This window comes from Esox lucius, chromosome 13 (genome assembly GCF_011004845.1).
Source record: "Esox lucius isolate fEsoLuc1 chromosome 13, fEsoLuc1.pri, whole genome shotgun sequence".
Lineage (NCBI taxonomy): Eukaryota > Metazoa > Chordata > Actinopteri > Esociformes > Esocidae > Esox > Esox lucius.
The window spans coordinates 22,573,197-22,634,144 of record NC_047581.1 but is presented as its reverse complement, the minus strand read 5'-3'; the positions used below and the strand labels follow the sequence as shown (position 1 = coordinate 22,634,144).

Here is a 60,948-nt window from a genome sequence, read left to right as displayed (position 1 = left end):
ACCAGTTAGGAATTAAATGCATTCACTACTGTATGTTGCTCTGGATAAGCATGTGAATGAAATCACAAAATATTAGCTATTTTTGAAATTATCTTCCAGCCATTTGTTAAGGAATGCATGTGTGTGCATGCAAATAATTGGGCCTGACAACATACAATGCATGCACCAACTAATTTTAATAAAATAACAAAGGTGAAGTAATGAAACAAAGAAATACAGCAGCATATAATAATGTGTAAATCAGTGAAAAAAGTTTATCTTTCTCCTATTAACACACCTGTTAAACCATTGCTGACTACATCACTGAGCTAGTTTCTGTATCCTGTATTAGTTAGCAGAATCCTGCAAAAGGTGGTTTTGAATGTTTGCAATATTATTTTATAATAGCAATAGTTTTAACAATACAGTTAAGTTTTCCTGTAATGAACCACGCTTGACTTGGGCTAAACTAAGAGTAGGAACTGCCAAATCGCACATTAGACTATGTTCATCAAAATGTATGTGTTAATAAGGCTTGTTCCAATTAGGCTTGCTCTTTTGCCAAAGAAAAGGACCCTGAACGCTGTTTACCTAAATTTAGAACACTAGAACTGTTTTCCAGACACAGATCAGCAGATTGAGAGAGCAGTTAACCACAAGACACAATTAGTTACTTTTTTTTGCATACTTGCTCAGCTTTCACCACTGAGAGTCAGCAGAGAGCTGCAAACTGAGGTGATTTATTCTCACTAGGTCCATTTCAAATTATGCAAAGCAATCGAGTTTGTGACATCACAGTGTTGCTGCCTCTCAACATTCTATTCATTGTCACAACATAATATTTAAGTTATAGTTTTAATTCTAATGCCGTTTGGATGATTTAATGGACAAAATCACTATGGCCAGTCTATCTTTCTATATGTCTCAATAAAACTAGCTATGGAAAACAGAGTTAGGGCCCTGTCTTTCCCCAACCTCTTGTATTTCATAATCCTGGTGTGCATTATCCCTGTGGTGAGACCATGTCTGCAATGTGACCACAGGGTCATGCTACTTCATGAAGACTTCCTATTGGCTGCGGCATCTTCCAGTGTAGAGGAGCAGATAGAACTGAAGAAGATCATGGAACATGCCGTTGTCACCTACAAAACCACTAGTGAACAGATGAGTGGAGGACTTATTGGTAAGGGATGGTTACCTGCTGGCCCAGTGTAATAGGATCTAAACCACAGAGATCTATAATGGTTATTAATGTTTATGGTGCGCTATGATCTGTCTCCAGATCTTACCACCCTCTACAGGGCGAGTACAGAATACCAGAGTGAGTTTGACCGTTTCCAGGACAGCCAACTTTCAGGTAAGTGTGTGTGTGTGTGTTTGTATGTGTGCTTATATGTGTGTATGTTTAACCCTCCAGTTCTTACATCTAACCAAAGCAACCAATCAGCAGGCATGAACATGATGGTACTCACATGGAGCTCATGGGATCTCCTATTCTGGGCAGACAAGCTGGGATTAGTTGATTTTCATAAATTCTCTATTACTCCATTCAGTCCATCAGCATGAGTCTGAGGGAAAGTGTTGCGCATAAATAACACTTGTGCAATAACTACAGTGCAATATGTCAATCAATCATGCAATGTCAATCAAATCCCCTTGAATGAAATATATCAATAGAAAAAAAAACGACAAGACATGTTGAAACATGAACTCCATAACATGAATTCAATATTTGTTCAACAGTTTTTGGTCGAACCCTTGCAAGTACTGTAAAACGTGTTCTAACTTCATAAGCACTTGTCTCTCTGTCTGTTTGTGTGGAAGTAAATTGTCTCTGGGTATCTTAATTAGGTCTTTGAAAAGGCTGAAATGTTCAGTCTAATTACGTGGGTATTATACACAAATGTGAGTCCTGATCACTTGATATGATGGTCTAGAGACATCCCCTCACCAAGATGAAGAGTCATTGTTCTATCATAATCAAATTGGCCTTTTGACATAATTAAATCAACTGAAAGTATCAATCAACACAAAATATTGTTTTATTTATAATACAAAATACCAAGGAAAAATCTAATTTTTGACAGCACTTGGCCTTTATTTGTCAAACGTATAATTACACAACTAATAATGAGGGCCTTGAGCAAAGAAAATGGGAGGGAGATAGGAAGGTATTTGTTTGTGAAATTGATTGCTATCTGTCTGACATCTCCTTTCGTAAGGGCCTCTGACATTTGAGGCCATTCAGATTCTAGAGAAAGGCAGGAGGATCCTAGAAAAACACCTACATACGTTTGTTCAGGACGGTAAGGTATAAGTCCATAACACATGTAGGCTAGTGTTACTTTTAATAACAACAGTAATGCCAGCAGTACCACAGTAACATATTTATTCTAGATAATCTTTCTGTGATGACAGTTGCAGCCTACCCTTACATCATTTTAACTAATGTTTTGTTTTTATGTTCTGACAGGTCTCTGCCCAAACAAATGTGGTATGACGATGATAACATTTATTTTGTTTGTATTTTATCCTGCTATTCCTTTCATCTCCTTCTGAAGTGCCATAACTGAATTACTTTTACTCTGCTTCTCCCAACAACTATTGGCCTGTTATCACAAACACACACAGACACATACACACATATTTGTCTTTCTATCCTTGTGTGGATCTGAGACCTAACCCAGATCATGAAATTCCCTATTCCCTAGCCCTAACCCATAACCTTACCCATCCCTTGACCCTAAGTTCAATAGCTTAATTGTTAAGGCTAAACTAAACCAACCCCTAACCCTAACCCGGACTAGTGATGCCTAAACCTAAAACACCCCAATTTTAACAAAATACCCAACTGTTTTTCCCAAAACCTTACCCCTAAGCAAAACATTTATTTTCCCTGGTGGGGACCTGCCAAACCCCAGGTTTTACTATCTATATAAGGATATAAGATCCCCATATGTGCACAGTGACATGGATCACACACACCATGTTCCATAACAGTTAATACTTTATAGATCAGCAACAAATTGCGCTGTCCTTATAAACTGCAGGGGAGCTGTTTCAAAGAGTAATGAACTGCCTTTCCTGTCAGTACAATCTGCACAACTGCCTCTCTACCACGCAAGACTGTGGGGGTGAGTGTGCTTGTGTGTGTGTGTGTGTGTGTACAATTTAACCTTTTGGGGACATTTTACCTGTGCCCATGAGCAAACCACAAGGTTTGGTTAAATCTAGTTTTAGGAGAATCTGCTGTGCACAGATTCTGGTATTGACTGAGCAGCTGATCAAACAATGCACTATTTTGATTCCGTTTTTCTGACATTAGGTTTAGATAAGAGTTAGAGTTAGGTTTAGAATGGCAGTTATGAGTTACATTTACAGTAGCTCTTATTGAATGTAATACAACACATTAGTAGGCTAATCCTAATCCAATTATTCTAATTTGAGGTTTACATCAATACATTTTTACCCTTTCCAGTTATGTCTAGACCCTTCCTCTGGTACTCACTATTACTCTCTCCTCTCTCAATCATTTTCTGTCCTCAATCCCTCACTCTCCCACACTTCCTTCCTCTTTTGCTCGCCATTCGCTGCTTTTTCTGGTAGAGTTTCTGGTGGAGGCAGCAGAAGGAGGACAAGCGGTGTTAGACTGTTTCCTCCCCTGGCATCGTCTGGTGGTGGGCCGGCCAGAGTACCACTACACCTGGGCTCCAGGGAGGCACAGCCCCTCAAATGTAAGATACAAGGACACGTGTGCACATGCAGAGAATACCACTACCACATGCAGTGCATTCAGAAAGTGTTTGGATACATACATTCTCTTCATCAATCTCCACCTAAATACTCCATAATGGTGAAGTGAAAACCGGTTTGTGCTCGGATCCTCCGCCACGGCACTCCAAATTGGACCCAGCTGCATCCTATGAACTTTGATCATCCATGCAATGTCTCTAGAAATGATTCCACCTGTGGAAAATTCAATTTAATCATTTGGAAATGATTTAAAAAGGCAAATATCTGTCTATGTAAGGTCCCACGCTTCATAGTGCATGCCAAAGTACCAAAAACCAAGCTATGGAGTCCAAGGAATTTGCCATAAAATTCTGAGATAGAACTGTATCAAGGCATAAAACTGGGAAAGATAATTTAAAAAATCTAAAGCAGTGAAGGTTGCCACGAGCACAATTTAGAACCAACAAAACTCTTCCGAAAGCAAGTAGTCTGGCCTAACTAAGTTACCAAGCAAGAAGGACCTTAGTCAAGGAGGTGATCAAGAACCCAATTGCTATAACAGAGCTTATGAGTTTCTCTGAAGAGATGGGACTACCTGCCAGTAGGACCACCATCTCTGCAGGAATCTATCACTTTATGATCAATGGAAGCCACTCCTTAATTAATAAAAGACAGATGATATGCCACCTCAGAGACTTGGGGGTCATGACAAAAATTATTTTGTGGTTTGTTGAGACCAAAATCAAATTATTTGGCCTGAATGCCAAGCGCTACATTTGGTGAAAACAGGGTACCGCTTATCACCTTGCTAATACCATCCCTACTGTGAAGCATAATGGAGGAATCATAGTCCTTTTGGGATGCTTCTTCATGGCAGGGAGTTGGAGAAGGGAATAGAATTGAGGGACCAAAAAGCAGTCAGGTCCTTGATGAAAAGCCTTCCAGTTTTCTACCTGCGTCCTGCTCTCCACCTCTTGCCCTTTGTTTTTGTTCTTGATTGCCAAAGCGTGGACTTGAACCCCAATTAATACATATACAGTGGGGCGAACAAGTATTTGATACACTGCCGATTTTGCAGGTTTTCCTACTTACAAAGCATGTAGAGGTCTGTCATTTTTATCATAGGTACACTTTAACTGTGAGAGACGGAATCTAAAACAAAAATCCAGAAAATCACATTGTATAAGTTTGAACTTGTTACCTGTATAAAAGACATCTGTCCACACACTCAATCAAACAGACTCCAACCTCTCCACAATGGCCAAGACCCGAGAGCTGTGTAAGGACATCAGGGATAAAATTGTAGACCTGCACAAGGCTGGGATGGGCTACAGGACAATAGGCAAGCAGCTTGGAGAGAAGGCAACAACTATTATTAGAAAATGGAAGAAGTTCTAGATGATGGTCAATCTCCCTTGGTCTGGGGCTCCATGCAAGATCTCACCTCGTGGGGCATCAATGATCATGAGGAAGGTGAGGGATCAGTCCAGAACTACACAGCAGGACCTGGTCAATGACCTGAAGAGAGCTGGGACCACAGTCTCAAAGAAAACCATTAGTAACACACTACGCCGTCATGGATTAAAATCCTGCAGCGCACGCAAGTTCCCCCTGCTCAAGCCAAAGCATGTCCAGGCCCGTCTGAAGTTTGCCAATGACCATCTGGATGATCCAGAGGAAGAATGGGAGAAGGTCATGTGGTCTGATGAGACAAAAATAGAGCTTTTTGGTCAAAACTCCACTCGCTGTGTTTGGAGGAAGAAGAAGGATGAGTACAACCCCAAGAACACCATCCCAACCGTGAAGCATGGAGGTGGAAACATCATTCTTTGGGGATGCTTTTCTGCAAAGGGGACAGGACGACTGCACCGTATTGAGGGGAGGATGGATGGGGCCATGTATCGCAAGATCTTGACCAACAACCTCCTTCCCTCAGTTAGAGCATTGAAGATGGGTCATGGCTGGGTCTTCCAGCATGACAACGACCCGAAACGTATGCTCTCTGTAACTGCAAACAAAGGTTTCTGTACCAAATATTAAGTTCTGCTTTTCTGATATATCGAATAATTATGTCATAAGAATAAAATGCTAATTAATTACTTAAAAATCATACAATGTGATTTTCTGGATTGTTGTTTTAGATTCCGTCACTCACATTTGAAGAGTACCTATGATAAAAATTACAGACTTCTACATGCTTTGTAATTGGGAAAACCTGCAAAATCGGCAATGTATCAAATACTTGTTCTCCTCACTGTATATATATACACTTTTTTGGAAAGGAAAGAAAAAGGTGCAGTGGTCTCTTAATTTTTTTCCGGAGCTGTATATATATAGGGAGACCTGAAGATAGCAGTTCCCCATCGAATCTAACTGGGCTTGACAGGATCTACAAGGAAGAATAGGAGAAACTGCCTAAATCCAGATGTGCAAAGATGGTAGAGGCATACCCAAGAAAACTCAAAGCTGTGATTGCTTCCAAAGCCACTTTCACAAAGTACTAAATAAAAGGTCTGATCATACATGAGATATTTGTGTTTTAAATTTTCAATAAATTGGCACACATTTCTAAAAACTTGTTTTTGCTTTGTCATGAGGTATTGGGTCTAGAAAAAATGTATTACATTATAAATTCAGTCTACAAAACAAAAAATAATTAGAAAGTTGAAGGGTTCAGGAGACTTTCAAAAGAGAGAGATATACACTTGCTAAAAACAAATGCATGTCATTTGTCTTTAAATTTCCCATCCCTCTAGCTGACCGAGAGTGATTTCAGAGTTCTGGTGGTTACTGAGGATTCCTCTATTGTGCTGAACCAGCTGACTGTTGATGAGGCGGGAACGTACCGCTGCTTCCTGACGGATGCCAAAGGAACTCTCCTCTCACGCACATACTTCCTGCTTAGTGGTATTTAGTATTCAAGAGTTTTTACTTTGAATCTTTGTTAGCTAGTAGTACCAATCCCAGCAACTACTCTTTATGAGTTGTACACAGAAACAAGCACATTTTATAGCATTCGGTTACAGTTTTATTATTTGCTTTTACTTACTCCTTTTGGGATTTTCGTGAATTCCAATAAACAACAACTTGAGTTAAACAGTTGAAGATTTACAGTGGCAGCCAATCTCCATGTGCAAGACGTGTGCGCCAACGTGTGACCTATGTGTTCGACGCACGTGATGACCTCGGTTAACTTTGCAGGCACCTGAGCCACATGAGGGTTGGTAGGGCACAATAAAAATAAGGAAATCCTGGTAACTCTGACCTATGCCTCTTTTTGTTTGACAGTCACCCTGTCACCTGTCCCAACTCCAAGGTCCCTACACACTTTGCCCACCCTCTCTAATGGTGATGATGCCCCTCCCCTTCCTCAGCCTCCCACTGATCTCCTGCAGGTCATCATTGCTGTGGTTACTGCCCTGAGTCTGACTGCCAGCCTTTGCCTTGCTATGGCCTTTAGGTGAGGCAGGGATAGGAGAACAGAGTGAATGACCTGGTAAGGGAGAGGGAGGGACTCAGACAGAAGGCGGTTGGGTTCATTAGATAATAGATGAAAGACGTTAAAGAAAAAAAAAGTATTGCACACAAAGCAAGATGTACGTCTTGGTTTGGGAAAAACTGTTGAGAAATGTAACCTTGGGAAAGTGGCTGAACCAGGGTGGATCATGACAACTGAAATATTTTAATGTTTATTAGGAGAACCTGCAAACTGTTATAGTTGGCACAAGTCAATAACTTTACAGGTTGCCCTAATAAACATTACATTCATGTATAGTTGGCATGAGTAACAGGGAGCACTATGTGCTAAATATGGAAGATGTTGTGCTTCCACAAGACATACTTTTGCCATGAAAAATCAAGGACAGATTTCTGGTGTCAGAGTTTTGTCAGAGAAAACCAAATAATATCATAAACACTGAACAGTGTGTGTGTGTGTGTGTGTGATGCTGTTGATTTACTTTGCGAATACCAAAAATCCCTACAAGGATAGTTTAATAATTTGGACTTGTTGGGACATTCCTTTGGGGTTGTCCCCCACGAGGAAGAATTCTATTTTAGGCTTAGGGGTTAGATTAACTTTTTAGTAAAAGTAACATTTCAGTTAGATTTATGGTATCATGTATAATTAAGGTTTAGGTTAGTGTTAGGTTAAGGATTACAGTTAAAACTCAACCCTTAAAGTTATTTATGTGTTTTTGTGCCATCATTCCATTAGATTGATGAGTTTAAGACAATGGAGAAGAGAAGAAAGGCAACAAATGGGGATGATTGACATCTAGAACAACCGTCAGACAGATGTGAAATCTGAGAAAGGATCCAGAAAAAAATTACAATCAATAAAAAAGGAGTAAAGAAATACACATCAGTCTAGCACACACGCCCATAGACAAGCACATTATCTACATGACTTGCACATGATAATTGAGATGTGGGATGAGACCTGAAGAGTGGTTTTTCAGATTCATATTCTCTGCCATCAATACATTGTGGGCGGAGGAGGAAGGAGGACAGGAAAAACTGCACTTGTTTTAGGTTTTTCATTCAGAAAAGTGAGTGTGTGAAAAATGTAAATAGAGACAGTGAGTGAGTGACTGAGCGTGGGAGGAGAGATTGAGAGAAGCAAAATATTACACATTAGAGTCATTCACTCATCAAAATTAGTTTGTACTAGAAAGATATGTTTTTTCCCTCCACTGAAATCCATCTGCAAAACTAGGGTGCCTTTGCAAGGTGTTACGGTTCAACAATATTCATACAGTGTGCAATAATGACCTACAGCTTTAGTTATTGATCCACCATTAGAATGGGGAAAATAGGCGATCTAAGTGACTTTGATCATGGTGTTTGTTGGTGCCAGTACTTCAGAAACAGCTGACCTCCTGGGATTTTCACGCACTGCAGTCTCTAGAGATTACAGAAAATGGGGCGATAAACAAAAACGTCTAGTGAGCAGCATTTTTGTGGAGAAAATACTTCTTACACCATTAATAAAAGAGATCAGTGAAGAATGGGCAGATTCGTTCAAGCTCACAGAAAGACCACATATGTTCAAATAACCACTCTTTACAACAGTTGTGCACAAATAGGCATCTATAGACATACAGTACAACACAACAAAACCTGAAGCGAATGGGTTACAGCAACCAAATGGGCTACAGCAACCAAATGTTCTTTTTGGTTGTAATCATTATTATTATTATATTATAATTCTATGTGGGTGGAGGGTGTGCAATTCATTTTCAAAGTACAGGTGAGGGGTCATGAGAAAACCTCACGCTGCACCAGTCCCACCCCGCAGTCACATTAATTGTGACTATTCCTTTTTTACTTAAGGAAATGTTTCTCACTCTAACCAAACAAATGTTTAGTACACAAACTACTGGATTTAGAACACAATTTTTACAGTTTTTATTGAAATGTAAGTAGCTCAAGTGCAGTGAAAGACCTGAAATGGTAAAAAGGTAATAGGAAAACTGCCAGAGGCAGGAAAACTGCCAGAGCTCAACCCCGACCAAAATATACTCACCCTCTTATTTACGTGACATGTTGTGTTTGAAAAATAGAACCTCCATATTAAGGTTACTTTAGCAGCGTACATCTACTGTGTTCTAAATCATTCATCCTTTCTAGGATGAATTTCAAGAATGACAGAGAAAATATTTAGCTTTTTAATAAATGTGAATAAATACAAAAAAAATAAATGTGTTAAATAACATCGTAGGCCAATATAATAAGTGGACAAATTCCTAGTTTAGTCAGAAAAACTACAAAAAGCTCCAGAAAACGGAATTAAATGTATTGAATTGGGTGTCGGATGTACAGACAAACTCCTAGTTGCGTCAAGATAACTAGGAAAAGGTACGGCAAACTGAATTCAATGTATTGACTTGGGCGTAGGATAACCGACATATTGCCCACATGCCATTGCATCACAATACGACTATATGAGATCATATAGCCAGAGGTTAAAAAAAAACATTTTATTAAAAAACTTTTAGGTTACCAAAAACTGAATCATAATGTACATTTCACAGTAAATGTTTCAGGAAACAAGCCTCTGTTCTGCAGCAATGGACAAAAATATGCCTTGAAAGTTGATGCTAAGTCCTACAGGTGTCCCAACCTTTGTTCAAGACTCTCTGTCTGTATAAAAGCAGAGTTGGAACAGACTGTGTTACTACACCCTATCAAGCATTATTTGGACACTACTGTCCTGTAGGAAGTAGTATATTGCTATTATAAGGGCAAGAAAATTAACAAAGGAAGACGGACAGACCATTATAACCCTGAAAAGTTAAGTCTTTCCTTTACAGAAATTGCAAAGAAAGTTGTCAGTGAAGATGATGTCTGGCAGACCGAAAGCCGCAACAGAATCAGAAGGCAAGTTTCTGAGAGTCAAAATCTTGTGTGATAGGCAGCTCACAGGACTCACAGGACTACACTGGTCGAAGTTATGCAGGTCTCAGTTTCAACTGTGAAGACTTTGAGTTGTAGGTTTAACATGTTAAGTGGCTGTATGAAAGTCATTAATAAAATGGCAAAATAAGAAGAGGAGGCTTGCTTGGGCCATGAAGCACCGCCAGTGGACTACTGAATCCAAATTTGATTCATCAAGCAAGGTTTTTGAACACCGCAGAATAGGCAAAAGGATGGTTCTTCAGTGTGTGACACCAACTGTCAAACATGGAGGAGGGAGCAAGATTGTCTGGGTCTGTTCTGCTGGATCCCGAATAGTAGAGTGGCAACCTGAACCAAAACGGCTACCACAGCATTTTGTATCGCCATGCAATACCATCTGGTGCTCGTCCAGTTGGTCATGGGGTCATCCTACAGCAGTATAATTACCCAAAACATACCTTTAGGATGTGTCAGTACAACATGAGAAGAAAAGAACAAGACAGTCAGCTTCAAATCATGGAATGGCCAGCACAGTCTCTAGACTGTGAGGTGGTTTGGGATGAACTGGGCTGAAAGGTGATTTCTGTTTTTGTTTCCAATCATTTATCGATGCTTTCATTTCAGAGTAAATAAAGACATTTAACTGTGGGGCCCTGCTTGTAGTGTACAAGCACAGACAAATTGAGATAATAAAAGCTATTTTATGGGGGGGGGGGCAAGTAAAGATTAAAGTAGAAGAAATAGAAAAGTAGTAGAGTATGTTTAAATAAATATCAGTTATTACTATGAATAAGTCATGCAGGCAAATTTCCTGTCTGAAATTATTAGGTCAGTCTTGTCTCCACACATCACTCGAAGCAGTTAGACACATACACACTAATGCCTGTAAATACAGCTGTCTTGCTTTGACAAAACAAGTGGGAAATGACGAGTGAGAGTGAATACAAACACAGATTTGCATATTGCTTATAATGTACAGGGTGACATTTTGTCTGGCAAATTAAGGACAATTCAATGCCAGATTACAGATGCAAACACACACCCACACATTTGTGTACCAAGCAGAATGCAAAATGCTTGAGAAATTACCGGCACAGCCCCGCGCACACACGTTACAAGAGAAGCTTACTTAGTGCCAATGAGTCTGAGTACTACATTGATTTCCTCAAAATCATTCGGTTACCAGAAAAGACAGACACGTGTGCACACATACACAGACAGCCGAAGTGGATGCGAACATACACACCCAACAACACACATACACAAAACAAGATACACACCCACACAACACAAGACACACACATGCACAAGTACTAATGCACACACATACAGGGGCTTTTCAATGACTGGAAAAACTGTGGAATAGCCTTGCAAACCTTGGTTGGATTCACGTTTCTTCCACAAATGCACACACGGTGGCAGGGTTTCTCAGTAATCCAATGGTTACCTCTGAAACTGTCTTGCATGGTGATAAACCTTAAGGCCAGCCTGCAAAATAGTACCTTTTTATAAAATGATTTTGACATTTACTCATTTAGCAATTTTTATTTGTGTCTGAATACCAAGTGAACAAGCAGAGGACATTTCCAAGATCCCTGACCTCCCGGGTATCCCATTACTTGTTTTAGTCATTCTGTCTAGATTTCATTTCAGTTTGACCAAAGTGATGGCAAAACATTGGAAGTTGCGGGACTTTTTCTCAATGACAAATGTGTAGAATTGCTGGATAAAAAAAAAAAAAAAAGCAAATAACTTTCTGCTTGCCCTTTGGTAAAAATAGCAGATTTTTGTGTGATCATTCCAAACCAATTTATTTTACAACACCACTACAGAAACGATATGCCATTATCCGTGCAAGGGGACATTGCAATAAAATATTTTGTGATTGAGTTGGGGGGTCCCCATACCAAATCTCATATAAAACCTGAAATGTTTAGTGCTAATCCTGATCCAACTAAATAAGGTAACTCTAATACAATCCTTTAGGCCCATACGACTGCCATAGATTTAACTAAACTAGTGCTTCCAGTTTCTGATTCGAGGATAACTTAAAGGCTGAAGTGTTGTCTAGACTTCAAGGTCAGGGTTTCAGAAAAGGACTCTAAAGTCTCTTCATCATAAAATGCGCAGTTGTTTTAGTCGCTTTGGTACTATTATCCTTCATTAAGTCATCAAAACATAACATAGTTCTTTCATTCTTTCAGTTTTGTCCTTCTAACAATCAGTTAGTCCTCGACCAAACATTGTAAGACGTGTTTCATAATGTCTCTTTGAAGTGCTAAAGGTCATCTGTTACAGTTCATTTCTCTGTTTTCAAATTAGGCAAAACTCATCACAGTGAGCAGGAAATTATTTCCATAATTTCTATCCCATAATCAAAAGTGATCAATGTGTACAACTTCCACAATCACTGATCCAAAAAATTAACCTTTACTGCAAAATTTTAGTCTAATTGACTGTAACAAATTGATTCCAAAATGTTGCACAGTAGATTGCACAAATAGTATATATAAAAACTGATTTGCAGTTTGCATTCCGTGGTATGAAAAATGCTTAAAAAATAACTTTATGGCTTCAAGTTTAGGCCATATGAAGAGAGGACACAGAATGAAAACAGTTGGACGCAACATTTACAAACTTAATTAACTGGTCATTAGCTACATTTGCAAACTTGGGTTAGCTAATCGTTTAACTGCCTTGTTTTAACTGGACTGTACATCAATGTCTAGTAAAGTTGTTTGCTAGATGAGTTGACTAACAGACCAGCTGTCTAGTTCCAGTGACATATTGTAGCAAAGCAAGCCACCTAGCTAACATTATAAGTCAACTTGGCTTGTTAACTAAATTAAAACGGCTTGTTGTTTACTCCAACTACTAACGTTTCATACCCAATTTCCTTTCTTACAAGGCAAAATCTAAATTGACTACAGCTGAATATTTTATTGCTTTTAGTTCTACAATCCCATTGGCTGGATAGTTCCATAAATTAAATCGAAACGACAACACAAGAAGATGGTGCATTCCATATACTGGAAGGATTAACAAGATGGGTCCATTTTAAGGAATCATTATAAGGTCTAATAGCCTACTATCATAATCAAAATAATTGTTCCCAACAACCCCAAAACTGAATTTCAAAGGTTGGGCGTTGGGCGACAGCCAGTCAGAAAAGGTGTGTCTGTTCCTCTTGTCCGTGGAATGTCTGAGGAAAATGCCTAACATATGTTCTTTTCTACAACCAACATGGAGGAACAATTAATAATTGTGGTGTCCGGATTTCCAGAACTTCATAATGTTCGGACGTTGAAGAAATTGGTATGGGTAATGGTGTCCGAGGCTATTAGTGTAGGCTACCTGGTGGGTTTTATGAAGATCAATGCACATTTATCTATGTCATTGAATACACAAACATTACACTAACTACACTAGGGAACACAATTTTCATTGAGTTAGATCTAACACTTGTTTTTGACTAACTTTTGGCCTTTGAATTCAAAAAAGACCCTGTTTATTTTTTTTGGAGCTTCAGGATACCCTTCGCTTTGTCTCAAGAACTAACAGAGGCAGCCATGATCTGAAAGAAAGAAGATAAGTATGGGAATACAAAATAAGTTCAACAGTCACAAGCTTAAAAAATAAATAAAAAAAACTTACATAAGGTCTGCTAACCCCTTGTATACAGCCCTTTACGGACAATTTTTTTCTAAGATTGTAATTTTTGGATTCAGAGGCCAAGTGTCAGATCTAACTCAATGAAACATGTGTTCCCCAGTGCAATAGATTTTTGCCTATTCAGAGGGTAAGCTGTAAAGAAAAAACTGGATGGCTAGAAGAAAACTGAACAAATGCAAATTCAACCTCCATGCTTCATGGTTGGGATGGTGTTCTTGGGTTTGTACTCATCCTTCTTCTTCCTCCAAACACAGCGAGTGGAGTTTAGACCAAAAAGCTCTATTTTTGTCTCATCAGACCACATGACCTTCTCCCATTCCTCCTCTGGATCATCCAGATGGTCATTGGCAAACTTCAGACGGGCCTGGACATGCGCTTGCTTGAGCAGGGGGACCTTGCGTGCACTGCAGGATTTTAATCCATGACGGCGTAGTGTGTTACTAATGGTTTTCTTTGAGACTGTGGTCCCAGCCCTATTCAGATCATTGACCAGGTCCTGCTGTGTAGTTCTGGGCTGATCCCTCACCTTCCTCATGATCATTGATGCCCCACGAGGTGAGATCTTGCATGGAGCCCCAGACCGAGGGAGATTGACTGTCATCTTGAACTTCTTCCATTTTCTAATAATTGCGCCAACAGTTGTTGCCTTCTCTCCAAGCTGCTTGCCTATTGTCCTGTAGCCCATCCCAGCCTTGTGCAGGTCTACAATTTTATCCCTGATGTCCTTACACAGCTCTCGGGTCTTGGCCATTGTGGAGAGGTTGGAGTCTGTTTGATTGAGTGTGTGGACAGGTGTCTTTTATACAGGTAACAAGTTCAAACAGGTGCAGTTAATACAGGTAATGAGTGGAGAACAGAAGGGCTTCTTAAAGAAAAACTAACAGGCCCGTGAGAGCCGGAATTCTTACTGGTTGGTAGGTGATCAAATACTTATGTCATGCAATAAAATGCATATTAATTAATTAAAATCATACAATGTGATTTTCTGGATTTTTGTTTTAGATTCCGTCTCTCACAGTTGAAGTGTACCTATGATAAAAATGACAGACCTCTACATGTTGTGTAAGTAGGAAAACCTGCAAAAACAGGTGGACAGCATTGTTTTAAAAAAAAATACTCTATACACAATACTAGTAATCATAGGATTGTCACTAGTGAACTATTAATGGCTTGTTTACTTAGCTGAGGCCTTAATTATTCTGAAAATAAGTCTTCATGGACAACTATAGTGTGCTCATGCTCTATAGACTCTAAACGAGTTAATACAGATATTAACCATTAGTGCATAACTTAACTAAATTTGATCCACATTATGTTCAGTTCACCACCTGGTAACTTAAAAATCCTTGAGGGATGTGTTGAACACAGCTGGCCCACTTTGGCTGGCTGGAGAGTAAGTATTTGCTAAATAGTTAGAAAACAAATTACATTTTTAGGTACCAATCAACACTTATTTTACTATACTGTTAAGTATAATTAAATGTTTTTGACAATTTAAATGTAAGTTAGAAATATAAAGTATATTCACTTATCAAACTTGTGTTCAGGACGGCAGAGCTACAGCATTATAATATGTTAGATCACAGTTGATTAATCTGTCTGCTGTTAGCATTTAATCTGTTTCATGTATTATGTTGTGTTGGGTAGTATTGTAAATATAAGCATTATAATCCTCTCTTCTTGATTTAGGTGTGATGAACCTCAACAGGATGCTCTGGGCTGTAAGGGAAGAAATGTGTCCCATTTGAGATTTTAATTTGCAGAGAGCGTTTTTTAAAGACTGTGTGGGATACTGCAGTAATGGGAAGCATGGTGTTCTCCAGGGATATTTTAAGGACTCCTGGTTTCCTGGACAGTGCCCAGAATGTCAATTTTAGGGCAGGAGAATGGACTGTGTATTAGTCTTTTTTTAAAGTTTATTTATACAAGTGGTCTCATTGAGATGAAATCTCTTTTAAGAGTTGATTAGTGTTGAGCTTGAATTCTTGGGAAATTTTCTGATCATTTTGGCATATTTGTGCAAATAATATAATCATTGTCGATGTACAACTAAAAATTGGTATGGCTTTTTAAGTGTTTTGAGTTCGGATGGTATAAACATGTGAAAGAAAAGTGTTTTTGTGTCCAGCATAAACAACAGTGATACTGTTGGTAAGCTGATACTATTGTAAATGCAAAATTCTTAGTCAATAACGTTCCAGAATGTTTAATTGGGATAGCCATAACATGGGAAACAGTTAGTTTTATGTCTGATTCTATAGATATTGTTAGTGAGTTGAGTAATACTATTTAGCTATGCTAATGTATTCTAAATCAAATTGTTATAAATTGTTATACATGTAGGTTTTACATGTACTGTTTTTAATTGTATTATGTGTAAGTAGGGCTGCACGATTTGGATAAAATACTGAATAATAATTGCAATATTTATTTGACAAATATTGCAATTATGGTTGGTTTTAGATTTTCAAAAATGGGTGTGAACAGTGTAGATAATCTCAATTAAAAATAGAGATCATAGACTACTTAGTGTGCTATATTACACAGAATAAAAAAATAAAAGGTTTAACGACTAATTTAAAGCAATGGCGTTTGCTATGTTTGTGTCGTTGCCGTAGCTAGTTATGCAAAATGTCTCAACCCTTGAGGTATATTTTCTCCCAAATTAAGTACATTGGTAGGCACCGACGTTGAGGATTAAACTTTTAATAACCAGGCTGTATTGTATGGGACAATATTGGTGCCACACGCTAGCTTGACGCATACGTCTTCGCTAGCAGTTGCAGAGTTAACTCAAAGTAACATTGAAAATCCACGAAGCATTTAAACAAATTAGTACAGATATTTAAGGAATCTACAAAAAACCTACAGCACATGCAAGAAAAATTTACGGACGTACGATGCGTGCCCGTTGACTCGTGTGAAGTGCATCTCAGTCACTCTGAAAATTGCGTTAATTGGCGATTTGGAAATTGCAAATGTCAGTATCGTAATTTCGGTTATAATTTGCTGCTTGTGTACACTGTATAATGGGTTTAACAAGCTAATTTTAGCAAGAGGTAGATGTAAGGGAATATATTAAACTGAAGTAAACAACGGTGGAATTGTCCAAACTTTAGTAAGGTTACGAAAATTTGCAAAATGGGATTAGGTTAATTTAGGGGAAAACGCCCCCCTTAAGGGAAATATGTATTTTCTGACTCAAAAAAGCAGTGTTTGGTCAGACTTTTATATGAACATACTGACTATAGTCAGATAAATAGATTTATAAAAATTATATCGGGCAGAATGATTCTATTTAATTGCAATTCAAATTATGTAAGTGGGCCAAACTATGTAAGTGGGGAATTTTACTCCACTATCGGGGCAAAATGCCCCGCCCTATGGTGTAAAATTCATCCTGCTTTTTTACACCTATCAATGTAATCTATACCATTGAAAATAACTACATCTTGATGGCAGTATTTTTGTGCGTTAACAAAACCAGTTTTAACCGTGTTTTTGCACATTCCAATATCCAAAGGCAAAGAGCTATGTATAATATTTATAAAAATGTCAAATAACTTTGGATGACTATTTCTAAAAATGTTTTGTCAACCATTTGAAATTAAGTTAAAAACATTACATCAATCATATTGAGCAATTCATTCAATTTTAGTGCCAATTGATAGGCCTATTATATTAGATGTTAATATATGCTCAGTTAACTAGCTATTTCTAAATGACAAAAAATAGGATCAACCTATATCAAAATCGTTTTTGTGGAATTACTTGCTCAGTTGAGATGATTCAACAATTTTTTTTAGATGAAAAAGAATAGCGGCAACCAAGGTATGTGTGAAAATAACATTTGCTGTCATTTGGTGGTTTGGTGGAGAATTACAGGTGGGCTTGAAAATAAAATGTGCAGTCATTTGGTGGTTTGGTGGAGAATTACAGGGGGGTGTTTAACGCAGCGAGGCGTTTAACCCTAAGCCACACTACAGATACGAAGATAGGACTTGTGGTTACAGCCTACTGTGTAAAAACCAATACCAAAATAAAAGACCACGGAAGTTGACATACAAGTTTTCAGACATATAACAAGTTCAATATTCTGTAACACAAATGGTTACTCAGAAAGCCCAAATACCAAAATAATAATCACAAAGTTTAATAAAAATGTGTGCAGTGAAGCGTGATAACAGATGTTCATGTATGATGGATGTGTGAAAGCAGAACATTGTGTAACTTTAGTTACAACAAGTGACTTTAGTGTCTTTAGTGTCAGTAATACAAACATTTACCTCCTGAATCCACTTTCACTGTTATACTAATTGTAGTTAACTCACGACTAACACTTGATTGAAGAGCACTCTGCAGTTAAAAACATCCTTTGTATGTAGACTGCTTAGCATGGAACAGAATAACTGCAGTTATTTGCTGGGATAACATGTCAGTGTGTGTGTGTGAGTGCATTTGTGAGTGCATGTGTGACTATCAATTCCCTCTATAGACAGTAGATTGTACTTTGTAAACCCACAAGTATTCTTTACTCAAATATTTCTACTAAGTGTAACTTAAAGTTAGTGAATTGTTCCTGATGACTTATAATATTATGTGATACTGACTGTTACACATCTTTTTTACGTTTAAAATGAAAATGTATGCAAAGTCTGCTTCCGGATTATATTTTGGAATTGTATTATTATCCTTTTATACTTTGAGTGATTTATTAATTTTAGCTACACAAACATCAAGCAAACTGGATACCAACTGGAATCCCACATTCCTTGTAGGTTGATATGCAATATTCTGGTCAAGATTGAAGTTTTCAAAGAAATATTAGCAGACCATTTTTGGGGGAAATTAGGGAATTTTCTAAAATGTATGAATGTTTTTTAAACATGACTTTCTGGACACAGTACTATGCAAAGCACAGCTTCAAAATAAGACCTTATGGGATTCACAACGTATTAAGAGGTGAACATTTATAACAATATTATATAATAAATTATTAATATATTACACAATTCCTTTAAGCATATACAACTCTAATCTGGACCCATTTGAGTTGTACCAACTGACAATATTTGTATATGCTTTGCCAATAATTGAAAAGTTTGGGGTCACCTTGTTTTTGAAAGAAAAGCAACATTGCTGTCCATTAAAATAACATTAAATTGATCAGAAATACAATGTAGACATTGTTAATGTTGGAAATGACTATATTTTATGGAATATTTTATTTATTTATTTATTCTAACCGTTATTAAAACCACAGAATTCAGTTAAGAACCAATTCTAATTTACAAACACGGCCTGGCAAGAGGAAGACATCCCCTTGAGGGAAGGGACACAAGGGGATAAAGGGAGTGTGAGAGGAAAATACCAAAAAAAAAATCTAAATATACAGGTAGAGGAAAACCTAAAACAGTAAACACAGTACAAACACCAACCCGGCCGAACCAGCAAGGCAAAGTAAATGATTAAAGAGCCATAACAAAGCACAATGCACAAACTGAACAAACTTCCCAAAGGAAAACAAATCAGCCAAGACAGCATTTGACCAGACAGGACCATGGAAGAAAGTGTACGAAAAAGAAAACACAACAATTAGAAAGTGGTCAGTGAATTCGTTAAGTTTAACAGGCCAAAACGAAGCTTAAAATATTAGAACACATGGCACAAATTGTTAAAAATTATTAGACGATTGTAAAGCAACTGCAGACATTTGAAACAGTGTCTACAAGATAATTCCTGAAAGCATATGGAGTTAAATGTATCTCATAGGCATACAGGGGTGTGTTAATATCTATATAGGCATACACAGGCCCATTATCAGCAACCCTCATTCTTGTGTTCCAATGGTATATTTTGTTTGCTAATCCACAATTTCTGATTTTAAAAGGCTAATTGATCTTTATAAAACCATTTTCCAATTATGTTCGTACAGCTGAAAACTGTTGTGCTGATTAAAGATGCAATAAAACTGGCCTTCTTTAGACTAGTTCAGTATGTGCAGCATCAGCAATTTTGTTTTTGGTTCCATTGCAGGTTCAACATGGCCAGAAACAAATAACTTTCTTCTGAAACTCATCAGTATATTCTTGTTCTGAAGAATGATGGGTATTTGTGAGAAATTGTAAAATAAACTGAATATCCCAGGGAAGGCCCCAGTGCACAACTGAGCAAGTGGACGAATACATTAGAGTGTCTAGTTTGAGATACAGATGCCAGGTCACAGGTCTTCAACTGGCAGCTTTATTAAATAGTACCCACAAAACATCCGTCTCAACGTCAACAGTGAAGAGGCGACTCCGGGATGCTGGCCTTCTAGGCAGAGTTGCAAAGAGAAAGCAATCTCCCAGACTGGCCAATAAAAAGAAAAGATAATGATGGGCAAAAGAACACAGACACTGGACAGAGGAAAATTGGAAAATATGTAATGGACAGTCAAATATAAGTTTGAGGTGTTTGGATCACAAAGAAGAACATTCGTGGGATGCAGACCACATCATATTGGTGAAGGCAATATGATGGTCTGGGAGTGCTTTGATGGTCTTAAAGTGGGAGATTTGTACAGGGTATAAGGGATCTTGAAGAAGGAAGGCTATCCATTTTGCAACGCCATGCAATACCCTGTGGATGATGCTTGATTGGAGCCAATTTCCTCCTACAACAGGACAATGACCCAAAGCACAGCTCCAAACTATGCAAGAACTATTTAGGGAAGAAGAAGTAAGCTGGTATTCTGTCTATAATGGAGTGGCCAGCAGTCACCGGATCTCAACCCTGTTGAGCTGTTGTGGGAGCAGCTATAAGAAGTGCCCATCAAGCCAACCCAACATCTGGGACTTGCTTCAGGAAGCATGCGGTGGAACCTATAAGATATATTGAAAATAAATAATAATAATGATGATGATGAAAGTTGTTGCTAATAATGTTGATTATGGTGATTTGAACATTAACACAGAAGCCTATAAGGTGTTTGTAGAAATATAAACTACCTGTGTGTTACTCTCTTAGTTGAATTAATAACTAATAGTTAATTGACTAAAGCATCACGGTTCAGCAGTAGCCTACTAGGTTTCCAAAAAGATAACGGGGTACGGATGGTTAGTGGAGCTAGAGAAGGAGAGAGATAGTTGGCATGGTCTCATGACGCTGTTACTGACATCACTGCGGTTGGAGAAGCGCAGAAAGAGATCAGAGGCACTCGGGTTATTAGACGGGTGCTCACTGTAACGCTCACTTCTGGAGATAAGCGCGTGGTTGCAAGACCAAAACATAAACTCGAGAGAGGCGCTGAACTTCGGAGCATCGTTCCACGAAGAGATATAGACCGAACTAGCCGCCAAGAGCAAGCCAAAGAATGACTGCTCATCAGCCGCACCTGGACATACCGCGCGTACATCCTCCTAAAGCGAGAAATGAGGTATAGGAACGACAAAATACGAAGAAACTGAAACTATATCGCCAAAATATGGACAGTAGACTCAGTGCGTAAATTGAATTGATACTGGAAACAGTTTTGATTTATTTAATTTCAAAACATTTTTGACTACATTGAGGACGTGCTGACGTAACATTATCAATTACCTACTTTACAGTGCAATTCAGAGTCATCTTTTTATTTAAGCAATTCATTTTGCCTCCTGACATGGTTTATCCAGATAAGTAAGGGGCATCTTTTGGTAACGACAGCTAATCAGAGACTCGACCATTTAATGCGATAGATATGTTCAAACCAAATGTTATTGTCTTTATAGTTTACTATTTCTTAAAATAACTACTACCGTTTAATTGTTAGGACATATAAACGGATTTTACATTGCTCAGACAGCCCTGTGCTGTGTATCCAGGGATAAGTGGCTGTAAATTGTTTTTTATCTTTCGTGTCTCCTTATATTATAAACTGGTTTCTGTGATTGCATGCCTCAACGTTCCACCTCTTTAAAATATCTAAACAGTCAAGCATCCCTTAGATTACAATAAATTCATTTTTTGCGGTGTACAACTTTTAATTATTTAAGCACTTTATTAATAATTAATATACCGTGTAGCTTCGTGCTTTAAGTACATAGTTCAGTATTTGGCTGCTTAGAATGGACTTAGAGGAGGAAATTGGTAGAACGAAAGGAAATGAACTGCCATAACAAAAATATTCTACTTTTTTTCTGGCTATAGAATTATCAATTGTCATGTTTTTTTAGCCATGTTTTCAGTGAGCGCTTTAACAGCTGCATAAACAAGCTTAGTTATAGGACTGCTCTTTTAGTCCATAATTTTATGTCAGCCATCCTCAGGGGCTATCAAAAAAAGTTTCAGGACCTTTATTACAATAGCATTTTATTTATCCCTTTAATAAACTAAAATCATAGTTAATCATGGCTTCACCCTTGGAAAGTGCATGTTCAGTGGGGCTGGGTGGCTATAACGGTTCGAACAGTGGTTCTTCTCTCTCCTGCAACCAGAGCGTCTCTTCCATGCAAATGGCACCCTACTCCCCCGAAGCCACAGCACTCTTCGCTACAGCCATCACCCTCATGGTGGTCTTTACAATTGTGGGAAACATATTCGTTATCATCGCTGTCCTAACCAGCCGTGCACTCAGAGGACCACAGAACCTGTTTCTGGTGTCGCTGGCTGCTGCAGACATTTTGGTGGCGACTCTCATCATTCCGTTCTCCCTGGCCAATGAACTGCTGGGATACTGGTACTTCAAGTCTCTCTGGTGTGAGGTTTACTTGGCTCTTGACGTTCTGTTCTGCACTTCCTCCATTGCTCACTTGTGCGCTATCTCATTGGACCGTTACCTGTCCATCAGCCGAGTTACCTATGCCCGCCAGCGCACGCCTGTACGTATCAAAGCCTCCATCGTGGTTGTGTGGCTCATCTCGGCCATCATCTCTTTCCCTCCTCTCCTGTCACTGAATAAGACGGCGCCAGGGGGTGAGGGGAGTGAACGGGGGCCTCAGTGCCAGCTGAACGATGAGCGCTGGTACATCCTTTACTCCACCATCGGCTCCTTCTTCGCTCCGTGTCTCATCATGATACTTGTCTACTTAAGGATCTACCAGATTGCCAAGCAGCGCACACGAAACCCGCCAGGTGAGCCCAGGAAAGACGGGGTGGGCTGTGCTACCCCGAGCCAAACCCCTAGAGGGACCCAGGCCAATGGGAAAGAGGACAACGAAGAAACCCCAGCAATGCCCCACAGAACCATCAGCATCAGACCGCCCACCCTGGCTGTTACTCCATCACCGTCCCCTGATCAGGCCAACGAGATCCCCTCTTCTCCCTCCTCCACCACCAAAAACCTACTCCATCCTCCGGACCCATCCTTAGCTTCAGCCCCGAACGTGACCTCCCCTCTTACCTCTCCCATGGGTCAGTCACCCTCCTCAATCTCCCGCTCTCCCTCCTCTATCCTCCCACCACAAGCCCCCGCCAAACCCAAAGATGGAGGGAAGAAGGGGAACGTAAAGAAAGGGAAGAAGTATAACAACAATGGGGACAGCTCCAACAGCTCTGACAGTGACATGGAGCCGGAGGTAGGTGGCAGAAGGGGTGTAAACACAAGCAGCATGGCGGGTTCGCCTGGCATCCACTCCCCTGCCACCATTCAGAAGTACAGGGACATGATTGCCACTTCTAAGGGGGCTCGTTTGGTAGCAGGGAGGAGGTCTAAGCCGGAAAGCACTCCAGGATCGGCACGACGTAAAGCCATGGTGAACCGAGAAAAACGCTTCACATTCGTCCTGGCCGTGGTGATTGGAGTGTTTGTTGTATGCTGGTTCCCTTTTTTCTTCTCCTACTCGCTGCAGGCCATCTGCCCTGAAACATGCATTCTCCCTGATCCTCTCTTTAAGTTCTTCTTCTGGATTGGCTACTGCAACTCCTGTCTGAACCCTGTCATATACACCATCTTCAACCAGGACTTCAGGAAGGCTTTTAAGAAGATCCTTTGTAAGAACAACAAGGGCACCTTCTTTTAGACTGGCGGCTTTGTAAGGACACCTGCCAACCTTTTAGAAAAGGGGCCTTAAATCGATGACCTGCAAGGCAATCCCTTCTTTCCAGTTTCTTCTAAACCCTTTGAGGTGTTCAAAACAGCACAACTATTATTTCTGTTGCCAGACATTATGACTGATTTTAGATTCTAATTGATGGTATTACAAAGGGTTGCCTAACATGTCCAAAACATCTACAGATTTTTGAATTAGAAAGCTTTCTGAGAATAGCCATAGCCAAGCTCACCTCACATCAGGCTTAAAAAGATCTAGCGTACGTCAGCAACTAACGGCTTGTTGCTTTCCCCCTGGGATCTAGACAAATTCAGCTGTTACATGGACTGGAAAATTGTCTATTGCAAGGAAATAGTGCAGAGAGCATGTGCAATGTTCTGTTAATTCTACTTTTCATGAAATTCTGCTTTCGAATGATTATGTGTTCGAATGAAAGGGCATGATAATTCTTATTCAGTTCAAAGGTGACAATGGGCAGCCTCGGGGCCCCCTAAGCAAAATTGTAAAGTCAGACTTTACAAAAAAGATGAACAATTAGTACATGACATTTATTTTTCTTCCCAAGTGTTTCCACATAAAACATTGATACTGTATTCAATTATATGTCTTAAGTAATAAAGGTATGAAATTATTGCTATTTTCAAATTTTGCAATATTCAATTCATTATTATTTTTCGGTCCCCTCTAAATTCCAATTGGACATAAATTGGCCTGCAGCTTAATGGTGTTACCCAACCTTGTGGTTTTAAAGGTAGGTGGGTTGTTCCAAGGTATGTGCATAACAATAGGAGGAAAAGAAAAATACATTTGGGCTTTTTAGTCACTTGCTTTTATGATAACAGTGTAATGCTGTTCTTGTCTGATTAACTGACTAACTGACATTAAAGTTCTGTGATCAGTTTGATTTAAAACAGAGGAATGTTTTAGGTTCAGACGTACACAATTGCTAGCTGAAAATTAAAGATCAACATCACAACCTGGAGCGGCAGCTGTTCCAGGGACTGTAAAATTAGAAAAACAAATGTGAACCACGCGAGGAGATCATAGGCCGGATCTGTAGGCCTGTTTAAGCAAGGCCAGAGGCACCTTTCTTTATCAGAGGGCAGAACCATGAGGAACGCACAAGACCCCAATCGCCTGCCTACTTACGTCTTCATCGTTGTTTTTATCGTGCCTCAGGAATAACGTGTTCCAGGACAGATTTCATCCACAAGAGATACAACAAAACTCTTACTGTTCAAAAGACAACACAGGCTCCCTCTCAAACTCTGATCCCCCACAGTGCTCTGATGCCCAACACTGGGGATTAGGCTGATTTTTATCACTAGTATACCTTGCCGCTGGCTTTGTGTTTTAAGGTGAGGACAGTGGGTGGGGTGCATCTCAATAGTCAATTATGGCTTGCTGTATTCGTGTCTGTTCCCTCATCTGCACTAAATATTTTGTTTGTCCACCTGGCCGTCACTGTGTTAGTGAAGGTAAACTAAAAATGAAGAGAGAAAACCACCTTAGACTGATGTTGTACACCCATGTAAGAGAGAACCGGAATCCCAAATACCATCCTATTTTTGTAGTGCACTACTTTTGTCAGAGCTGAAGTCAGAATTAGTGCACTTTGTTGGGACTGATCTCATTTGTAATCAAGCTAGTGTCTTAAAGAGAGCCTTAGAAAGGACAGCTTCACCAATCCCCCAGTTGCACAGGGTACAACACATGTATTTTAAAGGAGGAACTAAGCCACCTGAGTCAGACCACTCTATTAAGGTCTGAAACAAACGGTCGTAAACACACTATATTGATTATAAAAATCCTTGTTTTTATACATGATCAGCTATTTATGGAAGTACATTAATCCCACAAGATAAAAGTACTTGATTAAGCCCCATAATGGGAGATACGGAATGAGGTTGATTGATTATTTAATTGACTGAATGGGAGATATGCCTGTACAAGCTGATTGGACTGACGTGGTTCTTTCTTTAATTTATGCTACTTTTCAATAATGTTCTTTGTGTACTGTGTTTCTCAGAAACTGACAGGTCATGATCCTCACAGAGGCTGTGTCTGTAACTGTGAATGCTTTACAGGTGTTATGACACTGTGGGACAAGGGCTGTTGGCAATAACACACTCCTTTTGTCAAATGCTGCTGACCCTTGCATGTGTGTGTGAGGTGAGACGAGACGCATTGTCTAATAAACATATATAAAATGTTTGATGTACTCATGGACTGCGTTAACGCCTCTTTTGGCAGTTACTGTATATTGTGGATCTCACACTGTTAAATTAAGCACAGAAAATAGTTTTGGTGGTAAACACTGGCCAAAGAGCTCTTTCCCTGGGGTACACTAGTCATGAGAGGACAAAAGGGAGTGGTACCAGAAATAATAGCAAGCACACGGTTCTGAATTGTCTTAAGGATATGAGTACAATCAAGGGCAAGCTGAATGTTATTCATTGCAATTGCTTTTTGTATTGAGATATGCATTTTGTGGATCTTCTCTCAATCAACCATGGACGTTTAGTGACCCGCGAGGAATAGAAGAGCCTTTGACACCAGCTGACACGGCATGTGACTGTCACGCCCACCTAAGGACTGTGATTGGATAAGCTATATGTATTATTTATTTAGAGACATTTTGTGTTTCCTGTTTGTAGAATATTTATTTTTTCTTGCTGACTGTGCGGTCCAAGCAAAGCAAAGCTAATGTGAAGAAAACCAAGTAAAAGCTGTATAAAATCATGTTATTATGTTGAATGAGATTCATTGATTGAAGTTGGCAGAGGAAAAGGGTTCAGACACAAACCTGTGTGTTGGGTTTGGGGTTATTTTGGCTGGGTTTACACAGGCAGCCAAATTAAGATTTTTATGCAGTAATTGAGCAATCACATCAGATTTTCAAATCAGATCCCTTTCAAATCTGAGCTGATTGGATATAAATCAGGGGGAAATATATTTGAATTGGGAAGTCTGTTGTAACACACCCTTCTACTGGAACTCAGTCAATGCTCAAGATGACTGTAATACATTTAATTAATAAATGATATCCTTTACAATATTGGTTAAAACTGGGTTATATGGACTATGAGTATAATTTTACTGCAGCATAAGGTTGCAAATGAAGGGTTTAATACTTGACACTTTCTAAATTTACCAGTAAACTACCCGAATTTTGGTAAGTTCAAAATGTTATAAAATTACTTCTAGTGAACATTTTGGGCATGTTAGATTATCACGGATGTCTCTAATTAACTTTGACCCTCTGTGTGTTCACAGGTAACATATTAAATAATGTAATTACATTATTTTAAAACAAGACAGGAGAGGTAACCAAGCTATAACGTCTGTGTTTATGAATACTATGGTTGATAAATTAGTGTTTCAGCCTTAAATATCCCTTAAATTTCATTAAATCGTTTATGGTGTCAATGCACATTAGTTTGAAATGTTTTGGTGGAGGAGATGCAGTGTTAATTGAAAGCAATGGCATTGTTGATAAGATGTTTTTATTTTTTTATTAGGCATGTGGTCCATTTAATAGATGGACAAAAATCTACTAATTTAATTTTTAAAAAAGTCACTATAGATTCCAATCGATTTTCTGTTAATTATCAAAATTACAGAAGTCTAACTGAATTTTGGTTAATTGCTGGAAGCTTTGCAGCCCTTCTGCATCATATTTTATTTTTGTAAAATAAGAAAAATACTAAACCATTTCGATGGTGGTTTGTAAAATACGTTTTATTGGGTGGTTGTAGAACTGTGGAGCTCAGTAGTGTGTTGGCAAAAATAATTATTCAACCATAACCATATCATCAAGAATAACTTTTAGTGCCAACAGGACACCCATAAAAACTAAACCATGAATCAAGTTGGGCATCATTGTCTCTGCTTTTCTGACCTGCATGGACTTGTGGTCTTCTTCCTCTGTGTTTGACTCGGGCCTATTTCCCTCCCTTAATAGGAAAATAACGCCATTTGCATCACAATGTTACATCAATAATTATACATAATTATGTGTTGATGTGGTGTGGTGTTAAAGGTGATAATAGAATACAGGCTTATAGCCAGAGATATTTCTGAGGAAATAGGAATCATTGCAATTGATTTACCAGGCATTGTGTATGTTGGACGTGCCTCATCTGTGGGCTGCATGTGGCCTCTTTTGAGATTCTGGGTATTTTGTGATTTGGGCAAAAGTCTGCCCACTCTTTCTTCCATCCTGTGTCTTCTGATCTGAAAACTGATTAGTGGTTGAGTAAATGTCAGTTTGTCAGTACGCCAAAAGAAGAAGGCCCTTCTTTCTTCAATAACAACTTTTCATGTGAGCCCTTAGTAGTTGGATATGCCACACCACCGTTAAATTGGATGTTATTATAATCAAAACAAACATTGACATTTCATGGTGTGAAGGCAAGTCAGTTGGGCTCTTAGAAACCCAACCTCAGCATGAACATCTAAGTCAAGAAGTATGACATTAACTAAATTATGACACAGCATGATTTGAAAGTGATTAGTCGGACGTTTGGGTGTATAGTGAACTCCAAGAAAGTGATTTTTTAAATTCTGCTCTGTATTTTAATCATGTATAGTTCTTGGTCAAATATCCTTTGTATGTAATGACTTCCTGAGGTTTTCCACCCACACACTGGGGTATGTTCTCTGGTTATGCTCTGCCAGGCCTATATTGCAGCCATATTCAGTTCCTGCTGGGTTCGGGCTGTTTTCCCCTTAATTTTTGTGTTAAGCATGTGAATAGCATGCTCATATTAATTCAGACTGAATGAATAATTTGGTCCAGAACTTTCTACTTTTTGACCATGAAAACCTCCTTGGTAGCTATCACAGTGTGCTAGAGGTCACTGTCCTGCTACATTATGAGGCACCGTCAAATGAGTTTAGAGGCATTGATTTGTATCCAGGCACACCGGATGCTTCTGTACACTTTCAAATTAATTCTGTTTCTTCTGTCAGTAGTAACATCGTAAATGAAGTGTGTCTGTTCCAGTGGCAGCCAAAGCATTACACCATTTTCACCATATTTCACACGAGATGGTGTGGCAGTTGTTTTCTCGACAAATTCAATATTTAGTCTATCCAGTTTTTGAAATTAACTAGTATATTTTGCAATCTGTCTTCTGTAGTTCTGTTGAGGGAGTCTTCTGCAGATGGAAGTGTTTGACACCAACGTCTACCTTTTGGACAGTGTTTGTTATCTGTCTGATAGTTTGTCTTTCTTTTTTGTTAATTATGGCGAGCATTCTTTGGTTGTAGAGGTCTTCCTGGTTTTTTCGGGAAATATGCCATTGCTAAGCTCGCCTAACAGTAGATTTTGGTATGCCTAATGTTCAGTAATGTCTCTGATCATTGTTAATACTTATTTTAATACTTATGCAGTGTATGACATATTAAACTACAAATTAAAATTCTGTCTGTTTTGAAGCTATAGGACAGGAAATAAACTGCTCATCGATGTTATCTCAAGGCCACTTGTCATTCTAGCAATTTTGGTAGAAGAAAACTGAAGATATATCAGTCAAAATGTTTTGGTGTAGATTCATTCAACAACCTGAATGACAAAGTGAAAAAAACTTTACAAATATACAAAATAAAAATACAACAAAACATGCAATAAGAAACTAATGTAATACTGCAAAAGCTTAGGTTTGGGACCAATCCAAAACAGCACATTACTGAGTAATGTCATCCTTATTTTTAAGCATGGTGCGGTCTGCATGATATCATGGGTATAATCTGATACTATATATACTTACTGTTGGGGAAAGCCTTGTGTGGAGTGTTGCGAATTTTACCATTTATATGGAGGCTTAACATCATCATTATTAAAAAGAGGTTATATCCAAACTGGATGTTGTGTATTATAATTAATTGTTATTGTTATTACATAAGACTATTCACTAAAACTGCCAATTTGGATGCAATCAATTAGCTTAGTTTTCAGCGAGCCAATTTTATCTCAACAGATTAATGTTTGAGGAATAGTAATTTCATATGTTACTAACTATAGAACCAATTTCAGAACAGTCTGAGGTGGACTCCAATGGAATAAATAAATAATATACTTTCTAACGATGTGCCTTGCATGGGATGCATCACACATACACACCAAATGCTGTATGACAGCGTGACAACAATCACAGAAGCATATCATAGTAGAGATCAACTTGACACTAAAGTTTTTAGATTTATGTTGGGGAACTTCCCTGGCTTTTATTTCATCTTGTGCTGTGGGCAGTAGGTGTAGGTGCACTTGATATGCTGTTCTGCACACCAGGCGTACAAGATCAATTTTGAATCATTTGATGTTCTGAAGGTTCAAATTCTGCATACAAGACAAACCTGGAGGTCAAATCAATTGCCCTTATTGACCTCCTGCTGGCTAATCAGATAGCTTGCTACATCAGTCTAGCATAGCTTCTTTGAGGCAAGTGCACAGCAGCCCTTAAAAAAGAAGTAAACAATGCAGTTTAATGACAGTATAACTAACTGCAGTTCAATGCAGTTTAACTGCCGTGAGCGATTTTATTAAATGCAGTTTAGTTGCAATATGCTATCCTCACTCAAGTCAATGCACACAGAACTACAGTGCAGTGGATATGAATATGAAGTGAGATTTATTTACATAGTTAAGGTGTAAGTGCAATTGGATATTTCTATAGTAATAATAATAATAATAGTAATAATAATACATTATAATTATATAGTGCTTTTCTGGGCCCCAAAGACACAAAACAATTACTGAATGATACAAAACTATGATCACAGCCCTGCAGGTAGTTTTATAATTCTGCAAATCACCAGCAGAGGTCAGCTATTTTAACAGTAGCAGAAATATCCCCCTGGAACTTTGATATGCCCATAGATAATAAAACTGGTATGAGAGGGTAGCCCAATATTTAGAGTGTTGAGCCAGTAACTGAAACATTGCTGCATCAAACCCCTTGATTTGACAAGGTGATCTAGGCACCTTTCCCTATACTTCCGGATCGCTGTCAGTACTGACTGATGGCTTTGACCATGTAGGTTCTCAAGAAGAGCTGGATATGAAGAAAACCAAAATCATATAATAAACATATTTGACAATGACAATATACAAAAATATATTTAAATATTAGCCAAATCCAGATGAAATATCATGGCATCTTAAAGGGATAGTTTGTCCAAATAAGTCCACTTACCAAAAGATATTCCTGAAGGCACATAGAGTAATTTCTTTCAAACAATCCATTATTCAGCTCTGTCCCAGTCTGTAATTAGCATTACTAGCATCGTCCAAAATTAGGAATGGAAACGGTTCGTAACGCTATGTCAAAGCTGCATTGCAAGCAGAAAACTACTCCAAAACACTGCATGAAGTAATCTGTTGCGGTAGCATTGATTTTTTAAACTTCACACTAACGAAACAGCCGGCGTAATTTTGTGAATTAATACTGGCACTAGTGAACTATTTCCTATAGCAACCATACACAGCTTCTGTTCTTCGGCTGTGATGTCATCAAGGTGAGCATGAACTTTAACCTCAACAAGCTATGTGAAGATAGGTTGCTTCGCCTAGTTGGCCCATTTTCATTGGTGGACATCAGGATAATATTTGTAATTGTGGAAAATGCCATGGTCATAAGAAAGGTACAAGAGATGTGGGAGAGGAGACTAGGGATTTCACTTGTTGCCATATCTGAAAGGTCTGTTCACAGTTCCATCTCTCAACCACATCACCAGGACGACATATAGCCTCCAGATCCCAAGATCTTCCAGATCCTAATCACAACAAACGCAGCACGAACGTCCTTTGATCCTACCATGCCTTCCATATTTATGATTTGGTTTATCCTCGTCTGTACCTTTGCCTGAGCCTTTTTGACGTATGCACTTGTATCTTGGATTTTGCCTGCTAGTTTACATAGTTATGTATATTATTTCTATACTTGCTATATCTATAATATTCAATACTTATACCCATATTATTCATATTCCCCATCCTACTCTAAAATTAGAAGTATTTTTGTTTGTATTAATGTCGACTTCTGCCTGCTCGTTTGCCTGCTTGTGGGTCTTGAGTTGAAATAAAATTCTACACGCTCTGCAATTGGGACAATATCTCTGCCTCTCCCGAGTTGTATTGTTGGAGAATCAATGGAGCAACTTCGTCAACAAGACAATTTTTGCAAGAACCATTTTAATACAGAGGATCATGACCCATGTTCACTTAGAAGAGGACTAAAGTCGAATGCAATTCCACCTAATTACCCAGTTCAACCCGTGGACATAAGGCAGATTGTAAGTAATAATTCTGATTGCTATGTTATAATACTCAAAGTACACATTGTCTCTGAATATTCTGGGCAGGGGTTGGGGATTAACGTGTTCACCATTGCCCAACTTTAGCTCCTGTCCAAGCTTTGATTTGGATAAAGTTAGAAAAAGTAAGGCTCTATAACTGCTCCCAAAGGTTTTCTTCTAGTACAGATGAACCACGCTCCAACGGATGTTTGACAAGTATTTATTGTCTTTCTTTCTACCAGCAAATACCATGAAAAACTGAAATAAAATATAGATTGCGTTATATAAACCCAAACATACCATCAGTACGAAATTAATCTCCTAAAGCTAATGTCAATATTCTTATGATACATTATTTCCCATTAGCTTATGAAGCAATTAATTAATTATACAATCATAGAATTAATAGAAACAATCACATGCCATGTGTAACTTCTGACCAGAAATTCAGGAGGCGTTACAATCTTTTCGCTTTGCACTTAATTTCTTCACAATCACCTTACTCCATGTATAGCATCAGAAAGTTCGGAAAGAGGAACCCCTCTTCGAGCAACTCCAGAGGCAGTGGGTGGCACTGGGGGTTCCATGCTGGGGAACTGCACCAGGAGCTCCCGGCTGGGGATCGGCTCAGGAGCCCTGGTGTGAAGTATCGGCACAGGAGGTATCAGACTGGAAACTGGCGAGCAGGGACGAGAGGCCCGGCTTGACATTGCATCCTCCACCATCTCCGGCTCTTGGGGCTGTAGGGGCTCTCCAACGAGCCCCCACGGGTGTGGAAGTAGGGGGTCTATCTCACGCCCCTGCGAAGACCCACATAGCACCCCAAAAAGCATATGGGGGTTCTTCTGGACTTGTCCACAGGGTGACTGCCGACGTGACTGCCACCCTGGATCCTGGAAGGGATCCAGAGCTAGGGCTAAGCTCTGCTTGGTCCTTGGTTGGTGGAACATTCTGTCGCGGTCAAAGGAAGGCAGGACACAAGGCCTAGAGTGAGAGTAGGGAAACAGCCTTTTAATGTTCTTGGTAGAACAAAACAACAAAAGGAGAGGCACAACCGCAAACTGCGGCACACAACACAAACACAACTGGCACAAACAATGATCCACAAAACAAAGTTCCTAAAGGGCAACATGGGGCAGCTGCCTCAAATAGAGGACAATAGAGATAGGGTGCATAGAGATGCCTAGAGGCCCCCCAGCCAGGGCCTGACACACTCTGCCAATTTTCTGAAAACATCTGAAAACCCATCTCATATAGTAACGCTGAGTACCTCATATAGTAACACTGCCAGCAGCACCGTTCTTATTATAAACTTAGCTTATTATGTATATTACTTGTATGGACTTCTTTCTAGCACTGACTGTTGTAACTACACCGCAAACATTTCTTCAGAAAAAAAAGAAAAAAAAGAAAAAGAAAATGTTACTATATTTGAAGAGATATTTGCTTAAAATAAGTTAAAAAATCTGCCAATGGAACAAGACAAATTATTTGATATTCTAGGCAAATTATCTAAAACCAAGTGATATTTTCTAATACATCTTTAGCTTGTTAAGAAAAATGTATCTTAGGTTAGAGTTTTAACCTTTTAACTTCATGAGACATATATTTTTGCAGTGTAACTAATTCTGATTAGAATGCACTCACTACTAATCTGTTTGGTTGTTTATATAGCTTTCGTAAAGTGTATGCACTTACTGTAAGTCACTTAATAAAGAGTGTCTGCTAAATGACAGAAATGTAATGTAAAGCAGTCCCAGAGATATCGCAAGCTTATTTAAAATGAGGGAAAACTGATTTCAACTGCTATGCCTCACAGTCATGGAATATCTTGCAGAGTAAACCTGCTGGTTTAAAAAAATGTTCAGATGTTTAATAAATCACCTTTTGTTGTAGTAATTGTTATTGCTTTTTATTGTATCTGTAATACAGGGCTCAACTATAACAGAAACCCACAGTACCGTTCAAAAGTTTGGGGTCACTTAGAAATGCCCTTGTTTTCTAAAAAAAGCAAATATGTTCATCTCATCTCTCATCTCATCTTCCTCCGCTTATCCGGTACCAGATGGACGTGCCTGGAACACCTCCCTAGGGAGACGTCCTGGGGGCATCCTTACCAGATGCCCGAACCACTTCAACTGGCTCCTTTCGATGCAAAGGAGCAGCGGCTCTACTCCGAGTTCCTCATGGATGATTGAGCTTCTCATCCTATCCCTAAGGGAGAAATTTGGAGCAAATATGTTGTCCATTTTAATTACATCAAATCAGAAATACAGTTTAGACATTGTTAATGTTGGAAATTACTACTGTTGCTGGAAACGGTTGATTTCTAATGGAATATATACATAGGCCCATTATCAGCAACCATCAGTCCTGTGTTCCAGTGGCACGTTGTGTTTGCTAATCCAAGTTGATCAATTTACATGTCTCATTAGATATTTATTTTACTGGCAGACAAATCTAAATTTGAGGTGTTTATTTCACAAAGAAGAACATTTGTGAGATGCAGACTGTGAGTGCTTGACACCATCTATCAAGCATGGTGAAGGCAATATGATGGTCTGGGAGTGCTTTGGTGGTCTTAAAGTGGACGATTCGTACAGGGTAAAAGGGATCTTGAAGGAGGAAAGCTATCACTCCATTTTGCAATGCCGTGCCATACCCTGTAGATGGTGTTTGATTGGAGCCAGTGTCCTCCTACAACAGGACAATGACCCAAAGCACAGCTCCAAACTATGCAAGAACTATTTAGGGAAGAAGCAGTCAGCTGGTATTCTGTCTATAATGGAGTGACCAGCACAGTCACTACATCTCAACCATATTGAGCTGCTGTGGGAGCAGTTTGACCATATGATACGTAAAAAGTGCCCATCCATCCAATCCAACTTATGGGAGATGCATCAGGAAGCATGGGGTGAAATCAATTCAGACCACTTTAACAAAACAATGAGAATGCCAAAGGTCTGCAAGGCTGTAAGTGCTGCAAATGGAGGACATTTTGATGAAAGCAAAGTTTAAAGGACACAATTATTCTTTCATTTAACAATCATTACTTCTAACTCTGTCAATGACTGTCTTTCCGATTCATTCTACTATATTTCCTATTCAAACTCATTTTGTGTATATTTTCATGGAAAACAAGTGACCCCAAACTTTTGAACAGTAGTGTAGATCTCAATTTAATTCTCTGTTTAAATAAATGTGAATTTTTTGTCCAAGCAACTGATAACTGCACGCTGTCGTTTATTGCACTTTGTATCTCAGTCCCACTCTGTCATATTTATCAGGAGTCAACCAGTGTGGACATAGCTTGAACACAGCAGCAGGCCAACACAGTGAGTTAAACTCCCTCCCTTCTCCTTAGAGACTTCTGTGAGAAGTTACCAAATATGCAGCGGAGAGCTGGATGGCTGTGGCTTTATTTAGCTAGGCTAGTAGAGAGTTCACATAGTTAATATACTACACAAACACACACACCACACACTTACAGAAACACATGTACACACACACACACACACACACATACACACACACACACACACGCAAGCTTACACAGTGATCTCCCAGTCAGTGTAAAAAATAGCTTTTATGATTCAGCACTTTTGACGTATTCTTTAAAAGATCTCCTGTCGTCAAAGACGGTACCTCTGCCTTTCATTCTGATGGTTTACACATAAGTACACTGGATGGTACTCATGTTGATTGTCTTTGTACATAAATATCTGGGCATTCTAAATTGTTTTGAAAAAAAAATTGGTGACTTTGGTAGTACATACAAATGGGCTTTCAGTTTCTTCACACTCAGGGTATGATCTAAAGAGTTCCTTGCAACCTGTTGATCTGTTGATATTCCTTTGATATGCATTTTTTATTCATCAAAATGAAGTAAATGACAACAATAAATTGTAAAAAAAATTATAATAATAGTATGTAATGACATTGCAATTCACATCTGAAATCTGTTCAGACTCTTGTTGACCACAAAACAACTACAAACTCCCTCTAGACTGGGTGGCTGTTTGGGTAATGTAGTTTTGTAGTTACGTAGTTTTAAATTGGCATTTTAGCAATTTAAGCTAAATCAAAGCTCTACGTAGCTCAAACAATAGCAAATGTTGTGGGCTTGTCTGATTTTTCCAATTACATTATGTGGTGGAATAGTTTGGCAGTTTCTGCAAGACAGCTCTCAACAGTATAATCAGCAATTGAAGTGTATAACAGACAATAATGTGTACAGTTCCCCCCAGAAATGTCTCAACAGAATCCAGAGGTTTCCATGTTGAAGCGGAAGCATGCATGTATATCACATCACCAAAAGGGCCTGTTTTTAACAAAGCACATGACAAATACAATATGATTGAATGTAATATTATTATCGGGTCATTCTGGTGACAGCACAGGGTTAATCATTTCCCAAAGTGAAGATTTTCCCTCTCATCTGTCCATGAGTTATCTTAGCCACATTTTAGGAATTAAACATCCATCACCAGACTGAAAGCAAGGCAGAGTTGCCAGTTTGTGTTGGACTTTCTAGCCCAATTATCCCTGTAAACCCACAAAATTGGCCTGAAATACAGGCCTATTTTTTCAGGAGTATAGTATACAAGGCAACACTGAAACAGAGAAACAGTGAGATGCTTTTCTTCATGGAAGTTATAGGAAGGAATTATATTGAACTAAATATATTCTTTTTCTTGGTTATATGGACAGATGGATGTGTTCTAGACAAGTATGCCCATACTGCCAACTGGCTAATACTGCAATCTAGAGTGCAACTAGTTATTTTGAAAAGCAATATTTATTTAGCATTTACTTAAAATATGGAAATCATGTTGAGATCAAGGTGCCTTTACAGTTTAGGCTTGTATTACAGTAAAAAAATTTAAAACAGGAAACAGTATAACACTGGAAAGGAGGCACACACATTCAGTAAGTCGTTGAAGGAGAAGCATACGTTTCAGATATTAGGAAGAGTTTTGTTGGCAGATCTCAGAGTGAACCTTGATGGTTGTATGTTTGGATCCCAAAAAACTGGGAGAAACATCAGTGTTACCCTTGACACTGACCTCTCCTTTGATGAACATATAAAATATAGTGGGGAGAACAAGTATTTGATACACTGCCGATTTTGCAGGTTTTCCCTCTTACAAAGAATGTAGAAGTCTGTCATTTTTATCAAAGGTTCTCTTCAACTGTGAGTGACGGAATCAATCCAGAAAAAATCCAGAAAATCACATTGTATGATTTTTAAGTAATTAATTTGCATTTCATTGCATGACATAAGTATTTGATACATCAGAAAAGCAGAACTTAATATTTGGTACAGAAACCTTTGTTTGCAATTACAGAGATCATACATTTCTTGTAGTTCTTGACCAGGTTTGCACACACTGCAGCAGGGATTTTGGCCCACTCCTCCCTACAGACCTTCTCCAGATCGGGGCTATCGCTGGGCAATACAGACTTTCAGCTCCCTCCAAAGATTTTCTATTGGGTTCAGGTCTGGAGACTGGCTAGACCACTCCAGGACCTTTAGATTCTTCTTATGGAGCCACTCCTTAGTTGCCCTGGCTGTGTTTCGGGTCATTGTCACGCTGGAAGACCCAGCCACGATCCATCTTTAATACTCTTACTGAGGGAAGGAGGTTGTAGGCCAAGATCTCGCGATACACGGCCCCATCCATCCTCCCCTCAATACGGTACAGTCGCCTGTCCCCTTTGCAGAAAAGCATCCCCAAAGAATGATGTTTCCACTTCCATGGTTCACGGTTGGGATGGTGTTCTTGGGGTTGTACTCATCCTTCTTCTTCCTCCAAACACTGCTCGTGGAGATTAGACCTAAAAGCTCTATTTTTGTCTCATCAGACCACATTACCTTCTCCCATTCCTCCTCTGGATCATCCAGATTGTCATTGGCAAACTTTAGACGGGCCTGGACATGCGCTGGCTTGAGCAGGGGGACCTTGCGTGTGCTGTAGGATTTTAATCCATGACGGTGTGGCGTGTGGTTTTCTTTGAGATTTTCTTTTAATCCATTACTAATGGTTTTCTTTGAGACTGTAGTCCCAGCTCTCTTCAGGTCATTGACCAGGTCCTGCCGTGTAGTTCTGGGCTGATCCCTCACCTTCCTCATGATCATTGATGCCCCACGAGGTGAGATCTTGCATGGAGCCCCAGAACGAGGGAGATTGACCGTCATCTTGAACTTCTTCCATTTTCTAATAATTGTGCCAACAGTTGTTGCCTTCTCACCAAGCTGCTTGCCTATTGTTCTGTAGCCCATTCCAACCTTGTGCAGGTCTACAATTTTATCCCGGATGTCCTTACACAGCTCTCTGTTCTTGGCCATTGTGGAGAGGTTGGAGTCTGTTTGAGTGTGTGGACAGGTGTCTTTTATACAGGTAACAAGTTCAAACAGGTGCAGTTAATACAGGTAATGAGTGGAGAACAGGAGGGCTTCTTACAGAAAACCTAACACGTCTGTGAGAGCCGGAATTCTTAATGGTTGGTGGGTGATCAAATACTAATGTCATGCAATAAAATGCAAATTAATTATATTAATTAATTTTTGTTTTAGATTTCGTCACTCACAGTTGAAGAGTACCTATGATAAAAATGACAGACCTCTACATGCTTTGTAAGTAGGAAAACCTGCAAAATCGGCAGTGTATCAAATACTTGTTCTCCCCACCGTATATTTCAGGAGCTGCTTTTTTCCATATTCGGAACATTGCAAATATCAGAAACTTCTTATCAAAAACTGATGCAGAAAAACTTTTGTTACTTCTATATTAAGGTTTTATTGTTAACCTATAAAGAAACAAATGGACTTCAGCCATCCAGCCATACATACCTACACATAACCTACGATTGCAAGATGCAGGCCTTCAAACTGTACCTCGAATTTCTAAACAAACAGCTGGTGGCAGGGCTTTCTCCCATAGATACATACTGCCAAATAAGGTTAGAAATACACACTCATTGCAAACTTTCAGGTGTCTACTAAAGACTCATCTCTTCAGCATGGTGATTAAGTGTAGTCTGGCACAGGGGTGTGAAGGTGACCAGAAAGGCTTGGTACTGTCCACACTTAGCTGACATGCCAGGTGGGCTTTCATCGCCACTGGGATGCCCTCTCACAAATGCCATTCGGGGGCGGAGTCACTGGCTTGTTTTTGTCTCTCTGTGGCACCCAATGTGCAACTAGGGTGAACTCTGCTGGCAATGCTCAGCCCTCATTTCAAGGTGTTTGGTGTTCAGTTGGTTGATGCTTGGCAATATGGGTGGATTGACTTCCTGCCTGTTGGGCCCTGTCCGGGGCCTCCCCCAGATAGGGCCACAGTGTCACTGGACCCCTCTGTTTCAGCCCCAAGGTTTTATGCTGCTATCTTATTGTGCCGGGGGAGTAGGGTCAGTTCTTCTTTTGTTGTGACGAAAAGAGAACTGAGCCAGAAGGCAAAGCTCTCGATATACCGGTCAATTTTCCTTCCTACCCTCACCTATGGTCATGAAGGCTGGGTCATGACCGAAAGAACAAGATCGCGAGTACAAGCGGCTGAAATGGGTTTTCTCAGAAGGGTGGCTGGCTTCTCCCTTAGGGATAAGGTGAGAAGCTCAGCCATCCGTGAGGAACCCGGAGTAGAGCCGCTGCTCCTTTGCATCGAAAGGAGCCAGTTGAGGTGGTTTGGGCATCTGGTAAATGTGGCTCGGGAAAGGGAAGTTTGGGGTCCCCTGCTGGAGCTGCTGCCCCCGCGACCCGATACCAGATAAGTGGATGAAGATGAGATTAAGTAAATCAATAACAGTTCATAGGGAAAAAGTGCCCAATAGACACACATTTTTCTAAATCTGTATCTGCAAGGCGTTCCATGGATACGGGTCTTAGTAGTAAAATGCAGTCAATCTTAAATGAAAGTATGCCCTCGGTAGCTCAAGTACTAGCAAATGTTTGATAGCTGTTGTTTTTCCAATAACAATTTGTGGTGGAATAGTTATAGCAGTTTCTGCAAGACAGCTATATATATATATATATATATATATATATATATATATATATATATACAGCCAATCGAAGTGTATAACAGCAATAATGTGAACAACAATTCACACCAGAAACTTAACAGAATCCAGAGGTTTCAATATTGAAGCATGTATATCACATCAACACAATAAGTATCAAGTTATGAAACTATTTTATAGATTTCACTGACTGACCACTTAGGATTTCCCTGACATAACAAAGAAAGTTACTTCATCCAGTAATATGACAGAAACTTTCACCAAATTCTTCGGAGTGTCATGATTTGTGTTTCATGGCATTGTCCACTCCTTTTTTAGGAATACTTTGTTGAAAGTCTGAGGCCTTGTTTATATATCTGGGCATTTAAAACTAATCTAAACTTTTAGCATTGAACTGTATTGTTTCATAAATGTGTGTGCACATGTATGTGTTTCTGAGCATGTGTGTGCGCGCCCGTATGTGTGTGATGACCAGTTCTGGCACTGTAAGAGAAACAGGATGTTTAAGTGTTGAGTTACAACGATGCTGCATTCCTCCCAGAAAGGGTCATTTTAGTTTGTTCAGCTATGGCCACCCACTGACTGTTATCAAGAGTAAAACCAGTAAAGGACACCACACTGCTGAGCTTCACTGATTTAATGTCAGCCCTAGAGACTGGAGCATTATGTCTCAGACTTGTGTGTGCTACCAGACACATGATGCTAACGGACACCGCCAATATATGGATATGTACATCGCTAGACATCACCACCTTGTCAACATGATAATTATTGGTGTGAGGTTTAAATACAGCCTATCTTCACTTCGGTGGAGCCTTATTTGTTGCTGATAGTAATGTGTTTTCTAACATGCATAAAGTGCCAAATGCTGTGGGAGGAGGGCGGAGGGAGGTGCACCTTTAGGATATAGGCTGCTACATGAAGCATGCTTTTACAGAAAAGTTCCACAACTGTGATATTTGGCAGTCTCAGCTACTTTCAGAGGCTTGCAGTGTGTGGACTCCAGACTGAAGGACTGCCAAACACCAAGGGCAAGCAATGGTCTAGGTTCTGCTCTTTTCAGATTTTCTGAATATGGTCCCATCAAGTCTACTGCTTTGAGGTAAAAATGTGAAATGCACTTTTTCATAACATTAAAATGTTGGATTTTTTGTCTTCCAGTCTATGAGCAATTATCCATCTTCTGTTTCCAAGTAAAGATTGTCCTAGGGTAGAAATGGATTCATATGTCATGAAGTATCCGGTTGGAATTTTCGCAAAATTTGGTGAGGAGACGAAGCCCAGTGGCAGCAATGGAACTATGTCCTGCGAGATTAGTAAAACAATTGCCCAGCCGCTGACCTTTATAAGTATCCTAGAACTCTTTTAGGCCAAACACCCCCCCCCCCAATCTCTCTTAAGAGTCTATGGGAACTGGAAACTTGCATCTCACACACTCTTTGACCCTTAAATTGATTGGTTCCTAGGGAAGTTGCTAGGGGGCAGAACACCCCTTTTACTGCACACTCCAAAACATCCAAAACATCTGGACTCATACCTCTGGACTTGTAGTATGATGTGCAGTATCATATGAGCTTTTTTTTTTTACATGCATTTATTTAATAGTAAATGTTTTCTATTATTGTATGCTCTGTGGGCAGTTCTTGTGAAATGTGTTTCAGTAGCATTTATATTTTTGCAGTCGGTCCTTTGTTAGTAGAAATGTATCTCTGTGCTCTTTATTGGGTGCAGTGTAGTTCATAATTCTGTTTCTGTTCATTACAGAACCATTACTATTTTTACTACCATATCCATGTCCTTCTCATATTTATGATACACCTGTTGTGTAAAAATAGATTTCCTTTATGTTTAATAAAAGCCCATGACAGTAAAAATTCCCTTATTTACCAGAGCATACTGATGATGTTGTACAACAATGTAATTCAATCATAATTTTAGTCACAAGGTGATATATCTGTCTGTTATGTAAATCCAAATGTGTTATTTATTTATTACTTATTTTTTCTTGCATTTCCATTTCATTTTTAAAAGGGCCTGTTTTTAACAAAGCACATGACAAATACAATATGATTTAATGTAATATTATTATCTGGTCATTGGGAGGACAGCACAGGGCTTCTAATTTCCCAAAGTGAAGATTTTACTTCTCACCTGTCCATGTCCATAACTTATCTTAGCCACACCTTGCTATCCCTCGGCTTGTCCACAAAATCAGAAGATTCCAGAAATACACCATATGGCCATGTCCTGGACCTCTCAGAAACCTGCTGATAACTGGAACACCATTTGCTTATATTAGAGATTGATGGCCAACTTGGAGATGCTCTGCAATTTCTGTGGTGTAAGAATTTCTGTGGGTCCTTTGCTAAGGGCTGTCAGGTCCCTGTACGACCGAAGCAGGAGCTTGGTCCGCATTGCCGGCAGTAAGTCAGACTTGTTCCCTGTGCATGTTGGACTCCGGCAGGGCTGCCCTTTGTCACCGGTTCTGTTCGTAATTTTTATGGACAGAATTTCTAGGCGCAGCCAGGGGCCGGAGGGTGTCAGGTTTGGGGACCACACGATTTCGTCTCTGCTCTTTGCGGATGATGTTGTCGTGTTAGCCCCTTCAAGCCAGGACCTTCAGCATGCACTTGGACGGTTTGCAGCCGAGTGTGAAGCGGTGGGGATGAAAATCAGTACCTCCAAATCCGAGGCCATGGTCCTCAGTCGGAAAAGGGTGGCTTGCCCACTTCAGGTTGGTGGAGAGTGCCTGCCTCAAGTGGAGGAGTTTAAGTATCTAGGGGTCCTGTTCACGAGTGAGGGAAGGATGGAACGGGAGATTGACAGACGGATCGGTGCAGCTTCTGCAGTAATGCGGTCGATGTATCGGTCTGTCGTGGTGAAGAAAGAGCTGAGCCGCAAGGCGAAGGGGTCAGCTGAGGTGGCTTGGGCATCTGTTTCGGATGCCTCCGGAACGCCTTCCTGGGAAGGTGTTCCGGTCCCGTCCCACCGGGAGGAGACCCCGGGGAAGACCTAGGACACGCTGGAGGGACTATGTCTCCCGGCTGGTCTGGGAACGCCTCGGTGTCCCCCCGGGAGAGCTGGAGGAAGTGTCTGGGGAGAGGGAAGTCTGGGCATCTCTGCTTAGACTGCTGCCCCCGCGACCCGGCCCCGGATAAGCGGAAGATGATGGTATGGTATGGTATAAGAAAACAACATTTTAGTGTCAATGTGGGATTCCCTGGCTAATTCATGGAAAAATATAGGGTGGCCCTGTAGAAAACCCAATTAAGTAGCCAGATTCATCGCTCAATGGCAGCTCCAAGACAATTCCATAATACCAGCTAATTTCCTTCCTGCCACACCTGTAACACCTGATTAACATCCATGCCAGTTTTCAACTTTTACAGTAACCAACTTGTGTTATAAGGAAATGGTATAAAATCCAAACATGCTTTGGCCAGAGCTTTTTACTAGATATTTAGGAAAGAAAAATCAAGGATATATTCTCCATGACTACATTCAATGACAACACCCAGTAGACATTTGATGGTTAGAAGATTGCCAAGGTCAGAGCTTGTTCATCCTTAGAACCTCTGTAGTGATGTAAATCGGAGGATCAATGTGGGTGGTGTCAACCCGTGATTTTATCACCTGCAAGTTGGGACTTATTTTTATCACCTATAACCCTTATTGGACATCACAGATGTTATTTCATTGTTTGTTCAGGTTAGGCACACATTCAGGGTAATGTGTCTTGCATGTCTATTGCAGAAGGCATCAACTTAAAAGGAACTTCATAACAATGATCAAGCACGTTTCTGGTACTTTCATGATTTGGGGACATTTTGCTGCATTTGGACTTGGGGGCCTTGCCGTCATTTGGAACCACATATTCTGTTTGTTTGTGAGCTTAATCTAAAGCACAGCTGGATCACACAGTAAGACAATAATCCAAAGCACATAAGCGATTTCTCTCAAACACACACACACATGCTTTTTCAGTATACTTGTGAGGACATTTTGAGGGTCACAGGAAATACCCCTAACAAATCTTTCTTTCCGCAGCTCCATACCCCAATAATAACACTAACCTTAACCCCAAAACCTAACCACATATCAAAATCTAAAATGGACCTTAACTCCAAGCTGTCATCCTTAACTGAACCACAAACCACAAACCCCTAACCTTAAGGCCAACATTTTATTACAACTTAATGTTGATGGTTCCTAACCCTAAAAGTATTCTGTCTTCCAAGAGAAACAGAAATCCATGGTTTTGATTTCTTTAAATGTAATGATTTGATTTGAAGCAGGACCCAAGCGCGGATACAAAGAGCAACAAAAGGCTTTTAATGAGGGAACGGAGGCAAGTAAAAAAACAAGGAAACTACAGGAAACGGCAGGCAGGCAATAACACGGTCTGGTGGCGGGGACAGACATAAACAACGCACATAACACAATGACTGACAAAGGGCTAACAGAAGAGTGCAAACTATATAGGGAGCTAATGAAAACTAAGCAACAAACAGGTGAAATCCATCAAGACCAAAAGGTACAGGGCACATTCAAAAGACAAAACCCAAACAAAACAGGCTACATACAAAAACAGAAGCACAAAATGAAAAGGAACCAAACAGAACCTCACATTAAACAACCAACTTCAGCTAACTTCAGCCTTCAATCGCCCAAATAATTGGAAGTAATGGGAGCATCTCAATATGTAGTTTTTTAAAGGTTAAATCACCTTTAAAGGTGCCTTACAGAGCATTTTCATATAATCAGTTAATGTTAAAAAAGAGTCTCTGGCAGTGTCAGGACTCACACTATCCCCACTGCCATGGTTACAAGTCAGTCATAGGTCGGGACATTCATAGGTGTGTACTTCCTTGAAGGTGTGTGAGGTGAGGGCCAATGACAGGCTTTGTTTGGGTTCATGTACACTGAGCGCTCCAGAAAAAAAAAAAAATGAAGAAAAGTGGGCACCAGACAAAGCACAGAGTAAAACAAGGATAAACCTAGATTTGCCATTTATGACATGGTGACAACTGACTGCTGGACAAGAAGGGTACGATTAGATAGGTTAAAACGTTTACCTAGTTAGCTAGATAGTAAAGGAATGCTTAGGTTACTGCTAGATAATGATGGAGAAACAATTCTTTGTTTGACAAAACCATTCAATGTTCTTCTTTCTTTTGTTTCTAGGAGGGCTGATAAGTTTTATGAAGGTTTCTCCAAACTCTTTGCTTTGGTCAAGACAATATGTTAATGTTAGTTAGCTATGTTATGTGTCTGATTCCATTTCCTGTTGGAAAATAGAGTTACAACCTAGCTAATATTACTGATGTTCTCTGTAAAAGATAAAGAAAAGCTCACATGCATTGCGGTTTGGAACCGATATTCAGCTCACTGCTGATAGGAGGCGCAAACATGCATAGTGGACCTTTAATTACCAATAAACCGAATATAGTTTATTTCAGGTGTTTCAGGTGTTTTTGGGAGTTTCTCACAAATACACACACACCCCTATTACTTTCAATCATTTTAAACTTACGTTATGTTTTCAGTGGCTGTCGAAATGAAACTGAAACATAGATTACAGTTTCTCTTGGCCCATATTATTTCAGGTTAAGGAAACATCTAACATTAAATGTAAAAGCAAATATGAGGAGACCACTTAGCAGATTTGCCTTGGAGCATCTAGTTCTCACAAGTATTTAAATAAATGTACACACACACTCAAACGCACAGTCAAGACTTAAATAAGGCATATCCCAGTTACAGTTTGTCAAACCAAAAAGGCATTAGTGGAAATGCAATTACAGTCTTTGCCTCCAGTCACATGCTTCACTGGCCCCAGTACAGTATCCTGCTGTAACAACCCCATTTCCAAAAAAGTTGGGATGCATAAATTGCTAATAAATACAGAGTGCAATGATGGGCAAATCATTTATCCCTATGTGGTCAACAACAACAAATCAAATGTTGAAACTGAGAAATGTTACTGTTTTTGGATAAATACATGCACATTTTGAATTTGATGCCAGCAACACATTTCAAAAAGGTTGGGACGAGGGCATGTTTACCATTTTGTTGTATCACCTCTTCTTTTAACAACACACTGTAAGCGTTTGGGAACTGTAGAGACCAATTGTTTTGAAAGTGAAATGTTTTCCCATTCTTTCTTGAAATAGGATTTCAGCTGCTCAACAGTTGGGGGTCTCTTTTGTCGTATTTTTGTTTCATATAATACGCCAAATGTTTTCAATGGGTGACAGGTCTGGACTGTAGGCATGCCAGTTTAGAATCCAGACTCTTTGTACCACTGAGCCATGCTGTTGTAATATGTGCAGAATGTGGTTTGGCAGAATGTGGTTTGGCATGTTGCTGAAATAAGCAAGGCCTTCCCTGAAAAAGATGTAATCGGGATGGCAGCATATGTTGCTCCAAAACCTGTATATTTTGTTCATCATTACTGGTGCCTTCACAGATGTCATGTGCACTAATGCACCCCCATACCATCACGGATGCTAGCTTTTGAACTTTGCGCTGATAACAAGCCTGATAACAAGCTCCTCTTGAGTCTGTAGGAAGTGTGGTCCTTGATTCCCAAAAATAATTCCACATTTTTATTTGTCAAATCACAGTACAGTTTTCCAGTTTGCCTCAGTTCGTCTTAAATGAGCTCAGCCCCAGAGAATGTGTTTCTGGTTCTTGTTTATATATGGTTTCATCTTTGCATGGCCCGAAGATCATGGCCATCCCATATTGGTTTTCAGCCTTGTCCTTTGCATACAGAGGTTTTTTTCAGCATTACTGTATTTTCCTGACTTTTGCTGCCCCTTTCACAGCTTTTTGAAACATGTTGCTAGCATCAAATTCAAAGTGGCCATATATTTTTCAAGAAACAATAGCTTTTCTCAGTTTCAACATTTGATATGCTGTCTTTGTGCTATTTTCTATTGAATATAGCGTTGAAATTATTTGCACATCATTGCATTCTGTTTTTCTTTACATTTTACACAACAGTTGTAATGGGAATGTAAAAGACAATGGGGTTGTTGAAGACAAATGGATGGTAAATGAAACTAATGCATGCCTTCATAGGTATGCATGGGTGACCTTGCCTGACCCTTTTAGCTCCCAGAGCAAAAGCACAGATGCATTCGTTTTTTAGCTCCCAGAGAAAAATGCTAATGCATTCGTTTATCACATATTAATACATGTGTTTTTTTCAGTGTGTCATTAGCAAAATTGCTAAAAGAATGAGTTGTGTGTTTATGAGAGTGTGTGCTCACAGATACGTATTATGCCATTGTGTGCCTTTCCATAATTGCACTTTTCTCGCTCTATTGCTCCCCAAGGCTTTGCCATCCGTCTGCTCAGTGTGTGTGTGTATAAATCCCTTTCTGGCATATTGAAACCGCACCCATATGCACACGCACGCGAACACACAGACATACACACACAGATGCATTTTATGAAGCCTCACATGGTATCTGGTTCCTGCTAACCAAACCCTCTGCTGGCTATTCCATAGATTATTCGTTTCATTACTCACTCCCCAGCAAGCTCAGATAATCAATTTAAAATCATTTTCAGCTGTCAGCTTGTGACACTTTTACCTAAACTTTTCAGATTTTGAAAACACACATACAAATAGGCTCACATGCACACTGATAGACACACACTCATGCACATACACAGTTACACAACTGTATGTCAGTCTTTTGAAAAGATATGCAGGTCAATCTGTGCAGTTGGCATACATTTAGTGGATTTGAACATATGAAATCAGGTTTTAATGACCTCAGTAGCCTATGCTAACAGTAGAACAAAGTTAACCAATCCCATTAAGAAAAGTTAAACAACATACTTAAATTCATCACATTATTTATTTTTCTTGTGTGAAAGAAATCATTTGTTTACCCATTCAACACGATAGGGTGTTCAGCTAATGTAATCAAAAGGGCATATGAAGTTAAGCAATTGCATGGTTAATTTGTGTTACTCAGCATTTAATGGCACAGGTAATCACTGGGTAAGGTTAAGGGTAAAGGGTAGCTAACATATGTGGTTCAGGTTAGGGGTAAGGTTATGAAACAAAAATATGGTGCCTCTCGTGATTCAAACTCCTAAGAATTGGGGTCTGATTTGGAGGTGTTTTCACTGACTCCCTTACAAAACTTTACTTCCTTTAAAGCTACAAGCATGTATTATTGCCTCAAGTGGCCAGACTAAACATACTGCACCATATAATTTCATTGCATTAACTGAATATTAGTCTCCCTGAATCGCACAAAAACACCAAACATGACCTGTAATTTTATGCAGTTCTGCACAAACCATGTCTCCCTAAGGCACAAAAATGCATAAAATCCTTTATCACTTTTTGTATGTCTTTGTGTGCATTTACTGTGGGACTGTGTTAGTGTGTCCTTGCTCTGGTGTTCTGCCCTCCAAGGTGACGAACATCAGTATGTGGTGTGAGCTTGCCAGGCACACCCCAAGAAGGTCTGTGCAAAAATAAGGGCTGTCTGTGGCCTGTGCAGGGAAGCTCCGCCCAGGGCAGCTCCACCCATATTGAACACCCCACAGGTTCCAATTCGTTCCTCTGCGGCCTGCGACAAGGAAGCTCCGCCCAGGGATTCTCCATCAATATAAATATTGTTATTAATTGTGGTATTTGGGCCTAATTGCACGTCTCTTCTTGTATTCCGACATCTTTGTTACAATAAGAGTTATTCTCACACTTCCTGTGACAGTGCACCTTTTCGGTTTTACCTTTGACAACTCATAAAAACCTACCCAAAAAAGCAAAAAGCAATACATGACGGTATTTTCACTATTTTAGACAAGATAAAATCGTTAGATACGGACAATCTATATCCATGTTTTTACATTAAGAAAGAGCAATACATGATGGTATTTTCACTATTTTAGATGCAATAAAATTGTTAGATATACGGACATCAAGTCAGGCGCAGCAAGCTTTGAGGAACCAGCTGGAAGAGAGGGAGGGTGTTCTATATGGTTGGAGCTTCCCTGGGTGGATCTTCCTAGCAGCGAACAGACACTCAGATGCAGTGCACTAAACTCGCCAGCCTGCTCGCCCTTTAAGTGTTGAGCCCTGCCACAGAGAGGAGGAAATCCCAGTGTTGCAGCCCAAAGGTTGTGAAACCGGGAGAGGCCATCTGTGTTACTGTGCTGTGTTCCGCCCAATGGCATTGGTGTCCTTTGTCTGCAACATCCATTGTGGGCGCGCATGGTCCGCGATGAGTGCAAAACGACACCCTAGGATGTAATTTTGCAGCGCGTTGAGAGCCCAGCGGTTGGCTAGTGCTTACCTCTCTTCAACTGTGTGTCTGGTCTCAGTGAGACTGAGCTTGCTAAACAATATTACGGGGTGCTCTTTCCAGTCCCATTCTTGGAACAACACCGCATCTACCCCATGCGTTGGATGCATCAGACTGGAGGGGTGAAACCTAGAGGGGTGAATGTCCTAACTATATTCAACCTATTTTCATGGTGTCAGTCGGGGGAGGGGGGGAGGGGTTGCTACCAACATGTAGTGGGGAAAATATTAGCAGTAGGTGTGCACTTCACAGTGTCTGTCCCTGTGCATTCCAAGGGCACCTTTATAATGACCAGGGGTATTAGGGTTGTGAGGGGTGGTTCTTTGACCGAGACAGCACTGGCAACAGAACATCTGAACATGGGCGTGTGTCAGCCAGCTCCAGAATGGTTAACATCCTTTTGCACACTGACAGTTCCATGTCCTCTCCCCACCGCTGTATCATGTAGTAAAGAAGGGCGCTGCTTCAGACGGTTGTCCTCCAGCAGCTCCTTTCAGAAGGACCCCTGCCGGGCAATCTGCTGGGAGACATCACTGGCAGGGTTAGATGCAAGAAGCCACCTACCTTCCCGGTCCACACTACAGTCCTCCTCACTGATCAGTAACACAGAGTCACGCAGGCCAACAGAGCGACTCTGTAGTAGGTGAGGAGTGAGTACACCACAGGGATGAGGACACAACCCTGGGGGCCCTCAGTAGTTACTGTCAGTGAGAATGAGATGTTGCTACACATCAGAAAGACCAACATTCAATTGGACAGAGTTTGTTGAATTCGCTGAGTCATAGTCAATAAACAGCATTCTCACATAGGTCTTCCTCATCTCCAGGTGTGTTGGGGCTGTGTGAGTGGCCCCATGACAAGGACATGATATGTTTCTTTGGTTTTCTTGGGCACTGGGACGATGGCTGTCTCTTTGAAGCAAATGGGGGACTAGAGTCTGCAACAGGAACAGGTTGAAGGTGTCCATGAAGAGGTCTGTCATGATACCATTAAAGTCAGCGATTTTATTTGAATTTATTCCATTCAGAGTGTCCCTCACATCTGCCCCTGAGAGCAAAGGCGCCTGATTGTCCAGAGCAGCAAGAGCCTGTTGTTCAAGGGGTGTAGACTTTCTAAAGGCACTGTAAACTGCTGCTTAGCTATTTGCCTTTTACACTGGCAACATCCAGAACAACTGACCGAGGTTGGGCACCTATGTAAATAAGGTCAAATGAGTAAAACCTTCCTTCTGTTTACTGTGTACACAATGTTGTTTTCCTGTTTCTTTAGTAAAGCATGTTAATTGAATAAAATAACACTGCATACTCTGAGAATTTCAAAACCAGTCATGTCATTAAAATATATTCAGCTATCTTCAGATTGATCTATCCCCTGTTGCCAAACGAATGTTTCTGAGGGCCCTCTTCATATGTGAATAAATTAATATTTATCTATTTTCCATAATTAATAACCCAATTAATTAGACACTATCATAACATTAGACTATTCTCTACATAACTAATTATAGAACCAGCACCCCTGGTGTTATATTAGAGACAATACAGAGCAGAATTTACTACTATATGGATATGGAGTAGGCTACTAACACATTAAATATTCCTGTTTCCTATAGTTTATTTCCTACATCAACAATCCAACTGAATGCATGGGGGGAATAGGGGTGATTCTAACAATTCGAGCAAGCAGTGAAGGAAAAACACGGAGAAAGGAGACACGATTCCAGTGCCGATGTATCAGCTAGAGATTTCCAAACATTGGATAAGAATGCATCTGGTCATTGTGTTTTGACTTTCTGTTGGTCAGTCAGTCTTCTGACCCACTCTGATACACTCTACATCCATTTATCTATACATTTTTCTTTTCTCAGTTGTGTTTTCATGTTGGTTCAATAATCTATTGTCTTTTTGTCAGTTAATCCCCCATCGTTTCTTAGAATGAATAAACTGGGCCTTCATGAGAGAGAGAGAGAGGGGGATAAAGGGAGGGAGAAAATGAGAGCAAAAAAAAGGGGTAAAACCAGAGAAGAGAGAATAAGGGAGAAACCCCTTTATGTTACCAGTGTCTGAACAGTTAGATTGGCCTAATCTTCTCCCAGCCCACTAACACATTCCACTAACTCTCTGTTCTAAAGGTGTGTGTGCATCTCTCCTCCAGGCTTTGAGGCGATGCGTTTAGCTTAAGGTAAAGCTTTGTGTTTGTAGTTTTACTTTAAAAAATAAAATAAAAAGACAGTTAGAAAATCCCATGGCTTCACCTGCTAAGCCTTTCCTTTGTCACGGCCTCTAAACCCAGAAAAGGCTGTTTGTGGACTTAAAACGTTTGTTACTTCTGTCAGTCAAGCTCACATGCTTACACAGAGGAAGCTTATGTACCTGTTGTACATGATGATAATACTGACTGGTAAACTACTCAACTCCTGTGAAACACTTCACAGAAATGTGTACTTTCTATCCTTGAATGAATCACTAATTAAGCATGATGGTATGTATGCCCATTAATATATATGTGTTAGATACGCAGATTATCAAACCCTCCAAAATAAACCACTTGAATCAAATCAAGTGTAATGCAATCCTCCTAACCTTGCATCATGCTGGATTATTGTGTGATCCAATGTTTACACCAGCATAGAGTCCTGTTTACACGTATGTTTTACATTAGTGCTTGTCCTGGACAAATGTGCTAAGCAAAGTCAAGGAAAGATATTTTGTGTGTGTGTGACAGAATAAGAGAGGGAGAGAGAAAGAAGAGACATCAATGTGCCATAGCCTGTTTCGATAAAAGATAATGGTTAGCCTCTTGGCGACCAATGTTCTTTTAAGAATGACAATAAAAAACTGTCTAAACTGTTAGTAGCTCTAATCTACCATCCCTGCATCAGAGAAACATTAAATAGGCCACTGTTCCTGGTAAACAGCCACCCTACAAGGCACAGTTGAGGTCAACCGTGGCCTGTAGCTCAATGACATCTGCAGAATTCCTACACAAGCAAGATATTGTGCAAACAGTAAAAAAAAAAAGCTGAAAACTCCTGTATATTTTTTTTACTTTTTACTTTTTACTTTGTGAGGTACTGTTTGTTTCGCACACATAACTGGGTCTGTTTTTCTCTGTGATTAATATTGATACTGATCATGGTTTTGGATTCTGCCTTTTTACCTTGATTCTTGCCTACTGCTTTTGTACTTTTACCTTTCTCTCAGGGTTTTTTGGATTAAGTCGACCTATTGCTCGCCTTTGGATTTTCGATTCAGTCTGACCCTACTGTACCTCTGCCATTCAATAAACCTGCTGCACTCCGCGCTTGAACCTCCTCCTCTCACCTTAAGTGCATTCATTAAACTTTACAAGAAACTTGTATGGGTGACGCTGAAACACCAAAAAGATCATTCACTGCTGCCCAAATGGCAAAGTCACTTTCTCGCATCTAGCTGTGTCATTGCGAGAGCAGCATTGGAATCATGCATATGGATGACCCCAGGGATCCCGCGGAGGCACCAATTGGCCTGCAGTTGAAAAGAAACTCTCATGGTTTGCAAGGTTACTAATGGAATATGGTTACCTTGCCTCACGTTGCTCTAGTGCCACGTTGTGGAGGCTTAAGCGTCTGGGAGCTCCGTTTAGGTAGGAGGCCAGAGAGTGGTTCTTTTGTTGTCCATTTCATGTGCTCACTTATGTGCACACCGGAAATTAATAAAAAAAATTTGGAATGCCCTCCATCTTTCTATCTACTGAAGTACATAATAAGTTCCTTTGTATTTCTTCACATTAAGGGAGTTGTTTACATGGCACCTCTAACCATACCCCATGTATGCTGAGTCATTTTAGTTGGAAATCTGGCCAAGCACTTTTGTTTTGTCAGCACACTTTATTGAGTTGGTTAGATTGAAAAACCAGCAGCGATAACACATTTCTTACATGGGTGCTGGACCACAGACATAGAAGCCAATCTCAGGTTGTGCTGGCGAAGTCTAAAAATGGCAAGTAGAGGGAGTGGAGGTACTGTTATGAACAAAATGACTGTAATAATACCCCTATCTCAAGATAGGAATATTTATGTTGATGCTATCATTTACAACATAAACGATCAATTTACACTCAAACAATGATCCTCTCCAGAAGACTTCTGGAGCCAAAGAAGGTTTTGGGACCTAGATTTCTGGGACGAAGGTTTTGTCCAACGTGTTTTCGGCAACCAGAAATTTCCTCTCAGGTATACATAAATCAACCAGAAAATTGGAATGATAATGGCGCCCCACCAAGTTGGAAGCATTTAGACTAGCCTGGAAAGACATTACAGTGCAATATATCTGCGCTCACATCTGCTCACTCATACTGGAACTTTTCCAAACTAACTGTGGAGAACATAAACAATCCAACATTTTATTTTGACGCTATTGCAAACCTAACTAAAAAGCAGAATTCCACAAATACAGTAGACATTCACTTAAGCAGTGATTAATTTTTCTTCATGACAAAAAGATCATGATCATTAGAAAGAAAACCAAGCATACTTTTCTAAAGCTCAGTTGCCCTGAGGACCACAGGACCATGGATCAGTCGGGACGCTTAAGGTTTTTAATCGTGTATCATTAGACACATCCACTTATACAGCAATGAGCTCTGTACTTAGCCACAGTCAACTGTACTCTATTCCAGCCTACTTAAGAAGGTTCTTCCTGTGCTTGCCCCGGCTATGATAACAATATATTGCTCCTTATCCTGGTCCACACCTGCGGATTACCTGGTTTGGGGGGCCCGTTGCTGTCCCTGTCCTTGTCCACCTGGTCATACTTCTGACCTAGTCTAAAATCAAATGGACTCTGGATTTAGCCCAGAGAAATGTATTTATTATTCCAATTGGACTCTTAATATCTCACCCGGCACAGCCAGAAGAGGACTGGTCACCCCTCTGAGCCTGGGTCCTCTCTAGGTTTCTTCCTAAAATTCAATTTAGGGAGTTTTTCCTAGCAACTGAAATTCAACACTACTGTTGTTTGCTCCTTGGGGTTTAAGGCCGGGTGTCTCTTTAAAGCACTTTGTGACAACTGCTGTTCTAAAAAGGGCTTTATAAATACATTTGATTGATTTAAACCGTCCCAGCATGCACTGGGACGGTTTGCAGCCGAGTGTGAAGCGGTGGGGATGAAAATCCGAGGCCATGGTCCTCAGTCGGAAAAGGGTGGCTTGCCCACTTCAGGTTGGTGGAGAGTGCCTGCCTCAAGTGGAGGAGTTTAAGTATCTAGGGGTCTTGTTCACGAGTGAGGGAAGGATGGAACAGGAGATTGACAGACGGATCGGTGCAGCTTCTGCAGTAATGCGGTCGATGTATCGGTCTGTTGTGGTGAAGAAAGAGCTGAGCCGCAAGGCAAAGCTCTCAATTTACCAGTCAATCTACGTTCCTACTCTCACCTATGGTCATGAGCTTTGGGTCATGACCGAAAGGACAAGATCCCGGATACAGGCGGCCAAAATGAGCTTTCTCCGCAGGGTGGCTGGGCGATCCCTTAGAGATAGGGTGAGAAGCTCGGTCACCCGGGAGGAGCTCAGAGTAGAGCCGCTGCTCCTCCACATCGAGAGGGGTCAGCTGAGTTGGCTTGGGCATCTGTTTTGGATGCCTCCGGAACGCCTTCCTGGGAAGGTGTTCCGGTCCCGTCCCACCGGGAGAAGACCCCGGGGAAGACCTAGGACACGCTGGAGGGACTATGTCTCCCAGCTGGCCTGGGAACGCCTCGGTGTCCCCCCGGAAGAGCTAGAGGAAGTGTCTGGGGAGAGGGAAGTCTGGGCATCCCTGCTTAGACTGCTGCCCCCGCGACCCGGCCCCGGATAAGCGGAAGATGATGGATGGATGGATGGATGATTTAATTGATATCTTCCGGATGTGTACAAGTGCATTAAATTTGGCACAAATCAATTGAAATAGTTTCTTCATCATGGAATAATCATAAGTTCATTTAAAGTCTGTATATTTAAGGTCCTTATAAACCAGTAGCATATTTGTGTGACCTCCGAAGTGTTAGCTATTCATATTTCATAAATGCATATGAATATATTTTTGTCATAAAAAGATAGCCATTGGTGGACATTTCAGCAGTACCTAATTTTAAGGTCTAAAAACAGTGAAAAAAAGAACAATGAAATTATATTGAACATTTTATTCATGAAAAAACAACAGCTGCAAAGACTTGACTGTGAGTTGTGATTTGAATGTTTTGCTCGTGCCAAACCTGCAGACAGGGGTGGGTAGAAACGCGTTACAAGTAACGCAAATGAGTAAATTAGTAGTTTCCGAGGAACGAGTACTTTTCTAATTACATTCTGGGGACTGTACTCTTCACTCTTACTTAAAAGAAATCGTACTCTTTACTCCGTTACATTTCACCTATTCTTTCGTAACAATTTTGTCTTCAGTCGTTGGTCAAAAAGATATTACGTTTTTTCGTTTCGTGATTTGAGGTTGTGGTGATGTGTTCCTTTAAATCTGCATCGGAGTTCGAGCACAGACTTACTTAAATAAATGACCGACCACGACGCCGAGATGAAAAGTAGTCAATTGGAGGACGTTGACGAGGGAAATTCCAATCCCTGGCCACAATTGCACGACGTGTTTTGATTTGAATTTAAAATAGGCAACACAGTCATCATGAAATGTTGTCTTTTTATTCCCAAACACGCAACCAGAGGCGTCGCTAGGATCACAATACATTCGGGGCTTAGCCCACCCTCCCTTCCCGCCCGGGACTGAAAGTATAGAGTTTTGAATGTACATGCGTAAAATTCCGATGTACATGCTAGCGGCCTACACTTATACATTGTCATAATGCGCGATCGGAATTATAGATGAATAGATCAGGGGCTATTTATTTATTTTTGGTCAATTTGAGATCCCGGGCTATTCATAAAAGAACCGCTGCTATAGCCCCGGACGCCCACTCCCAAGGACGCCACTGCACGCAACCATCTCTGCTTTCAAAAACTCATCATACCTCGGCAAGCACCTAGAGGTAAGGTTAGCGAACCGGCTCGCGCTACATAGCCAGCTAAATCTACATTTAGCTAAATCTACATAGCCAGCTAAGCGCATTGCCAGCTACACCCTCCGGCCCTTGGCTGCACCTAGAAATTCTGTCCATAAAAATTACGAACAGAACCGGCGACAAAGGGCAGCCCTGCCGGAGTCCAACATGCACTGGGAACAAGTCTGACTTACTGCTGGCAATGCGCACCAAGCTCCTGCTTCGGTCATACAGGGACCTGACAGCCCTTAGCAAAGGACCCAGGACCCCATATTCCCGAAGCACTCTCCACAGAATGCCTATTCAAACATTAAAAATGCAGTTTGAGTTTGTATTTCTGAAATAATATTTCCTTGTTGTTACTATGGCGCTAATGTATTGAACAAAATATGTAACTAGTGCTGAAGTACTCTTTTACTCTTACTTGAGTAGTTTTTTCAGGTGGTACTTCAACTTTTACTTGAGCACAGATTTTCAGTACTCTACCCACCCCTGCTTGCAGAATGGTCGACCTTGCGCGTACAAGCAACACTAGTCATTAAAGGCTGTCTAAAGGCGATCTTGCATACAAAAAATAGTTGGCCAAGTTTGCAAGTTTATTTCTAGTGGATTTTTATTTTTTACTGAACTATTACTGATATGTTTTTGAGGGAGGATTGTTTCATTTGTAACATTTAAATGCTTTCAGTGATTGAGTAATTTAATAAACGTCTTTGTTTGGAAGCGCCTTTACTGGACTGGTAAAGTAGGTGATGCTTCAAATCAATGGGGTAGTTTAGAAAAATTATGTGTTTAGATGTGTCTGGCTTATCTATTACGCATTTAATGGACTGCTCTTTTTGTCTCATGGACAGATTCTGGGTCAATCAAACAGTTTGGACAAAGCTGTAATTTTAACTTTGTTTCCTTCTATGATGGAGAATTGGCGAAAAGGGAGCAATGGACTCTGGCACAGTTTCCTTTTCAACATGTATCAAAAAGAACTTCACGCTGTTTACCAAATTACACACCATTTTGGTTCTGGGTTAATAGAGTTTATACTGAGATTGCCCACAATCCGTACTTTGGTTTTGGTAGAAATCTTGCTACTAAGAAAATGTATTGTTGGTGTTAAATCAAAATATATTTTACTCAGCATAGTGTCACATTACCGGGTGAACTGTATTGCAATAACATATTAAATATATTCCACTGCATTGTGTATTTATTGTGCATTGGTATATTATACAGTAAGGAGCTATTTGAGACCTTTAAAGGTGCATCAGGTATAGTTGTAATGTCTACCAATGGCATGTTCATTTTGTGGGAAATTACCCTGGGAAATCAAAATGTTAATAAAGTATGTATTAAGTATAAATAACCCAAACAAAACAAGATGAAGACGCTCAAACACTTTTTACTCAGCTATTAGTAAATGGTTATAAGTACCTATATTAAACATATTTTGGTATTATGAATAATATAAATGTTTTTAATAAATATGATAGTGAATTACTAGGTTAGAAACCTTTCCAAGTGGCAGTAATGACTAATTAATGATTTATTATGTGAAGTTATTGTAAAGTTTTACCAATTTTGTGTTTGATTCAAAGGAATTTCTTATTGTATTTAGGCTTGTACTGTGCAAATTCTATAAGATCCACACATGGACCCGTCAGCCACACATGGACACTGTGTTCTACAGCTTTAAAGCTTAGTGTGGATATAAGGGTTTACTAGCGTATTACTCATGGCTCTCTGTAGATTTGCTTTTATATGGGTAGAGCATAAAGGGCAAAAGTGGTCAAAATGGAATTCTAAACTGTATCAATACACCATCATAACTCATAATCTACTGCTGAAATAGTATGTAGATACTGGACTACAGCAGTGGAATAACCAGAATTAAACTTGCTGGATACTCTTAACTGGATACAATAAGAGACTCCAGCAAAAAGGAGAATAAAAGAAACAATGTGATCACAGCTTTAGATAGCTATAGTAGATTATAATAGAACCCAAAAGAAGAAAAAACATCACCAGTTCCAAAGAAATTACAGTAAAGCTTTAGGGAATACAGGCACCAGTTTTGTGCAGTGGAGAAACATATGGGCTGATATAGACCTGTCGAGGAGAAATATGGCCAACTCCCTTTTCAGGTTGGTTTTATTCTCTTTTGTGTATTGCTCTAACCTGGGTGCACTTTACTTTTCTCTTCCATCTTTATTTTATTGTTTGTGTTTTGACTGGAGCAGGAACTGGGGAGATTACTGTAGGTGAAAGGGGATGGCCAATGTCAAACAAAGTGAGATCATGTGGCATAAGGGGCCATTACACAACACCTGGACAAAAACATGCTACTTTTGAATTACTCCACTTAAAATAAAATATAGTTTTGAAATATAATTAGCAACTTACGACTCCTTTAAGATTAGGCTTTTGGGGTTAAGGGAATGCAGAAAATACAAAATTAGATTTTGAATGGGAATAATGGTTATAAAACATCATATAAGTATATGTGTGTGTGTGTGTGTGTGTGTGTGTGTGTGTGTGTGTGTGTGTGTGTGTGTGTGTGTGTGTGTGTGTGTTTGTGTATGTGTGTGTGTGTGAGAGAGAGAGAGAGATCAATTGTATACATTCATGAAAACATTCCAGTGAAACAGAGACATGGTAGGAAGATATGCATTACTCTGCTTTTGCTTGTGTGTTTTAATGAGTGTAAGTCTGAGACTGTTATTGTACGTGTATCATTCTGTGGATATATATGGAAGGATTCACTGCAATCAAATGAGCTCTGACTCGATAGAAACCCCCCATTCCCAAACCCCCCACTCACGCCTACCCCATTACCATTGATTTGCTCTGTGTTGCTTTGAATACCCAATCACACACCAGATGACAGAATACTGAGAAAGAAATTGAACTTCTCTTCCCTCCACTCCTTTATAGGCATGCTTCTTCTGTGGAGGCAAAATGTATCCTAGTGATGGAGGAAAATTGATTCAGTTACTTACTGTATTGGGATATTTTCTATTACAATATCATGTTGTTCTGACAATATTGCAATATTATTTTTTACTTCATTTGTTGTACCTGCACCAAAATGTTTTTTAATAAATTGTTCTCCATTGTTGTTTTAATAAACATTTCAATTCTATCTTTCATCCCCAAAAAAACCTTTTATGTCTATTTATTTAGTATCCAATAACAATATAATTGTGGGAATCGTAATGCATTTCATTTTGACACCTAAGTATTGTGAAAATATTGCATCTTGGAGGCCCCTGGTGATTCCCATCCCTAGCAGAACCTTTACTTCACAGCAAACACACATTCAGACATTCTACATGCCTCAGAGCAATTCAAATTCAGACACTCTCTCTCTTAAATACACAAGCACACACACTGTACACAAAACACCCACACACACACACACACACACACACACACACACACACCAATTTCACCACTCCAAGTCAACTGCTTTAAGTGTCAAAACACTGGTAGATTAGCAGATAATGGTAAATTGCATTTAACATAACAGCATGTAACACATGGTTTTGCAGTAGCATACACATCGAAGTCCCCATGTAGTCCTTTGGAGGAAGGTTTGAAGAGGCGTTTGGCTCATCTAACCGATGTGGTAATGGGTTTTACATGCCCAACACAAGTGGACCATTTGCAGACACAAAGTGGGGGGTCAAAATAACCCCACCTGCTCAAACTGTGAGGAAGCCATACTGGTGTGAGATACCCTGAGTCTGGTTGACTAACTATCTCCAAGAGTCCAATGTGTCTGAACATCTGCTGTCTGAGCCCCTACCTGTCACCAAGGGAGTACCACAAGGCTTGATTTTAAGCCCCACACTTTTTTCTATGTACATAAATAACATCCATTTTATATGCATTTGACATCCATTTATATGCATGTGATACAGTTTTATATTCAGCAGGCCACCCCGCTGAATTTGTGTTAGGCATCCTAAAACAAAGTTTCTATGTATTCATCAAGCTTTCTCTGCCCTTAACTGTGTTTTTAACAACTCTAAAAAAAAACAAGGCCATGTGGGTTGTTAGGAAGAATATTTATGTTCACCTACAGACAATATTATGACCTGCCAGGTATATGGATTTACAGAACCCACTCAGCTAGTCACATCCAGTTAAAAAGTAAACACGTCTTTGGATCTCGCTCCACCTTTCAGTTTGCTGCACCTAGTGATTTGGATCAGCTACAAAAAAACATGAAACCATCCAATTTCTTTAACTATTACCACTTTTTAAGACACAGCCACTCACAAATGTATTGATACCTGTAACTGGTTCATGTGATGTTCCTGTTCATTGTAGTTCTGCCATGTGCTGCTGTATTGTTTTAGTATTGTCTCCTGTGGGTCTACAGTATGTCTTTCAGGATGGATGCTGTTGTTTTATGCTGTGGCCATGCTCTGTTGTCTACATTTTCCTTCTGTAATTTAGTGGTGTCTCTGTGTGGTTGGTTTTATT

The 60,948-nt window shown here is 39.9% G+C and overlaps 2 protein-coding genes across 2 annotated transcripts; both read left to right on the top strand.

Moving 5' to 3' along the window:
- Positions 1-918: 918 nt before the first annotated feature.
- On the top strand, positions 919-7,999 carry LOC109616479 (izumo sperm-egg fusion protein 1). Its single transcript, XM_020052320.3, has 9 exons — positions 919-1,162; positions 1,262-1,336; positions 2,202-2,285; positions 2,453-2,473; positions 3,030-3,113; positions 3,586-3,730; positions 6,479-6,618; positions 7,000-7,171; positions 7,928-7,999. Exons 1-9 carry the CDS (start codon positions 919-921, stop codon positions 7,989-7,991), a joined length of 1,029 nt encoding a protein of 342 aa, XP_019907879.1. The 3' UTR covers positions 7,992-7,999.
- Positions 8,000-20,971: 12,972 nt separating this feature from the next.
- Positions 20,972-27,019, top strand: adra2b (adrenoceptor alpha 2B). Its single transcript, XM_010902812.3, has 2 exons — positions 20,972-21,199; positions 22,239-27,019. The coding sequence occupies exons 1-2, from the start codon at positions 21,137-21,139 to the stop codon at positions 23,760-23,762; spliced, it is 1,587 nt and encodes a 528-aa protein (XP_010901114.1). The 5' UTR covers positions 20,972-21,136; the 3' UTR covers positions 23,763-27,019.
- Positions 27,020-60,948: the final 33,929 nt, after the last annotated feature.

Bases quoted from the DNA above. Each gene is read 5' to 3' on its own strand.
- LOC109616479 (XM_020052320.3), top strand. From the start codon at position 919: ATGGAAAACAGAGTTAGGGCCCTGTCTTTCCCCAACCTCTTGTATTTC. The intron at 2,286-2,452 runs GTAAGGTATAAG...ATGTTCTGACAG, and splicing joins ACATACGTTTGTTCAGGACG to GTCTCTGCCCAAACAAATGT. The intron at 2,474-3,029 runs GTATGACGATGA...TATAAACTGCAG, and splicing joins TCTCTGCCCAAACAAATGTG to GGGAGCTGTTTCAAAGAGTA.
- adra2b (XM_010902812.3), top strand. From the start codon at position 21,137: ATGACTGCTCATCAGCCGCACCTGGACATACCGCGCGTACATCCTCCT. The intron at 21,200-22,238 runs GTATAGGAACGA...TCCTGCAACCAG, and splicing joins CTCCTAAAGCGAGAAATGAG to AGCGTCTCTTCCATGCAAAT.